This window comes from Pogona vitticeps, chromosome 6 (genome assembly GCF_051106095.1).
Source record: "Pogona vitticeps strain Pit_001003342236 chromosome 6, PviZW2.1, whole genome shotgun sequence".
In the NCBI taxonomy this organism is placed as follows: Eukaryota; Metazoa; Chordata; class Lepidosauria; order Squamata; family Agamidae; genus Pogona; species Pogona vitticeps.
In genome coordinates this window covers 35,659,206-35,731,294 of record NC_135788.1, presented here as the reverse complement: position 1 = coordinate 35,731,294, position 72,089 = coordinate 35,659,206, and the positions used below count along the sequence as shown (strand labels likewise).

The 72,089-nt window shown below is 41.4% G+C and overlaps 1 protein-coding gene and 1 long non-coding RNA gene across 2 annotated transcripts; one reads left to right on the top strand and one right to left on the bottom strand.

Moving 5' to 3' along the window:
• Positions 1 to 19,010: 19,010 nt before the first annotated feature.
• Positions 19,011 to 26,118, bottom strand: LOC144583454 (uncharacterized). The gene is made up of 2 exons (XR_013537217.1): positions 25,892 to 26,118; positions 19,011 to 25,666 (listed from the first exon to the last, which is right to left on the bottom strand). It is a non-coding gene; the product is annotated as an uncharacterized LOC144583454 (long non-coding RNA).
• On the top strand, positions 26,070 to 27,802 carry LOC144583453 (uncharacterized). The gene is made up of 2 exons (XM_078377212.1): positions 26,070 to 26,647; positions 27,469 to 27,802. The coding sequence occupies exons 1-2, from the start codon at positions 26,346 to 26,348 to the stop codon at positions 27,530 to 27,532; spliced, it is 366 nt and encodes a 121-aa protein (XP_078233338.1). The 5' UTR covers positions 26,070 to 26,345; the 3' UTR covers positions 27,533 to 27,802.
• Positions 27,803 to 72,089: the final 44,287 nt, after the last annotated feature.

Genomic DNA, 72,089 nt, shown 5'->3' with positions numbered 1-72,089 from the left:
GGAATACAAATTTCAATATTGCTGCTGTACATTGTAGGAGGTATGCTAGAGCAGAAGTAGAACACATGCTTTGCATTAGGTCGACTTTCCATAGAGCCTGCCTCAATAGTTCTTAACCGTGAGTCACCAGACCTTGTTCGATTCAGCTTGCAGAATCCTCAGCCACCAGGATCTATGGCCAGGGATGCTGGGATTTGCAGTCCAGCAACACTAAGTCGATAAACACTACCCTTTTTGAAGATGTTCTCTATGAGAATGCTATCTAGTTTAAGTCTTGTTTTTTAAAAAAATAACACAGTGCAAGATGTGAGGGTAGGGAGGGTTGCTGAAGTTTGCTGTGAACAATTAGCAACATATTGGAGCAGCAAAAGCAGAAATCCCAGTTATCTCTATCTAGAATGCATCTCCCCCTTCCCTTTTTAATTCATTAATTCATTCATTTGTTCATTCATTCATGACAGTACAAGCACAAATGTCAATCCAGAAAATCCTGGGCCTGCAACAGAGCTCAGGATGTTGCATTCCAGAAACCAGTTCTGTCACTAATTCCTTCTCAGCAGCCAGATTGCTCTTGTTTTTATCATTGTGCCAGACCATGCAAGCCAATCATTGAATTCTGCTTTATTAATGCATGACTGGTGTGGGCAGTAAAATAGAAGGAAACACTCTCTGGTGGCTACTTCAGATAATGCACCTTGGAAAAGCTTACAATAACACAGAAGACGAAAATGGAATTCCTCCATTGCCACTTAGAATTTACAAGAGAATGGCATAAAACTTGAAAGAAGTCCTGTAAAAATACAGCTAAAATGCCTTAAATGGCTTTTAAAAAGCAATATTTGAAACTACAGTGGGGTCTTGACTTGAGAACTTAATCCGTATTGGAAGGCGGTTCTCAAGTCAAAAAGTCTGTAAGTCAAGTCTCCATTGACCTACAGTGCATTGAAAACCGATTAATCCCGTAACAGGCCGTTTTTGTTCCATTTTGGTTTTTTTCTGGTCTGTAAATCAAATCTCAGTCTGCAAGTCAAACCTAAATTTTGCGGCCAGAGAAGTCTGTAACTCAAAAAGTCTGTAAGTCAAGCCGTCTGTAAGTCAAGGGTCCACTGTAACAAGCTGTTACTTTTTATAGCTAATTCACTTAGTTTTTATTCAGTACACCTAAAAAGTGACATTGTTCATTACTCAAGCTGTGGTGTGGGTATGCAGTGTGGTGCCCAACAGCACCCCAACATCTCCCTTGACACTGCATATTTGAGGGGAAATGCAGAGGTCCCAGCCTCTTCATTTTTTTTCTTTTTCTTTGAATTTCTCTGGATTCCAGAAGAAGAAAGTGAGGGTCTGATCACACCAGCCAAATGTACCCCCGTTATACCCCAATTAGGTTGTAGCATAAATTTATGGTCACATGATGCATGGCGATGATTTAATCATTTCCCAGGCCAGCAGTGTATCTGTGGTTTATTTCCCCCTCACCAGGAGGGTTGTGTTATTTTGTTTTGATGACATATCAGATCATTCCTTACCTGCATTGCATGTGTGAATGTCCCTATCAGGTTTTTTTCCCCAATAACAAATCTCTAGGGAAGGCAGTGGCCATTACTGTCACACGACTGCCCTGGAATTAGTTTTTTAAAAAATGTTTTCATAGCCAGTATATTGATATGTAGGTAAATGTATGTCAATGGCTTTACAGCTGGGGCGGTCCCCCAACCCCACCAAGTATGCCAGTATAAATTACCAATATGTCAATATGTTATTATATATATTATATAATTATATTATATATACAAAGTAAGGGGCTTCACTGCCCCAGGAAACAAGAGAGAAAATAAATTAGTTTCATGGTGTAACTGGCCATAATGTTTCAAATAGGAAGAAATGATTCAGTAATGTTAAAACAAATGGGAATGTCCACCCTGGTATATCTACCAGCTGACCACAGTTCACTACAACAGAGATATAAAAAGGATCAATAGGACTGGGGAACATCTGGCGGGTATGATCAGGCCCTTTATGATGGCAAGGCCTCCAGAAACTGGCACTTTTCCTTTCAGCCACCTCTTCAAGCCATCTTGAAGGTGGGGGAAGGAAAGGAATGTAGAACAGGAAGATACCCTTAGCAGCTAATGTCTTGGGCATACAATGTATTTTTATGACGGGGAGCTATATGCCACTCTAGTGCCCGTAGAGCTATGCCTAACCTGCTAATGAGGACAGAAAACAGCAGAATGTGGATTCAATTAAAGAACTCAATTCCTGAAAATTTCTGAAGTAGCCACTACAGTTCTGCAGCAATGGTTTTATAATACTAGGCTGCTTCCAAACAAGACTTCTAAATTGTTCACTCATCCCAACTCAGGCACAGGATGTTATGGGGAAGCAGATGATAATAATCTTTCACAGTTACTCCTCTCATGTTTTTCTGCCACATCTATATGTTTTTAAAGCAAAAAGTAAGAAAAAGACAGAATACAGTGATACCTTGCAAGACGAAAATAATCCATTCCGTGAGTCGTTTCATACTGCAAAAATTTCATCTTGCGAAGCGCGGTTTCCCATAGAAATGCATTGAAATTTAATTTTTTTAAATGCAAAAAATTCATCTTGTGAAGCGCCACCATAGAAAAATTTGTCTTGCGAGTCACCAAAAAATCGCAAAATGCTTTCGTCTTGCAAGTTTTTCATTGCGCGAGGCATTCTTCTTGTGAGGCATCACTGTAACTGCACAACATATTTAGATTGGTACTGCTAGGAAACTGCTGCCTGGAAATAGCATTTCTCTGTCTTCTGGGGAAAAGACAATTTGCTCTTGTTAGAGGGCATATAAAGAGTTTTTGAAAACAAGCCATGGGCCTATAAGTTATGCTTTACACAAATCTATTCTTACAGAAATATGACAACAAAAGGATTTGAATGGTTAACGGAGGGGGCAAAATCTTCACACCTTTTTCATTGTAATTTATGACTGAAATCCTGTAGCAACTCAGGGGTAGAGGAGGCCCATTGAATTAATGGGATTTACATATTGACTCGTCAAATCTACTGATTTAATGGGCTTACTCTGGTTGTGACTTCTTCCTGGATTTCAGCCATTGTTAAAAGAACATTTTATCATAAGAAAAATATTGATCTTGCACTGATGAGAAAGGTCACTGTCAATTTCAGATACATGTCTTGAAAACTGCAGGTTTTCTTTTGGGGAATGCTCTATTTCAGTGGTCCCCAACCTTGGTCCTCCAGATGTTCTTGGACTTCAACTCCCAGAAATCCTGACCAGCAGAGGTGATGGGGAAAGCTTCTGGGAGTTGTAGTCCAAGAACATCTGGAGGACCAAGGTTGGGGACCACTGCTCTATTTCACTCACAAAATCAGTCATTATTTTCTATGCCAGATGTATGTTCGATTCTTTCATTTGGGATGGTTCCCTAGAGTGAACCATAACAATGTCTGGGTGTATTTTGATTGGTAAGTGTGGCAACCCCAGACCTACTGGAGTATCCCACCCTGTAGTTATGCTGCCACCAACCATTCCCTGTAAGGAGTCACACAGACCAGGAATGGATTTTAATAAACAAAGGAACAAGGTTTATTGAAACAACACACAGGGTAAATAAAAGGATCAGGTAAATAGGATACAGGAACGTGGCATAGTCCCAATCACACACATACAACAGCTTGGTTCCCACGGAACACCTTAAGGTAATGCACAGACCCTGAACCTATCAGTTCTGGCTACCTAAATAGAAACCTGAACCTATCAGGTATGTACTAACTGACAAACAGCTGTACCCAGTCTGACACACAGACTCCAACTCCTACTTCTCCACACAAGCTCCAAATATATATACAGTACAGCTCCTCCCCCCTGATGTCCCGCCTTCCACTCCCCATAGGATGGAACTTTCCCTCCAAACCCATGACAGACAGGTACCATCAGTGCTGTATGTGACACCTCCCCTCTTTATAAGTTGTTTTGCGGGGGAAAAGCTAAAGTGCTTTTCTCCAAAAAAACAACCAGGATCAAAACACAAAACAGTTATACAATATCATACACAATCCCATACTTACTCACTCTAGGTCAAACATATCATTTATGCATTTAAACACTAATATTTGCAATACATTAAGTTACCTTTATTAATACAAACCAAGCCTGTTCAATAAACAGGTACATTTAACTTTTGGTCACCAAAATATACATAGTCCATGGTTTCTTCGCCGTCTTCACTCGTCGGGTCTTCTTGACAAGGCGTCAGCAACACAGTTCATTGACCCTCTGACCACCTTCACTTCAAAGTCAAAATCTTGCAGGTTTAAAGCCCACCTCATAAGTTTACTATTATGGGTTTTCATTGTCTTTAACCACTGCAGTGGTGAGTGGTCAGTGCACAGAACAAAATGTCTTCCCCAGATGTAAGGTTTGGCCTTCTGAATTGCGTAGACTATGGCCAGGCACTCCTTTTCCACGGTTGCCAAATGTCTCTCACCTTTCTGGAGTTTCCTACTCAGGTAGGACACTGGATGCTGGTCACCATTTTCATCCTCCTGGCAAAGAACTGCTCCTACCCCGCTGTTAGACGCATCGGTGTAGATGATGAACTCCCGGTCGAAGTCGGGAGCACGCAGCACTGGATAATGGATGAGCGCCCCCTTCAACCTCTGGAACGCCTCCTCACAGTCGCTGGTCCACGGGATGCGGTCATCAGTCTTCTTCCGCGTCAGATCGGTCAGCGGAGTCACCATCTCGCTAAACCTCGGGATGAACTTTCTGTAGTAGCCCACCAACCCAAGAAATGATTTGACTTTTTTCTTGGTGTTAGGTCTGGGCCAATCACGAACGGCTTCTATCTTGGCCTCTAGGGGTTTGATCACTCCTCCCCCTACTATGTGACCCAAGTATTTTATTTCTGGGCTACCCAGCTGCAGTTTGTTCTCTTTGCAGGGCCTAAGCCAAAGCACTTCCTCCCCTGGGTTAAAGTGCCTCTCCCTGGCTTTCTGGTCATACCAGGTTTTCTGTCTGACCTTCTGAGCTTGCAGGTTTTCTGCTGCTAGCTCTAGGTTTCTCTTCAGGTCATTCATTAAAGTGTCTATATACGTCACAACATCTTGTGGGTCATCCTGGGTGATCTGCTCCCAATTTTGTTTGATTAAATCAAGTGGACCTCTTACTTTTCTCCCAAACAAAAGTTCAAACGGACTGAACCCGGTACTGGCTTGTGGCACTGATCGATAAGCAAACAAAAGGGATTGCAGCTTCTGGTCCCAATTGTTTGGATTCTCTGCCAAGTAAGCCCTAATCATGCGCATCAGAGTCCCATTGAACTTCTCCGTTAACCCATTACTTTCGGGGTGATAGGCAGTGGTTTCCTTGTGTTTAATTCCACAGATTTGCCATAACCGTTTCATGAGCTTTGATGTAAACGATGTGCCCAAATCTGTGATTATTTCTGAGGCAAATCCCATCCTGGACATATACCCCACCAAGGCATCTGCCACTGTGTTAGTTTCGATATTAGTCAAGGGTATGGCTTCGGGGTACCTCGTGGCATGGTCCACAATGGTGAGAATGAACCGGTTCCCCCTCTTTGTGGCCTTGGGCAAAGGTCCCACAATATCCACTCCTATACATTTGAACGGGGTGTCAATCACAGGCAAAGGGCACAACTTCGCTTTGGTCCTGTCACGGTTATTCCCCTGCCTCTGACACACATCACATTGTTTACAGAACTCCTTGATCTGCTTCCCTATTTCAGGCCAGTAAAAATTTTGTGTGATTCTCTGTTGTGTTTTGTTCACCCCTAAGTGCGCAGCAAACATGTCAGAGTGCCCCCTTTGTAAGATCATGGGGCGATACTTTTCAGGTACAACTAGCTGACTTCTGATCCCATCTCCCCCTTTTGAGATATTCATCAGGGTCTCTCTATATAAAATTCCCTTTTTCTCACGAAATCTCGCTGGGGTTTCAGGTGTTAACTGGGTGTCTGTCACCTTTTCAAAACACTTTCGGAGAGTGGCGTCTGCCTTTTGCTCTTGGCCAAATTTGCTGTCCGCGGTTAAGGTTTCTGCCACGGCTTCGGGACTAACCTCACCTGCTTTAACCTCGGGCTCTTCAGTACCCCCCTGAACTGTCCCCGTGGTAGCTTGTGAGCGTGTAATCACTAGCACCCGTTTCACATGTTCAGCCAGGTCATTTCCCACGAGCACGGCTGCTGGCAGAGTCGATGAAATCGCTAGCCGCCAAACTCCCCTCCAGCCTTGAAAGCTCACAGGTACCTCAGCTACTGGCAGTGAGATCACCTGCCCCTCAATCCCTGCCACCTTCAGGCTCTCATTTGGGATTATATACTTCCTAGGAATAATGTCTGGATGGCACAGGGTCACCTGGGAACAAGTATCCCTTAGCCCCCTATACTGATGGTCAAGTATTCCTAAGTCCACCCCTGCGGTCTCAAACAATTGCGAATCTGTCCTCACTAGTAAGCAGCGCTTGACCTCCACAAGAGGACCATTTTCCTCAGCCGGATCAGCAGATGTAACTGGTCCAGATTGAGTCGCCATGGTAACAGGCTCACTCAGTGGCAAGGAGCTTTGCTCTGTCTGGACACAGAACACAGCTTTTGGCTTGGTTCCACTCAAATCATGAGGTAAATTTCCCTTTAGCTGCTTTAATTTCTCACACTCTGAGATTAGATGGCCCTTTCCTTGACAGAAATAACATTTTATGCTGTACTTGAAGTCTTTCTCATCTGGTTTTGGTTTTCCCTCCAAAATCTGAGGTCTTGGTGGTTTCATGTCTGAGGGCTTCCCTTCAACCTGGGCCCCTCCCCCTTGCTGGTTTTTCCCTGGTCCCTGAGAGTACCTGCTGTAGGTTTCTTTGGGCTTACCCACAGTTTTCCCCTCAGCACCTAAGGGCTTCCTTATTTGGGAAATAAAATCTGCGATCTCTGCCGCTTCTGCCACCGATTTAGGTTTCCTCTCCCTCACATGGAACTTTAGTTCCCCATGCAGGACTGAATAAAACTGTTCCAGCGCTATCAGGTCTTTGAGCTGCTGGAAGGTCTCTGTCCCCTCCTGAGACAGCCATTTCTCTAGCAACCTCACCAGTTGAGCCCCCACTTGGGTAAAAGTCTGCTCTGGTTTTTTTGTGAGTGACCTGAATCTTTGCCTCAGCTGTTCCGCATTTATCCCATGTCGGGCAAACACCAGTTTTTTAAACTCAGCGAAGTCTTTCAGCAGTTCCACTGGCATCTCTGCATAGACTTCTGCCAGGCTGCCACTGATCAAAGATCGCATAATAGTCATCTTCTCAGTTTCCCTTACTGAGAAGTCCACAAACGCTCTTTCCACAAGGGAAAAGAACACCTCAGGGCAATCTCCCTTGTGGTACACAGGGAATTTCTTCAGGTCAGTTTTAGACAGGCTGCCTTCCCCATTCCCTGGGTTCCCCTCATTATTATTGTTATTCCCATTTCTACTCATTATCTCCAGCTTCTTCAGCTCAAACGCCATTTTTTCTAACTCCAGCTGTCTCTGTTTCTCTTCCCTTTCAAACGCCATTCTTTCTAAGTCCCACTGTCTCTGTTTCTCTTCCCTTTCCATCTCAAATTTTCTCTGTTTCTCTCTTTCCCTTTCCTCCATTTCCCTCACCCTCAGTTCATGCTGTTGGGCTAGGAGCATTCTTCTGAGTTCTGAGGTCAGTTCTCCCGTGCTCTCTTCCTGCACTGAGCCAAATTCCTCCTCAGAACCTTGGTCTCCCTGTGGTTCTCTCACTTCCCCCATTTCTGCCATCTGGCTTCGAGTCAAGGGCATAATCCCCCCAGAACAGGCTGCCTTCAAAAGTCATGCCTCAAAATAAAACGACGACTTTTTTCCTTTTGCCTCAGAAACAGCCTTCTATAGACTGCTGCTGTTCCTTCAGCACCAACTTGCAACTGTTGCCAGGCAGAATCCACCCCCTCTGATAGGCCTCTCAGCAGACAGGCTAGATCACTGTCACTTCACGCAGCTTTGCCTCAGCCCTTTCCCGCCAAAACGGGTTGCCTCAGAGCTCCCTAACCTAGTCCCCCCCAATCTGAGTTTGCACGTTCTTCCACTAGCCTACCTCCCCGTGAGGTAAGCCTAGAAGATTACCTACGCGCCCTCAGATCTTCCCTGACTAGACCCCCCTTGCTCTGGGCACACTTGCCAAGGCTTTGCTGGACCACTGGACAACTGGACCAGTCGTATCCCACACGCTGGACACCAATCAATGTGGCAACCCCAGACCTACTGGAGTATCCCACCCTGTAGTTATGCTGCCACCAACCATTCCCTGTAAGGAGTCACACAGACCAGGAATGGATTTTAATAAACAAAGGAACAAGGTTTATTGAAACAACACACAGGGTAAATAAAAGGATCAGGTAAATAGGATACAGGAACGTGGCATAGTCCCAATCACACACATACAACAGCTTGGTTCCCACGGAACACCTTAAGGTAACGCACAGACCCTGAACCTATCAGTTCTGGCTACCTAAATAGAAACCTGAACCTATCAGGTATGTACTAACTGACAAACAGCTGTACCCAGTCTGACACACAGACTCCAACTCCTACTTCTCCACACAAGCTCCAAATATATATATAGTACAGCTCCTCCCCCCTGATGTCCCGCCTTCCACTCCCCATAGGATGGAACTTTCCCTCCAAACCCATGACAGACAGGTACCATCAGTGCTGTATGTGACAGTAAGAAATCTGCATACATAGCAAAAAATATGTGAAAGCATCATGCAGCCATACACAAAACTTCTCATATGCTTGGACTCTGAAAGCCTTACCATCACCTCTATGCTATAGCAACCTGTTAGAAAAAGCCAGTGGTTGTCAGACTACGTTCTCAGAATTGCTCAATATCAAGACCAATTATTCTTCAACAATGTCCAAATAGTATGGCCGCTTAATGTTTTTCCAGGTATAGAAAATATGCAATTGTTTAAAAGAGAACAAAATGGAACATTGATTTACATAAAGTTTGCATCCTCTGATTTCTACTTTTACAAATCAATTTTTAAATTATTGCTATAATTTAAGCGGAAAGCAGGAAAAACTGTCTCTATGCATTCTTGGCTATTAAGAAATGCTAGCATTGCTCGTATGTGGGAGACCATTTGCAGCAGTAAGCATATGGATTACAAGTACAGTATATGGTTCCAGGTTCATCCTCCAGCTTTTCCCATTAAAAGGGGAACAGTTCCTTCAAGTCCTAAGGAACAGTTTCAGTTCAAGAGCAGATAATACTAGGCTAGATGGACTAATTTCTTTTTTGTCATTATAACACTTTGTACGTTCACAGGGCTGAGTCAAGGTATTCTACTCCTGGATGCTGCTGCTTCTAATTTATTGATTGTGAGCTTTCCAGGATGACAACTGATCCTTATTCATTACTGGGCGAGAAATGAGTTATCTTCTTTTCTGCAACAGAAGACAGCAGCAGAGCTTGGACAACAGCTCCCAGAATCTGCCAGCCTGTTTGGGGACTTTGGGCGTTGTCTGAACAGTAACATTTCCAAGCTCTGAGAAGCAGACTCAGGTATAGGGAGAATGGCAGGCAAGCTGCAAGCCACACACAATGTATTTCCACTTCTGCTCTTCAGGATCTGCCACCCAGTTCTGATGTATCCCACCTGATATTAGGGCTGTGCTTATAATATTCCTTTTCTGCTATCATCTAACCATTCCGATCTAACCATATCTAACCATTTATAAAACCATTTATATTATACTGCAAGAATGACAGCAAAACCTGCACTCTGTTCCTGTGAATCACTCTTTCTACACCATCAGCTGTTACGTAAGCAATTGCTCCATTTTTCATATAAAGCACCTTTTCCTCTTTCGGCTCAGTTTTAAACAATAAGTGGAAATGTTTCTGTTTGAAAGGTCAACTGGATAGGTATCTTAGTCAACCTTTAATTGTGGTCTGACTTAAAAAGAAAAAAGAAATGAGACCAAACCTAAAACGAATCTCCAAACTTGTGAGACAGGATTTAGGAATTATGTGGCAACAACAGGCCTTCAGAGCATATGAACTTCTGTTTATAGCCATTGATTTTTGAATCCATGGAAAAAGAAGTGCTGTTGTGCAGAATAACCAGATTTGTATTCGCGAAGGCTTTCATGGCCGGGATCTAATGGTTGTTGTGTGTTTTTCGGGCTCTTTGGCCGTGTTCTGAAGGTTGTTCTTCCCAGTCCATCCATTCAAAATGTGAAAAGACACATGCAGAACACATGCCTGTGGAAAGTACTGTTCTTCAATGGAGTTCCCATGTATCAAGGAATACACAGTTGCTTGTGATTAATTTAGTATTTACACAAGGGAAGGGGTTTATACATGGATGGCAAGCAGCAACTTCTAAACAAATCTGCTGCTGAAGGAAAAAAATTTCAGGAAGTGCTGAAGCAATGGGATGAGGTGATCTTGATTTGTTTACATCTGTGTACCTGCACATGTGTACACAAAAGTGCTGTACAGAAAATAATCCACAGAAGCTCCAGGATAAAATAATGATTGTCTTTTTACTCTGCTCAGTTAATATTCGGTTGGTGTTCATTCTGTTCATGCTAGTTTTGGACTGATCAGAGAGTAAACCTGTGATTATGTGCATGTGCTATTTTGGCATAAAGTTCTAGGAAGAGAATTTGCATCTAGCAAGCCTATTGATTCTGGCAAACAAATCTATATATTGTTTCCAACATCAATGCAAAACGTTTGGTCCATGTGGGATATTCTGTCTCCAATATCAAAGCAGCTGAGTTGGACAGGGCATCATTCATCTTGACTTGGGAAAGGGCTCTTTCATTTGGTTCTCTGCTTGAGGCAGCAAAATACCTTGGAGTAGGCCTTTAGTTCAAAATATCCTTCATCAGACCCTGGACATCAAATTCAATGTGATGGTATCTCACCACAAAATACTTATAGACATTTCCAAACCTCTAAATGCACATAGAATTGTTTCATTTCAGAGTATAGGTAGTTGTTAACCAATAAATAAAATCAGATATGTTAGACATCTTGCTGTCATTGTTTCCCCATTTTGGCAGCTATTGTAATGCAAGAAGATGCTAGCATCACATTACTTGTTCCACCCAAATATCATTAGTGTGTTTGTGTTGACAATAGGTTTGTAATATGATGGGAAAAGGAAGGAAGAACAAGCTCCTTGGTGCTTCCCTCTCCACTCATAGTTATATTCACAGCAGACAAAGGCCTTCATCACTTCTTCTGTTTCAAGGTCTACTTTCTGTCTCGGGAACATCTCACATATCCATCTTAGGCATCAGCAGTTTCTATGACAACAAAGATTGGCTGGATACTGTGCACATGTGCTCTTTTTCCAAATGGAGTGATCTTTAGGTTTAACTTCATCTAACTGATCACCAAGTGCTTGGATGAGGAGAAATGTGTGCCCAAGGAAAAGTGTAACCAAATGTAACTGGAGGTGGAACATGACATTTATGTAGAATACAGAATTTCAGCATCCTTCCCTGAAATCTTAGCTGTACTTTCTGAGACCATCTTTTATTATTCCACAATGATGATTTAGCAGTTGATCCTCTACTGCACCTGCTGTTTACTTACCTATATTAACAAATGATATAGAAACTCTGACAATCTAAACATATTCTTCTAGTCTATATGTATTATTAATATATACTTTCTTTAATGTACTTTAGTACTGATTTACGTGGATGATATTAACTCTATGACATAAATACTATTATTGTAATAGGACAGGGTAGATTTTCCTGTTGATCAGGAACAAGATTAACTGTGCAAATATCTAACTTTCTGCCAGGCATTGTACTTCTCTTAGCTGTTAGAGGTGTAGCAGCATAATCACCACAATTGATCTACATTCAACACTCAGATCTGCTTAATGGGGTCACTTATTCTAAAGGTTTAGTTATTGGTCTTACCTTACTTGTGTGTGGCAATATTGTATTTTGATATATATGTACAGTGGACCCTTGACTTACAGACGGCTTGACTTACAGACTTTTTGAGTTACAGACTTCTCTGGCCGCAAAATTTAGGTTTGACTTGCAGACTGAGATTTGACTTACAGACCAGAAAAAAACCAAAATGGAACAAAAACGGCCTGTAATGGGATTAATCGGTTTTTAATGCACTGTAGGTCAATGGAGACTTGACTTACAGACTTTTTGACTTGAGAACCGCCTTCCAATACGGATTAAGTTATCAAGTCAAGACCCCACTGTACTATGACACATTATGCATGAATTATGATTTCCTATGATGATACATTTTAATGTTAATCCTGTATCTTTTAAAGCAGTTCATTTCACCAGCCAGAGCTTCAGATCAACTAGGTCTTACAGCTGCAATCTAGACTCATTTCTCCTATGTCCCATTGGTTTCGATCATGTTACAGAGCATGGACAGAGTTCTTACTCCAGTCCTCTGAAGATGCCGGCCACAGAGACTGGCAAAACATCAGGAAGAGACTGTCGCAAAAAGAGAGAAAGAGCAGGTAGGCCAGAAGGGGTTATAGTGATTTTTCCAGGTCCCTCAACATGTTTTAATATTTGCTTTCTTTTTTCCCCCAACCTGTGATAGCGCTAGATCAGTATTACAGATAGAAAAAATATATAAATCATTCAGACTGCAAGATTACCCTGCAGCCCTGAAATCTGTAATCATGGCATCAAATCCAATACTTGACAAACCCCACAGACACAATTTACTCTGACACACAAGAGCACACATGCAAATATGATTCAAAATAAATATTGTTCATAATCAAGTTAAAATAAAGAAGTCCCTAGCAGGTGTTTTTTTAAATTAAAAAAAACCACTCACTTTCAGAACAACAACAACATGCTACTCAACCAAAAAAAAAAAATGCACACAGCTGTATGTTGTATAAACGTATATTTTTAAACTGATGTCAAATGTGCTAAATCTGACACAAACCTAGATGAATTTCGACATGTAACCGCATCCTGAGTTATAGTTGCTCATCAAACTTAGCTCCAGCTGACATCCCCAGGGTTATGCATAAGGCTTCATCCCTCTGGAGATACTGGAAAAGCCAAAGTAACAAGGTGGTCAAGTGGCCCAACCTGTACACTCAGTCCAGTCACATGACAGACATGTCTAAGATAAACCACTGTTAGCTCCTAGAGAAGTACAGAACAGCAGAGCTCATCTTAATCATTCAGATACAGACAATAAAGTCCAATGAGGTACTGATTACTCTGGACCCAGAGACTGGTTGGATACTTCGTTGAGTTAGGTATCTCGCTGCAGACCCAGAAGTTGGGAGTTTGATTCCCCACTGTGCCTCCTGGGAGAACAGCCAACCGGTGTGGCCTTGGGCAAGTTGCACAGTTCTAGGATGCCCCCAGAAGAAGGGAATGGTAAACCACATCTGTGTATTCTCTACCTAGAAAGCCCTGGGTAGTGTTGCCATCATTTGGAATTGACTTCATGGCACACAGTTATTATTATTAGTGCTTATAAAAGTTCTTGCTTTGGACTGCAAATGCTTGGAGAAGTCTCCCATCCTAAATGGCCACTGACTACACTGGCTGGGGGACTGATTTAGTCCAAAATGAAACATTTTTCAGTCCATGTTTGGAATCCACCCAAGCCGAAGCACATTAAATATTTGAATCAGCAATTGTATTTGTTCAGTGAAGATGACAACCAGGATATGGTATAAGTCAATAAAAGTACAAAACAGTACACACGGAAAGAAAAGTTTGTACTTAATAAACAACTTTCACTTTCCACCAGTAACTGGATCAACAGTCTTTTTAACTTGATCTGTTTTACTTGTGTTTCTAACAATCCATTTCAACTAACAGTCTGTCATCCACTTAGATTCCACCTATCATTCTATGATATTTAATGTGCTTCGGCTTGGGTGGATTCCAAACATGGACTGAAAAATGTTTCATTTTGGACTAAATCTTACCTGTGTATGTGAAATTAATTTTAAAAATTGCAGTCAAATGTATTTTCTAATAAAGCACCACTGCAGCAATATTCCAATAATAATATATAATTTAGTTTTAGTTATTTATTTAAATAGTTAGTTATTTATTTAAATAGTTCTATCTCATGCTATATGCAAAGATTTCAGGTGAAGTACAAGCCTGGAAATAACACTATACAAATTATATTAATTACATTTATATCATGGCTTTCTTCATGCGAAGAAATAACCTATATATGAAGAAAGTCATTACGCACTGGAGTAAATTGCAGCAGCCACCAATTAATGAGTTCCCATTTGTAATCCCTTGTCACCCACCAACTCACATGACTGGTACATGACATGTAATACAAATATTGACTATCGGCAATATGCTGCTGCAGTTTACTCCACAGCATCAGCATAACTAATAGCATTCCAGCAGCCATTTAAAATAATAATACTAAAATAACAAATTGCAAGAATAAAAATATTGCAATGAGCAAGGAAAAAAACAGATAAAAATCTGTTTATATCCTGAAAGAAATTAGTGGTAGTAATACCATGTTTCCCTGAAAATAAGACAGGGTCATATTAATTTTTGCTCCAAATAAAGCATTAGGTCTTAATTTCAGGGGATGTTTTAATTTTTTTATGTATAACAATCTACATTTATTCCGATACAGTCATGTCATCTTCTGGTTGCTGCACAAGGGTGGAGGGCGGACTTTCACTTAACTAGGGCTTATTTTGGAGGTAGGGCTTATATTATGAGCATCGTGAAAAATCATACTAGGACTTATTTTCAGGTTAGGTCTTATTTTCAGGGAAACAGGCTAATTGTTGTTGTTGTTTTAGGAACTAGAGAATGAACCCCCCAGTTTCTCAGGACCCCAACCTGAGACCTGTCACCCTAGAAGTGTGTACATATGTCAACAAACAAATGCACTCAGTAAGTCCTATTCTGGTCTCAACATACATCAATTGCTATATGTGTGGCCAGATATCTTAAGTTACATCCAACCATTCTGGAGTAAATTCAGTCTTACATTTTATTCAAAAACGTATGCAGCACCTACAACTATTTCATTGTAGAAGCAGAGAACAGAAGGTTCAAGACAAATTCAGTTAATGGAAAGATAGAACGGTAGGATGAAGTAAAAAAGCAATGTAAATAGCATGGAGTATTCAGTGTGGTGTAGTGGATAGAGATGCAGCCTACGACTCAGGAAACCTAGGTTCGATTCCTCACATGGCCATGGAAATTCAGTGGAGGTGAATGGTGGAACTGGTAAAACCCACTCCTTAATTACCTCACTTACCTTGAAAGTCCTATTAGGGTTGCTGTAATTTCTTCTGACTTAATGGCACATAACAACAAAATAGTACAGCCTCCAAACTACAGTTAGAATGGCCTGTAATTTAAAGCAGTCGTGTTTTTAGATTGCTGTTATCTGTTCACTGTAAGTAAATGAAACCTTTTATTCTTTCAATGTCCCAGAGTGAATTGTTGAGACAGTAAGTGCCAGTTGATGAGAAAAAGGGGTGGACTAATCTGGGGAACTTGAAGCTAATTCTGCCCTGTGAATTCTTGCATTTCTGCTGCATCACAGAAGAATTTAACCAATATTCAAAACTCTGCAACGCTTTATTTCTTGGAAATAAATTTCAGAATGTAATAGTATTACTTCCAGGTAAGTATGGCAGAATTGCAATCTTAATCTGTAATGTAAAGTATAATTCTATGGTTTCATATATATACGCTGCACTGCAAAACTCTCTAGTTAGAACTGCTAGGAGTTAAATTAGTTTAACTTTGCCTGCAAGGCTATACACAGATAACTAGGAGTATGTCTCATTGAATTCAGTGGATTCTATGGAACAGATCTTATGTCTATTTCAATATCCACAAGACTACGCAGTTTGCCTGGATTGCTGGATTCCCTTCTGGTCATAATTTGGAATATCATTGCATAGTTCAGTCATGTCTTTCAGTCTTTAACTGAGCATATAAATCATGGAGGTTAATTAAGCACAGTGAAATTCATTTTTTTAAATCTAGACTATATTGGAAAGAGTATAATATAAGCTGGTCAATGCTTTGAATAAAACTCTAAAGCAGCCTGGTATATTAAATATGCTGGCCCTTACACTAACTCTGAAGTAGACAAAATAAAAAAAACACATTTCCATTTAGTGACTGACCTCAATCTCTGAATGAGGACCCCTGCGTGTTGCATTAGCAGGCCGGGCTCCATTACACCACCACACACTCTGCTCAGTCTACTGAAATATTGATTTTTCGGACTGCGCACACACAGTGTAAAATCAATATCCAGTACACATAGCAGAGTGGTTACAGTATAAAGGCCAACTCACTGGCATTGTATAAGGATCCATGGCCAAATATTGGGGTGGGGAGGGCAGGAGTAGAAAAAAAAAGGAAGGGGGTTAAGAAAAAGCAAACCTTAAATGTAAAAGCATAAAGAAAAAAAAGAAAACAGAAAAGGTGAAAATAATCATATGGATAAAGAAGACCAAACTGAAAGGAGTCTATATGAAGACAAAGGGATGGAAGCAAAGAGGAAGAAAGAGGTGAGAAAATCTTTGTCCAAAAATACTGTTAAATATACATGAAAATGTCAAGATGAGGATACATGAGGAAGACTGTGATTTAGACCTACTGTTAAAAGGCTGGTATGATGTGTGTAGGTGTACAAAGTAGCAATTAGTAGATAATTAAGACATCTATGACACTGAAAGACTTCAGAAAGTCAACTCATGCAGATATCCTCAGAAAGTTAAAAGGTAAGTTTAGTTGAGACAAATATTTCTGCCTATGCTTGTGGTTACATTCATGCATTGACAGCCCTGGATTTGGTGTCAAATGCAAATATTAGAAAAATACTGTCTTGTTTATTATTCATTTACTACTTCTTAATTTGTGTAAAATAGTAAGTTTGGCACTCATACCAACCCCATTGTTTAGTCTGTCCTCATTCATCATGAGTCTTTCAGAGGAAAAAAGAAGAAACATCCAGAGCTTGTTGAGATAATCGTCACTTTATTTCTAGCACACATATTTGTATACCTCTTAAATTTATAGTGTGGTGCAAGGAAAACTTGATTGGCTTGGAGGAAGCATGAGATAAATATTATATAAATAATCTTTAGGTATTGTAACATACAGGATTTGATGTACTGTATAGAGAATGTTCAGCAGTATATAGGAAGACATGGTAATGGCAACCAACCTCATAACCTTTTAAACAAGGAACTGAGCAGAAGATATTGTAAATAACTTGTCATTAGAAGCAGGGAGTCCTCAAGGGCAAATTGTATGTCACAGCAGGAGCTTCTCTTCCTTGCAAAATTTGCAAATTCACTGGCTTTGTTATTGGTCTTCATGATTTAAACATGCTATTCCTTCAAAATCTGATCTCACAAACATGAAAGTCTTCCTGAATTGTGTCTTTCCAGCACTAACACGCTTTTACTTCTGATTATGTGTTATTTATAATATCTACTTCTGATCACAAACCAATCACTCGAGGATGGGTTTGTTAATGCCTGTTACAATAATGTGTTGGCTGGATATCTCAGTGGTTTCGGTATCTGGCTGTGGAGCCAGAGGTTGGGAGACCAATTCCCTACTGCGCCTCCTGTGAGTAGAGCCAGCCTGTGGGGCCTTGGGCAAGCTGTATAGTCCCAGGGTGCCCACAGAAGAAGGAAATGGTAAACAATTTTTAGTATTCTCTACCTGAAAAACTCTGAAAATTCTAAACATAATTTAGAATTGACTCAACAACACATGATTATTACAATAGATTTTTGAAAAGAAAAATGAGCAAAACTTCACATACAAAGTTTTGAACAATATTACAGTGGTGCCTCGCATAGCAACAATAATCGGTGCAGCAAAAATCGCTGCAAAGCGATTTCATCGCTATGCGATATTAAAAAGCCCATAGGAATGCATTGAAACCCGTTCAATGCATTCCTATGGGCTTCAGACTCACCTTTAAATGAAAATCTTCCATAGGGCGGCCATTTTCGCTGCCCAGTAAGCGAGGAATCCGTCCCAGAAAACAGCAGGCGGCCATTTTTTTTACCCAGTGGCCATTTTGGAACCGCCGATCAGCTGTTAAAAAATCATTGCTTTGCGATGATCGGTAAGCAAAACAGGGTACCAATCATCGCAAAGCGACTTTTCCCTATTTAAAACATCTCAATGCGATCGCTTTTGCGATCGCAAAATCTTCATCGCTATGCTATTTCTTCGTTAAACGGGGCGCCTGTTAAGCGAGGCACAACTGTATTATTATTGTTTTCTGTTTTATTAAATTGCCTTTGTGCTATTTTTTATTGTTAGCTGCCCAGAGTAGACTTGAGTCTAAATGGGCGGGGTATGTATAAATAAATAAATAAATAAATAAATAAATAAATAAATAAATAAATAAATAAATAAAGGAATAAATAAATAAATAAATAAATAAATAAATAAATAAATAAATAAATAAATAAATAAATAAATAAAGGCAATGCACTAGTGATCAACATCTAAAGCTGGAGAGCATACAGTACGACAAGCGTCCTAGCCATATGTATTTTGTTGTCCGTTGCTGGAATACTAGATCAGCTGCAACACTAATACTCTTAGCTTATTTTAGATGGTTTTTATGGTTCCCCCTTAAGGAAACGGTCACTGCTTACCAGCACAGTAATGTAGGATCAACACTGTGCAAGGAATGTCATTGCACATTACCACCCTGGTGGGACTTCCTGCTCAGACTAAGTTCACCAGGATATAGGCCACATCATTTACTTCGGAATGTGATGAACCAGCCCTGCTCATTCTGCTCATTCTTCTGAATGGGGTTTGTGACTTCTGCATCAGCATCATGCTCCAATGGTATGGAATGACAATCACTACATAGCAGTCAGACCATCATATCCAGAACTGTAGCACCTACTTACCTTGAACACCATGAAGATCTGCAATTTCCTCTGGGCAGGAAACTCCCTCCACAGATGCAGATCACAATTATTCTACTCCTTTCTTGTGTCTATAATTGTTATGGTGAATTTGACACCCAATGCTGAAGCATTTGATGACAACCCTCACTCTACTTGGCCCAGCCCTTTTGCTTTTGCTCATGCTTGTGGAGCTGTAATGCATCCTGCAATTGCTATCCGCATTAGTCAAGATCAAGCAGTATATTTTCTTATACGGGATGCATATGTGAGTGAATGCTCAGTTTTCCATCCTACTAAAATATTGGAAGGTTTCATTCCATTCTGAAAAAGAAAATTCTCTTTGCTTTAACATCAGATGAGAAGTTTTAAAATTTCTGTATCAGATCAGCCTAAACAAATTTGCCTTGGAAGATAGATTTTTAAAATCTCTATTTGGACTACAATCCAGTATTTGAAAAGGGCAAACATTGGATTCAAATAACAGAATTTAGAAGTAACTAGTTAAAAATACTGTAACTAGTTGCTTAGTTAATTCTTTTTGTAGTAACTAAGGCATTACTAACTTACTTGATTGTAAATTAGTAATGGATTATGCATTGTGGCATACCTGTAACATCGTTACTTTTATAGTTGTAGTCTCTCTAATGCTGGAGGGATATCCCATGAGTGAAGTGCTGGCCTGTGCTATGACCATGTTCTGTCATGGCCCAGTAATTAAACTGCAGTACTGCAATCAAGACTCTGCTCATCATCTGTGTCTGATCCCAGCAGATTCAGGTAGCAAATTCAAGGTTCACTCAGCCTTCCATCCTTTCAAGGTCAATCAACTGGGGGGGGGGCAATGTGTAGCCTGCATAATAGTGCCTTAAACTCTATAGGGCAGTACATAAGCAACACACTTTGTTTTTTGCTTTATTTTATGTGTGTTTAAACAACAACAAAGGGGACAAGAGGAGAGCTTGTTTTGTACCACAGGCTTGTATCATCCAGATTTTTTAAAGTATCTGAAGCTATTGAGAGGAAAGTGAAGGCTTACTTTTTAACATCAGTAGCAAAAAAGAAAAAAACTAGAACCACGATGCTGGATTAGAATAAGACTATCTGGCTCATAATTCTGTTTACACAGGACCGGATCAGAACTATACACAGTAAACCAGGTGATTCTGCACTATGGATACTCTACAAACAGTACAATATCAACTTTTTAATTGTTAATTACATCCAACACAGCATATACTCTTTTTTGCCACTCCTACATAGTAATTTAGCATTTTCACTGAGCAATATAGCACAATATCACAATCCCTTCTTGACTAGCCACTGCCAGTTCAGGTCTGATCCATGTATATATGAAGAGATTTTATTATTATTATTATTATTTTTTGCCCAGCATGAATCACTCTATACATGCTTACACTGAATCTCATTTACTGCCCATTCACCTGGCTTGGAAAGATCCTTCTGGAACGCTTCACAATCAGCTTTTATTCTATCACCGTACATCTTTTAGTGTCATCAACTAAATAATTTAGTTAGACTACTCACCCATAACTCTTAATTCATAAACAAGTTAAAAAGCACCTGTCCCAGTACAGCTCCACAAGGAACCCACTTTCTGCATCCTATTCCTTAGCTAGCATTTCAATCCATAAAAGGACTTATTTTCTTTTTCTGTGATGAGTCTGTATTAAAATCATTATGGAAGTCAGAGTAAACAGGTCACTCTGTCCACATTCATTGACATTTTGAAAGAACTCTAAGATGTTAAGACAGGACTTAATCCTTGCAGAAGCCATTTTACTTTCTTTTTCAGCATGACACCTCTATATGCTTGTCCATTTTATCCTTCATAACACTTTCCACCAATTTTGCCAGACTGGACGTGAACGTAATTAATTTGTACTTTCTTGGATTCTCCTTGAAACCTTCTAAACAATTGGGTCTTACATTGGCTATCCTACAGAATTCTGGTATATAAGCTAATCTTGAGGGCAAGTTACATATTTTAGTTAGAAGGCATTCTATTTATAAGTAGTGTGTTTTTGGAGTACCTTGAAACTATAACTAATCACTTTTTAAAATTACTTCTAATCTGATTATTTCCTAAAAGTAGAACAATACAAATCTATAGGTTTCCGATCATTTCATTGCCACCCCTGTAATTTTATTATCATTGTACCTAGGAATGAAAGAGTGATTGGAAGTGTAAGAAATAGCTGAATAGCTAAAACATTGTTTTGACTAATAAACTATTCACTGATAAACTGTTAACTATGGTTAGGTGCCCTGGCAATCTTGGCTATAGGAATACTGTTAGCTGCCATCTGTATTTTATGAATTTCATGCATGCTAGTCTCTTCCAGAGCAAAAGTAAGCCCAAATGCAATCCCTCAGCACTCCTTCACATCTTTTTTTTTTATAAAATAACATTTTAAAATAACGTTCTTTTAAATAAGAAAAGTGGTCTTTTCGGTGTGTGTGGTCCTGATCTTTCTGGGGATGGATGAAAGAGTAGCATGATAAATACAGTAGGAGACCACTGTTGACAACCCATGACAATGGGTGAAGAAAGACTGAAGAGGTGGGATTTTCACTCACCCACCCCTCCTTTGTCCATCTAACAAGCCCATTTAGTTTAAGGGGAAGTGAAACCAACCTGGAGGATATATTAGGGGTCTCCTACCAACTCTCCTCAGACCAAATAAGCTACCTGGATGAGTAGTGAAATAGTCCAGTTGCCATGATTTATCTTCCAGGTAACCTCACCTGGATGACTGAGAAACTTAATGATGTGCATGTACAGCTCCCAGATGTCTGAAGGTTGCTCATTTTCTTCTAGAACCATACAGCATGATTCTCTTTTCACAGTACTTTTTATACGCCTTTAATTGGGAAGGGTCTGACTATTTTTTCCTTTATGCTGGTGGCTGTGCCTTCATTGGAGCTATTTGAAAGGAAAAGGCTCAGGTATGCCGATGAGATAGAAGTAGTCACGCATACCAAAAGAAACCAAAGAAGTAAGAAGGTAGAGCTGTGACAACTCTAAGCCCAATTTTGTATTCGCATGCCAGCTCTTAAGCCGGTTCGAAAGTGAATGCGCGGACCGGCAACTTCTGTGGTCCCAAATCAACCAACTTTTATTGCTTTATTAAGGGCCTTTGCTGAAGTGAGGGAGCAATGCATATTTATGAGCCAAACAATCTTAGATAACTTTTGTGAAAAAAATTCCTGACTGGCTACTAGAATCCTTAACCATGACAAGCTCTTTGACAACAGTAGAGGCTCGTGACGCAGTGGTTAAACCGCTGTACTGCAGCCAAAACTGTGCTCACAACCTGGGGTTCAATCCCAGGTAGCTGGCTCAAGGTTGACTCAGTCTTCTATCCTTCCGAGGTTGGTAAAATGAGTACCCAGCTCGCTGGGGGGGCAATGTGTAGCCTGCATAACTAACTTGTAAACCGCCCTGAGAGTGCTTGAAGCACTATGGGGCAGTATATAAGCAGCACACTTTGTTTTGCATGTCTCAGAAGCTGGCAGAAGTATGTGTGATCATGCAAGTCAACTTAGACCCTGCCAACTGTTAATATATCTTACCTTGTATTCATTGTTTTGTTACTGGTATGTGCACTAGTCAGCACAAGAACTGGGTGTAGGCCTACATTTATCAAGGTTCCTCTTGTGTGGAATGCCATCTCCTAGCTATTTTAGGTTTCCAGGAATTGCTACACTCTTAAAAGCACATACTTGTGCTTCCTTTTTCTCAACAATAATTTGTAATGCAAAATGTAGTATAGCACACCCCCATCTTCATTTTGTGCCTACACATTATACGATCAACAGACTAATGGGCTGTGGCAATTAGTTTGATAAAAATCAGATTTAGGCCACTCATATCTTGCTTTCAGCATTGTTTTCTGTATATCTACATAATTTCTTAAAGGATGATAGATTATCTAATCTTGCAACTATTTAGGCCAGGGAAAGATAACTGCAGCCTCCAGATGTTGGAGTGTATGTCCCATTAGCTCTAGCTAGCCAAAGCTGAGGTATGATGGTGTTTTTAATCCAACTGGAGGGCCATGGTTACCTACCATGGATTATTTAAATGAACTAAAGTATTTAGAATTCAGTGAAGTTACTTGCATTAACTTGTTTTTTTAATCCTATACGTGAATAACACCAGCTGACAGTTCTAAATTTTGTTGAAATTTCTGCTATGGTGATGGAACTTGGGATATGCCACCAGCATGACATATACACTGGTGATGCACTGTACCAGTGAAGATACATAACCAGAAGGGCCAGAACTGGGTAGAGTTTTATTTGAGATGTGGGCAGAGCAAGGAAAGGTTTGCAAGCTGTTATCTTCCAGATCTTCACCAATGATGCATTGTTTCTCATCACTATGAGGAGGATTTCTATATTTTTCCCCTGCAACCTATGTTTGAGTTTATGGGGGGTGTTGAACATGTTTATGAGCAATATGGTGATAAAAGCCAGATTACTTATAAACATGTTTGAACCTGCTTATCGGTTTGAATGTAAATTGCAAAAAAATGTGAATGTCATAGAAACCCTCCTACTACTCATCACCAAAATTCCTTCTGACCCTGGTAAAAGGTATTTCCCATATATTAATGTCAAAGAGAGAAGAGGGGATTAAAAGGCAGAAAAAACACAGGATGTAATCCACATTTATAATGTAACTCCACACACCAGCAGCAGATAAATCCCACAAAAGAAAGTCATACATCAGATTAATGGGCAAGTGGTTGTATTTCTCTGATGTGCACAGTTGAGTTTGGAAGAATTTTAGTACTGAGTAGGGCAATTTCTATGACACTTCACATTTCGTCTGCAACCTACATTTGAACCCATAAACAAATTCAAACATGTTTATGAGTAACCTGGCCTTTCTCACCAGATTACTCATAAACATTTTCAATCCCACCTGTAAACTCAAACATAGGTTTCAGAAAAAAAAAATACCATACAAACCCTCCCCCTAGTGATGAGAAACAATAACACTTTGCCTGAATGCCAATGGCTCTCTTCCTAGCACCCAAACAGGCATGCCACCTTGAAAATTCAGGCACAAATACCCCAAAGTTAAATGTAGACTTTATCTAGAGGGGCGGCGTATAAGACTAAATAAAGTAAAGTAAAATGTATTCTTGAAGGCTTTCACGGCTGGGATCTGATGGTTGTTGTGGGTTTTTCGGGTTCTTTGGCCATGTTCTGAAGGTTGTTCTTCCTGATGTTTCACCAGTCTCTGTGGCCGGCATCTTCAGAGGACTAGAGTAGGAACTATTGCTGTTTGTTGGATAGTTGAGTATTTATAGCTGTGGGAACAGCTTTTGTCTTTTTTCAGGAGAGAGGGTGATCAGTGTGTTTTTTGTTGTGATAAGAGGGGAGAGATTATCCCTTACAGTGGACCCTCTACTTAAGGAATTAATCCATATTGGAACGGTGGCTGCAAGTCGAAAAGTCTGTAGGTCAAATCTCCATTGACCTACAATGCATTGAAAATCGATTAATCCCATAACTGGCAGTTTTTATTCTATTTTTGTTCCATTTTGGTTTTTTTCTGGTCTGTAGGTCGATTCTCCGGCTGCAAGTCGAATCTAAATTTTGTGGCCCGAGAAGTCTGTAACTCGAAAAGTCTGTAAGTCGAGGGTCCACTGTACTGTGATTGATGGGTGTTAGCTGGCTTTTTTGTGCAATGATCCCTGGTCCTTGTGGCTGGGTAGAGTTCATTGACCTTTTTTACACACTGTATTTTTCAATATTGGAAGCCAGGCTGTGTTTAGCTTTAGGCCTTCTTCCTTTTTGTTGAAATTCTGTTCATGTTTATGGATTTCAATGGCTTCCCTGTGCAGTCTGACATAATGATAGCTGGTGTTGTCCAGTACTACAGTATTTTGAAATACAGTATTTTGAAACGTCAGGAAGAACAACTTTCAGAACACGGCCAAAGAATCCAAAAAACCCACAACCCGCCCCCCCAAAGTTAACTTGCTCCAACGACTTGGGGTGTCAGGGCAGGGCACTTCATACAACCAAGGAAACACATGCTGAATACTCTCAGCAGAAATTGTGTGTTGTCAGTGTTATGTTGTGTGGGCTCTTTCCTTCCCTTTGTATGTTGTACTACAATGTCCTTTTCATGTTGCGTGTACCAAGTCGTGTCCTGGGGCTGTTCTCAGAAATATGTGTTCTTCAGTTCCTTTTGAGGAAAGGTCGCCTGTGTGAAGTGCCACCAGCACCATCCCTAATTGCTTTGATTGAATTTCTGCGGACACCAACAGACACCTGCCATTTTTACTTATTAACTGGCTACATTTTCCTGGAGTGCAGGTTCTCTACACATGCTCAGATGCACTCCTTTTTTAAATAAGAACTTCACGTAGTCCAAGAGAGAACACAAGGCAACCCCAAATAAAGGACACTGAAATGGCGCCTCGGCATAATCCCACGAGAATACCCCAACTCCGTTCTTTGGGGCTTTAGGAAAGATCTGCCTCCCACGGCTGCTCATAAATGTCTTTGGAATAGATCACGCCGCCCAAATGGTGTCCGAGGGCAGCAGTTCTTCCATCGCCTCCTCAGCTCTGCCCCACCTGCTCCAACTCGCCGCCGCCGCTGCTGCTGCTTCTGGTCTTCCTCTGCGTTATGTGCGTGCGTCACTCGCCTCAGCCGCCCTATGTGTTTTAATACACCACACCGCCCCACCCCATCTTTGATTGGGATCTTCTGCTTACCTTTGGGTCACGCACCCCTTCTCTCTCCCCCCCCCAACCACCTTCCCTTCGACCCTTCGTGCTCTGCCTGCCCCGCCGACCCCTCCTCCCTTGGCGAGGCGAGGCAAAAAAAAATGGGCGCGGGGCAGGCGCCGCAGCTCCTCCACGGAACCCATCTCCACCCACCTCGCCCGTTTCCTCCAAGGTGTTCCCTCTACACCTCCACCTTTTCCTTCCTTGGCCCAGGGTGGGCGTGGCCCTGCCTCCTTGCTACGGCCGCCTTCCCACCTCCCTTCGTCCCTCCTTCTCCACCCCCACCCCACCCCCGCGCTTTCTCCTTTCGCCGCTCCCTGGGTGAGAGCGAGTGAAGGCGCGGAGGGGGGGAAGCGTGTGGACACACACAGAGAAAGAGAGAGAGAGAGAGAGAGACTCCTTGGCGCGGACTAGCGACAGCAGCCGTGACCTCCGACCCCGCCCTCCGCCAGCCAATAAGAGCGCAGCTCGTCTCCGAACCCAAAATTTCCACGTCGGCAAAAGTCAAGATGGAGCGGGGCTCGCGGGAGCCGGCGGCGCGCGCGAGAGAGAGGGCAGAGCAACGGAGAGCCGAGCGAACCCAGTCCAATCCAACCCAGCCTGGCTGATGCGGGTGAGGGTGGCGGCGGCGGCGGATCCGGCTGCTGACGCTGACGCCCAAGCAGCGGCAAGACTGGAAATAGTGGTCGGCGTTGCAGCAGCTGTGGAGTGGGAAGAGGAGGAGGAGGAGGCGGCAGCAGCAGCAGCCACGGGAGCCGCCGCCGCCGCCAGGAGCTCCAGCTGCACTGCCGCGGGGCGGTGCACCAGCCCCTTCCAGCTCTCCGGCTGCTGCGGAGACGCCCGGCCCTTCCGTTCCTTGTCTCCCTCCGCTGCAGCTGAAGGAGGAACCTGTTGCGTTGGGAGTTCCAGGTGGGAAGGGAGTGAGGTGTGTGTATGTATGCATGGGGGGGGGGGCCGCGGCGAGACTGCTTTTCTTTTTCGCCTCTTCCTCCGGTGCATGACAGGGCTCGTCCCTCTCTTGCATGAGCAGGGTTCGGCATGCAGCCCTCCTGCCGCCGCCCTCCCCCGTGTATACTTGCGAGATGGGGGGGGGGAGGTTGTATTAGGTAGGCTCCTGCATGCACGAGGGATCGGGTCCTGTCATGCACGCGGGGCTCGGTGTGTGGAAAGAGGCGGGTGGGCTTGCGTTCCGTGACAAAGCTGCAAATCTGACATGCGGCAGTTTGTTGCCAGACCTGGTGGGGAGGAGAGAGCGAGCTTTTGTTCCTATATGTACCAATAGTGAATGTAGTTTCTTTGCATGGTGTGTAGACGTGGCCTTTTGTGATCTCCCATAGTAATGTTGTTACATCCTTGAATCAAAGCTTGTACATGGGGGATAGGACTTGCCTTGTCACCTTTTTGAACTGCTGAGTTGTGGGGTGGGGGAGGTGGAAAACAAGCTGTCAGCAAGGATTGAGATTTTAGAAATAACCTACACCTCCTTTCATCCCTTGTGGCAGTAAAGTGCAAAGAACCTGAGGATAGGCCGGTGTGGTAAAGAAAGGTTTCATTCCCTAGTGTGAAGGCCAGCTGTTTGGCATTCAGACGTGCTGTGAAGAACATGCCTGAGAGCAAGGGCCTTGTTAAACTTTGTGCCCTCGCCGAAGTTATCCAACTGCATAAATGGTTTTCTTGTTGTCTTAACAGCATTTCTTCTTTTTTAATTTTTTGCTTTGTTTTGGTCTTAGTGGGCAAGAAAAAGATGGCACACCGTTGGTGAAGTTCCTTTTAGTGGCGGAAATGAAGATTTAGTTTCTGGAAGCAAAGTTCTGTGACACTTGGACTCTGATTATGATAGAAGTCAGTGCACTACAGAACTTTGTCTCCAGGGGCTGCAGCAGCCAAGGAGTTAATATAGCACTCCTGAAACTCAGGTGGACACGTCACTGCAGTTGCTTCCAACAGGGTAAGATGGGAGGGTTCAAAGCAGAGGGGATGGAAGAGGTGGCACAACTCCAGTGGTTATGCAAAAAGCACCTAACTGTATGCCTGTGTTTAAATAAAGCCTTTGATCTCTAGAAACTTGTGGCCTCCTAGTTTCTGATAGGAAACATCTGAGCATGATTTCACTGTGCTGTTTTGCTGAAAGCTTGCATGAGGAAAATAGATGCAATACTGAAAATGACTCTGGCTGTTAGTAGTTGTCACACCACATATTGTGGCGGTCTGTAAAATGTTCCACTTCAGCCAGACATCAAATGGCTGGTTAAATATACACACAGTATTTGAACTGTTGTGTTCATGAGCAAAGTAGTGTGAAACTGTTTCGTGGAGTTCTGCAGTCTCACTAAGTCTACCCATTTACTTGGAAAGGAATCCCGTTGAACTTGATGGACAGCCTTAAGTAGAAGGGTGTACGATCATACCCCAAGCTCTGTATGTTTGCTGTTTCTCTTGATTTCTTAACTAGTAACAGGTAATTGCTGCTTCAAACTGAACTGCTCCTTTTTAACCCCCCCAATAAAAGATTTACTTGAATTCATATTTAATAACACATGGATACAATGTTCAATATCTGAACATTAAAGTAAATAATTGTCTTAGCTGAGTTGGGGAAAGAGAAGCAGTGTTAACTGTGTTAGAAAATGTTACTGGCCCTTCCACACTTGTGGGGATTGCTGCAATAACCCACATACCAGCTTTGATGTCTGTTGAATAATACTACTGTATATTGACACCTCACTTACTAGAATAGATCTTGTTGGCTGTGAAAGCAAAAGGAGTTTTCAAAGTTGACCAGTGTCTGTATCAGGCTAACATAATCTTTATAATCTAGAGATATAGTTCATCAATTGTTGATTTTCAAGGATAGGTTACCTTCCATTTTATTAAGAACATAGCTGATGCGTTTGGAGTGCATCCGCATTTTTGCAGATAAACATAAATGTGATAGTACATTTGACTCCTTGGCAGAAAGGTCTTTTATAACTTCAGTGTAACAGTAAAACCTAGGATTGTAATTTTGAGAGGAATCCTTAATATCACTTTCCCCATATATACACCACCACACCAAATATAAATGTACAGTGGACCCTCTACTTACGGAATTAATCCGTATTGGAACGGTGGCTGCAGGTCGAGTCTCCATTGACCTACAATGCATTGAAAACTGATTAATCCATAACTGGACGTTTTTGTTCCGTTTTTGTTCCATTTTGCCTTTTTTTCTGGTCTGTAAGTCGATTCTCCGGCTGCAAGTCGAATCTAAATTTTGGGGCCAGAGAAGTCTGTAACTCGAAAAGTCTGTAAGTTGAGCCGTCTGTAAGTCGAGGGTCCACTGTATTAAGATCTTTCAGTATCTGAACATTAAAGTAGTCATATTAGCTGAACTGGGGGAAGAAAAACAGTGTTAGATATGTTAGAAAAATGTTACTGGCCCTTCCACGTTTGTGGGGCACTGCTGCACTAAACTGCATGCCAACTTTGGTGGAAGGGAATATTATACAGCATAATTGCTGCTGAATATATCCAAGACCTCTTCTAATGTTCATGATTTTTTAAAAAATAACAATATGGCTTAAATCTATTTTTGTGTATTTTGAAAGATGGGCCACGAGTAAACACTAATTATGATTAAGATCAGACTTCTTTTTGTCTAACATCTGTTTCAAGCTCTTTGGAGTCTTAGATCTGGACCCATTTTAATTCCTGCAGAAATAGTCTTGGCAGTAGTAAGTATGAATATTTACATTTGACACAAGAATTCGGTGCGGTTAAACCCTATTTTGGTGCATTTTTAATACCACATAAACATAAAATTTACTTTTGAGAATTACATTGTGTGAGCAAAATTGAAATTAAGGCATGAATCTTCTGTATTAAAAATGATTTGTGTTATAGAAAAGTTCTTCCAGTTTCACTACATTTGTTGAATATTTAAGGGCATGTTTTACATATTCTAACCTGCATCTTTACAAAACGTTCTTCACTGAAATCTACTGAACTTGTACTCTGACAGAAGAGGATTGAGGAGTGCAGTTTATATCAGCCGAGCAAAACATTTTCCAGACACTGATCAACTATGCAAACATAGTTTGGCCTTGTTCTAGTGCAGCAGTTGGTAGAATACATGTAATTCATCTGCTGCTTTCCCACAGTGTGTTTACCTTAGCAGGTCATGTGGTACATATGCCTGATTTAGAAATCTACTTAAAAGAGCATTTTGATTAAAATGTTAATGGCAGGAAACTGATCTGGAGGCAAACCCTGTAATCTTAAAATTTAATTTGAAATTTGGTTAGATAGCTTAAGGAATAATGCCTGTTATGAAGAACTTGATTAACTTGTCAATTTGGTCTTCATTATCAATCAAACATAATTGTTTTGGAAAATCATAAGCTGAACATTGTTTTAAATAGCAAAATCTGAACTTAATATGTATTTAGAAAGTAAAGTGTTTCCTGTGCCTATTATTTTTAATCAACACCTGTTGCTCAGTTCTAGGTCATTTAGCTAACTTCACTTTATCCCCCCCCCCTTGTTTAGATAGTTAAGTTTGTTATATGGTGTCAGTTTGACTTATAGTGACCCTAAGAGGGCTTTCAAGGTAAGAGATATTTAAGGAGTGGTTTCACCAGTTCCATTCCCCCAGTGAGTTTCCATGGCCAAGTGAGGTTTTGAACCTTTGGCTCCAGAGTCATAGTCCCTCACTATCCACTACACAACTATGGGTACTCTAGTTAATTCATGTCATTACTACTATTTTACTCTTCAGCTTTCCATGAACTTTAAAACAATTTAGATCCAACATTTCAGTAGGACTTAATTCATGCAGATAGACAAGTGTGGCAGCCATTACCAAGAGTGAACCCAATAAAATGCAATAATGGTGTTCTCAGATATTGAAAGTATCTGGCATTCCTCCTGTCACCTTTACAATTACAGTGGGATCTCTAGTTAAGAACGTCCCTACTTAAGAACAATCCAACTTAAGAACAGCTCCATTTGCTAAATTTTGCTTCTACTTGAGAACAGAAATCCAAGATAAGAACAGAAAAAAAAACCTTTCCTGCTCTTTTTTTAACCTTAGGTCATCTTAGGTTAAAAAAAAAATTCTCCCCCTAGTGGTAGAGTACGTATTAACCAGCTTTGCATTAGTTCCTATGGGAACTAATGCTTCAATGTACGAACGCACCTCTACATAACAAAAAAACAGCCAGAACGGATTAATTGGTTTTCAGTCCATTCCTATGGGAAACTTTGCTTCAACTTAAGAACGTTTCAACTTAAGAACACCATTCCAAAACGGATTAAGTTCTTAAGTAGAGGTTCCACTGTAGTTTCTATGGACGGAAAAGAGCAGATACGGATTAAATGGTTTTCAGTGCATTCCTATGGGAAATGCAGATTCAACATAAGAACTTTTCAACTTGAGAACCACCTTCCAATACGGATTAAGTTCTTAAGTAGAGACCCCACTTCTAATAATTGTATCTTGTCATGTTGATTCTAACTTATGGTGACCTTCTCCAGGATTTTCCATGTAGTGGTTTACTGTTCCCATCTGGGGTTATCCTGGGACTGCAGCATGCCCATGCCTTCATAGGCCGGCTCTTCTCCCAGGAGACACAGTGGGGAATCAAACTCCCGACCTCTGGCTCTATAGCCATATGTCTGGACCACTGGGCTATCCAGCCAGCTCTGTTGCCTTTTATAGTAACTCTGTAGGTTTACATTGTTCTCATATTGGAGATGTGAAAGTGAAACGCTTGCCCATAGCTACTGGTAAGTGCTTGGTACCAATACATATAATCAGAGGCAATACTTGTATCTCTGCTCTTTCCCCCTACAAACATAAATACTTAATTTTCTGTGGGAAAATGAGGGGAAAGCAAAAAAATTATTTTTATGCAAAAGGATATATGAACTTGAGTTTTATATTGATGCTGCTCCAAATTTTAGAGTTAAAGTTATACTAAATGGTAACTCACTTTTATTATTTCTCAGCCTACCTATTGTGCATCTGGCTCTGGTTTGTAGATCTTTGGGTTCTCATAAAAGAATAAATGAGATCTCAGAATTCTACTGTCTGCTTCACCTCTTGTGTAAAACACCTAGTAATATTTGGGGCTATTACTACCTGCAAGAAAGCATTGCCAATAAAAAAAAGCAAACTTCTTGGAGAGCCACAAACATATAGTGTGAGTTAATTTACTTGGATAGGTGAAGTGGCTTACTTGTTATACTTAGATTTATGAGTCTGATATTGTATGGAATGATTGGCTTGATTTTTTTTAAAAAAAAATCTTTGATAATATATTGCATTTAATGTGCAGCTTGAATATTTCCCCCCCAGTAATATTACATTACAGACTTCAGGGAAGTGAGCCCAGTTAATCAAGAATGATACAGTACCCATTTGAATCCAAAAGCTTAAAATTAAGAGGTCTAGAAAAGAACCTTTTACATTTTAAGATTTAGGAGGGAGTGCTGGTGATCAAGAGCAAAGCTTTAATCAGTTCTCGGTGTCCCATGATTTCAGTTTCTTATACCTGACACAATGTCACTTCTGCCATACCATCATGCACATCATGTGATTTTGGAACTTAAGCCCAGTGGGGCTCAGCTCATACTTGGATGAGAGCTGTCCTTGATCTCCAGGTAAGGCTAGTAAGGAGTCCAGCTTGAAATCCTGGAATCTGCCAGTCTGGGCTAGATATAGTTATATGATGTTTCCCGTCTCCCTCATTGGTGAGATTTCCTTGAAAGGAGATGTAATATGTTTGACAGTTGATTGCCCATATACAGTGAGCACAGGCCCTGCTGGGCTAATTTCAGAATGCATAATATTAGCTTTGCAGATATTTGAACATGGTGTCAAAGTGATCTGAGCTATGATTGTGCACACACATGGCTGCATAGGCACACAAACGGGAGGGGGGAGCTGTGGGGAGATAAATTAATGAGCTCAGGATCCAAAGCACATTGGTGAGCCGGAGAGCAGAATAATACGGAGTTAAGATTCGAAAGGCCATAGTTATTTTTTTGGAGGTACAGCTGCCCTAATAGCTACTGACCACTGGAAGGTGTAGTTGAAAAAATAACTTTCCAAACTAATCAAGGGAAAGGCCAGAAACTGTTTTGCCAGATGTGGTGTTGCATATAAGGAGCTACAATGGCTGCATGTGTCTAGCTAGCTGGAGACGGAGAGTTAAGCTGCCACGTTTCAGGTAGCTGTCTCCTAAGCCATTTCTACAAGAAATAGCAAGATCAAGTAGAGCAAGCTTTCCCACCTGCCTCTGAGACACTATATTGGAATGTTTATGGAGCCTAGTACAGAAAGTACCCATAATCTTCAGGCAGCTCACCTGCACAGAGCTGTGTTTTTAATGTTATCTGTAGAACAAGTTGACCCTGTTTACTTCCATAGATACAAGCTGGGAGAGTTGGATCTGGATCCAAAATGTCAAAGATTTATATCAGTATGCTGAAAAATTTCTAACTGGCTAACACAGGGTTAAACAACAGGTTTGTAATCTTCCCTGATTTTGTAAGCCTAAAACTGCAACAACAACAACAAAAAAATCTCTTAAGGTTCCCTATATCTGACTAATTCATCAGTCCAAAAGCTTTTCTGGACTGCACTCCATAGAATGTATCACATCTATGAAAGTTTTTTGCTTAATCAACTTTTAAAATGTTCATGAAACAAGAGCACTGTGACAGGTTTCAGACCAGTAGATGTACTAGTCTCACTGCAAAAGAGAGAGTCCATAGAACCTTAGAGAATATATATTTTAACGGCGTAAGTTTTCCTATCAAAGAGTCCAATTTCAGGTGCATGAAACATTCAGAAATTTAGCATATGCAATCTACGTTATGTGGATATTGACACTGGCAACAAAAAAGGGCAGTTAAATGCAAAAAGTGCCGATAGTACAAGTACATTTTTAATTGTGGCTGTTCAGAAAACTATTAGCCAGTATCCTGTTGCATAGCTTCACTGGTACAACAGGAGCGATGTCACTCATCAGCAGCCAAATGCTGCTCTCTAAGGACTTCCTGCTTCAATTTATGGTGTGTGTGACTTGTGTGCAATGAGACAAAGTCACATGGAACCCGAAATCAAAAGGAGTTCTTTAATCAGCAGCAATCTGCTGCTGCTGAAGATGCCACTCCTGCTGCTCCAGCAGAGCTAAGCAACAGAATCTTGGCCAATGTGACTGAGAACACAAACTGCACTAATCAAAGAAACTTGTGGCATCTGAAATATGAACATGGTACATAATTCCAGAAAAGGTTGTAAGTATAATTTTAAATACAGGTGCGCTTACAAGTGAGCTTAGGTTTATCAGGTAAGAGCCTGTCCTTTAAGTTTTCACCTATCATGCTTTCTACATATTTGGTGATTTTTTTAAAAAACAAATACTTTTATCCCTGTTGAATATGGAATTGACTGATTGTGTTATCTTTAATATTTACCACCTGTTCTTTTAACCCCCTTTGCGTTCTTAGAGCAGAGCTTACAAATTTTTAACAAAACCATAAAACTACAAAACTTGATGGCAAATCTAATAAAAGCACCAGAGTACCATAAATTAAAATGAAATTAAACAAGGATTTTAAATTGTAAAATGCAAAGAGCAACAACAATAAAAGTTTTCAAAAAAAATGAAACATAGTATTGAGTAAACTTTATTGTGGAAGGCACTCATCTATAGATGAGTGACTGCTGACGGTGATGCTACCCCTCCTCTCCCCGTGATGGTGTGGAACTAGAGAAATCAAAGCTAGAGGTACCCACTTTGCAATTCATTTTAAGTTTTACAAGTTGGAATCTTAAATATGGCTCTCATGGATCTGGAGTCAGTGCAGTTATATAAAGATGTTCAAGCGTCCAATTTATATCTCTATAATAGCGTTACAAGAGAGGCTATTATTCCCTTCACTTGAATATGAAGGGGAGTGCAGGTTTGAAGGGGATGGAATGATGACTTGAGGAAACCAACCAATGAATGGAGGGAATTGAGATTTTGTTGAAGCTTCCTAACTGTGATGTATAAAGCAAAGTCTTATGCTGATACTTATTGCAGATTTGAAAGGGTAAGTTTAACTTCTGAACATACTGCCTGATGGAGAAAAATAGCAAGGATATGAGGTACCATGCGCAAGTGATTGCAGCTGTAAAAGCAAAACAGAGTAGTCAGCTAAATCCATGTATGTGCTCTTACTCTGTAGACATTAAGATCCTATAGATATGTCTCTTCCAGGGCTGTTCTTCAAAGGATGTCAGTACTGGGCGTCAAATAAAGCCTAGAATGGTAAATTATGGCTCCAAATCTCTTCCTTTTCTTTGCATAGAAGTGCAGGTGTTGACTTAATGAAGCATTCCATAGTCTTGATCCAGTGCAGATTTTAGTGCAGAATTTAAGGTTCTGAAATAAATTTAGCTAAGGAAACCACTATATAGGAACATGAGAAACTATGGATTGCTCTAAAAGAAATGGGTGCACCAGCACTTTATTCTCCCCATGTGTAATTTATATTGTGGATAAGAAGCTACTATTAGGACTGACTATGGAGAAACAGTGGTTTCCCATAAGTGAAGGTATCGGGCAATGCTCCCTATGTGTTCAGTCTGTATGCAGAGCATATCCAGAGAGTTGGACTAGATTCAAATGAAGGAGTGAAAAATGGTGGAAGAAACATCAATAAGCTGAGATATACATACGGTACCATGTTACTAGCAGAAAGCAGCAATGACTTGAAACATTTCCTGAAGAAGGTGAAAGAAGAAAGTGCAAAAGCAGGACAGTAGTTGAACATTAAAAAGACAAAAATCAGGATTACATAAAAACTACATCACTTTAATGTTGACAATGAAGAAACTGAAATGGCCAAAGATTTTGTATATATTGGTTTGATCAGCAATTCAAATGGCAAATGCAACCAGGAAATCAGAAGTCTTCTGAGATGTGCAGCTGTGAAAGAACTAGAAGAGATTCTTGAGTGTAATGATGTAGACCAAGGCCAAGATAATTTATACAGTTACATTCTTAGTTGCTATGTATGTGTGTGAGAGGTGAACAGTGAAGAAAGACAACTTTTTTATTAATGATTTGAAATATGATGCTGGAGGAGAGCTTTGACAGTACCTTGGACCACTAGAAAGACAAAACAAGTAGCTCCTAGTTCAAATCAAACTTGAACTCTCTGTTGAAGCAAAAATTATGAAACAGAAGCTGTTTTGGTTTAGGTACAGTGGGGTCTCTACTTAAGAACGTCCCTACTTAAGAACAATCCAACATAAGAACAGCTCCATTTGCTAAATTTTGCTTCTACTTGAGAACAGAAATCCAAGATAAGAACAGGAAAAAAAAAACCTTTCCTGCTCTTTTTTTAACCTTAGGTCATCTTAGGTTAAAAAAAAATCTCCCCCTAGTGGTAGAGTACGTATTAACCAGCTTTGCATTAGTTCCTATGGGAACTAATGCTTCAATGTACGAACGCACCTCTACATAACAAAAAAACAGCCAGAACGGATTAATTGGTTTTCAGTCCATTCCTATGGGAAATTTTGCTTCAACTTAAGAACGTTTCAACTTAAGAACACCATTCCAAAACGGATTATGTTCTTAAGTAGAGGTTCCACTGTACATCATAAGAAGAGAATACATCCTGGAAAAGACAATGTTGCTGGGAAAAGTTGAAGGCAGGAAGAAAAGAGGAAGACCAAATACTGTACATAATGGATTGATTTGATTAAGGAAGTCACAGCCTTGAGTCTACAAGAGCTGAGAAGGCTGTTAATAATGGAACATTTTGTAGGTCGCTCATTCATACAGCCCCCATAAGTTGAAACAACTTGATGATATGTCATAATAACATGCGAAACTGCCTTGTACTGAGCCAGGCCACTGGCCCTTAGAATTCAGTATTATCATTTTTGATAATTAGTGGCTCTTTAGGATTACAAGTGAGATTCTTTCTTAGCCTGACCTGCATATCCACAAAATTCCCTTTTGGTTTTCCAACCAAGCACTAAGCGGGCCTGACTCTGCTTAGCTTCTCAAATTATTATTATTATTATTATTATTATTATTATTATTATTATTATTATTATTATTATTATTATTATTATTATTATTATTATTATTATTATTATTATTATTATTATTGTTCCAAATTTCTTCCAGCAAGGGACACAAAGTGGCTCACAACATTAACATTCACACAATTTAAAAACACAATGAGTTAAATATTAAAAGATAAATTACGGTAAACAATATATGATTTAAAATGCAATTAAAAGATTAAAACATGAAAACAAAAAAGATTAAAATTTCTGCTGATCAGGGTTTCAGTTATAATTGTTAAAAGCCTGTCTGAAGTGATGGGTCTTTAGCTGTTTTCGGAAGGATAACAGGGAAGGGGCCACCCTGATCTCCTGAAGGAGAGCGTTCCATAGCCTGGGAGCTGCCATCGAGAAGGCCCTCTCCTGTGTCCCCATCAGCTGTGCTTCTGCTGCCAATAGGGCTCAGAGGAGGGCCTCCTCTGTTGATCTTAATTGCCGAGAAGGCACATATAGGGAGATATGGTCCTTCAGGTAGCCTGGACCCAAGCTATATAGGGTTTAAAGGTAATGACCAGTACTTTGAATTGGGCCTGGAAACATGCAGTGCAGTTCTTGTAACAGGTGCACTATATGCTCCCTGTTGCTAGCCCCAGTCAGTAGTCTGGCTGCAGAGTTTGCACCAGCTGAAGTTTCCGAACGGTCTTCAAAGGCAGCCCCACATACAGAGTGTTACAGTAATTCAATTGGGATGTAACTTAGGAATGGCCAACGCCGAGACCTGGGCATCCAAGCTTTGGGATGAATTCAGGAGTACACTAAAGATGTGGACCTGACTTTTCAAGGCGAGTGTAACCCCACCATGCACAGGAAGTACCCTATTCCCTCATCTGCCTTCCAACTGACCAGGAGCACCTCTGTCTTGTCTGGATTAAGTTTCAGTTTGTTTGCCCTCATCCAACCCATTACTGATGCCAAGCACTGGTTTAGTCAAGACAGCTTCCCTGGAATTAGGTGTCTTCCGTATACTGATGACACCAAACCCCAAACCTCTGGACAGCCTCTCCAAGTGGTTTCATGTAGATGTTAAAAAGCATGGATGACAAAGCAGAACCCTGAGGAACGCCACAGGCCAATGGCCAGGGCGTTGAGCAGGAGTCACCCAGCACCACCTTCTGAGTTCTCCCCTCCAGGAAGGACTGGAGCCACTGTAAAACAGTCTCTCCGAGTCCCACCCCAGAGAGACAGCCCAGAAGGATACCATGGTTGATGGTATCAAAAGCCCCTGAGAGATCCAGCAGAACCAACAGGGACACACACCTCCTGTCCAGTTCCCAGCGTAGGTCATCCACCAAGGCAACTAAAGCTGTCTCTGTCCCATAGCCAGGACTGAAACCAGATAGAAATGGGTCTAGATAATCTGCTGCCTCCAGGAATCCCTGGAGCTGAAACACCACCACACGCTCCAGTAGCTTGACCAGGAATGGGGTATTTGAGACTGGCTGGTAGTTATCCAGTACATTGGGATCCAGGGAGGGCTTTTTCAATAGCGGTCTTATTACTGCCTCCTCTAAGCAAGCAGGGATCCTAGCCTGCTGCAAGGAGGCATTTACCACTCACCGTACCCAATTGGCCATTCCTCCTCTGGCTGCTTTTATGAGCCAGGAAGGGCAAGGATCCGGCACACATATGGTGCCATTCAACTCTTCAAGAGCCCTGTCCATGTCATCAGGCTGCACCAACTGAAAAGTGTCCATTAAAACAGGACAAGCCGGGGCCAAAGTTACATCCACTGGGTCTGTATCAATTACAGCATCCAAGTCAGAGTGGATCCAAGCAACTTTATCTGCAAAGTATCATGCAAATTCCTCACAGCAGGTTGTGGAGTGGTCAATATTTTATTTGTTTGGTGGTGCATGTTCTAAGCCCCTAACCACTCAAAACAACTCAGCTGGATGACTTTGTGCAGATGTAATGGCAGCAGAAAAGAACCTTTCCTTTGCTGGAGCCACTGTCACGGAATAGGCCTTCGAATGGGCTCTAGCCCGTGTTTGGTTGGATTCACTCTGAGTTTTCCATCATTGTTGCTCTAGTCTCTGTCCCACTCGTTTCATCACTGCCAGCTCCCTGGTGAAAAAAGGGGCTTGCTAGCTCTACTTCATGGGAGAGGACGTTTAGGAACTATTGTGTCCACTGTCCTGGCCATTTCCCCATTCCAGAGATCAGCCAGAGCTTCAACAGATTCACCTGCCAAGTGGTCAGGGGCTTAGTGCATGCCCAAGGAAACTCCCCAAGAGGTGTCAGAAAACCACTTGGATCCATCAGTCTCCTAGGGCGGACCATCCAAATAGGTCCTCCGCCCCTGCAGAGATTAAGAGTTCCAGTAGGTCTAAACCTCACCAGGTAGTGATCTTAACACAAGATTGATGTGTTTAAGGTGGTATTCACTGGATCTATGCTCACATAAAGCAAGAATTCTGAATCTGGTAGCCTGTATGACGTTGTGAACATGCTAGGAAGGGGAAGAGATAAAGGCAAAAATGCTATATGTGCAATCCATACAAGCCAGAGGTAAAAACGAGCTTACAAATCCCATAGAAGCTTTGAGAGAGAGTAAAACATTATAGAAGCTGATATAATTGCAACTGCCTTGGTGATTTCAAAGACATTTTGCAGCTGATCAGGGTTGTTCTTCTTGATTATGTTTCAGAAGGAATTTTAAAAGTACAGGTTCCATCAGGGGAGTTCTAACCAAACTAAACAATCTGCAACATTCTCAAAGAAGGGGAAAAATTCAATTCAAGTGATAAAATATACACGAGTGTCTTTTAAACAGTTGCATTTCTTATGGTAGGAGTTGTTTCTTGAGAGATCGTATCTAGTTGACAACCATAGATGCAAATTAGCAAGAAATTTCCTGCATGTCTGAGGAGCTTGGTTCAAAGTTTAATATGTGAACTGTTTTATGTAGTCACTGATAAACTATGTATGTTGAAAGGAAGATGGAACACGAACCATTAGATGGGTTTAAACTGGCTTTTAGGGTTTCTCTCTCTCTTGCTTGAACCCACAAGGTATACCAACTTGGCTAAAGTGAAAAATAATGTTTTGGGGTCTAGACATAAAACTAGAATACCTTGTTTCTGGCTGAATTCTGAAACTCATTTTAATGCTAGAACTGAACTTGCAATTTTTTCACCCATAAACTCATTCCTAGTTCTTCTCCTGCAACAAAGTCTTCATTTTGGCACCCTAATCAGAGGTAAAGAGAAAGGGGAGTGGTGCCAGATATTGGCAGGCCCCCAAGCATAGCATAACTGACACCCCACTTCAATTCTATTATTCCACCAAATTTCTGCCCTGTCCCTCACCCCCAGACTTTTTTATTTATTGCTGTTTGTTAAAACAATTGGGAAACATAAACCCTTGGTGATCTGCTTCAAATCACCCAGATGTGTACTGGTCGATTGTGCTCTCACATCTGCTTGTCTCTAGATGGGAACAAAAAAGATCTGCAGTTATTCCAATTCTGCCGTGCCTAGAGATTTTTGGTCTGAATTATGTATTTATAGAGATAATGATTCTTTTGAATATACTGTATTACTTTAGATAGAAACACATATACTATTTAATTTCCTCACAAATATATGCAGTAGATCAAGAGGTGGTATCCTACAGATACTGTAGGACCCTCCTCCCCCAATATCTGCGGGCGATTGGTTCCAAGCCCTCCCCCTGCAGATGCTGAAAACCCTATATGTACATATCATGGCTTCTATCTCATTCTAGTGGCCATTTCTGGTAATTACATCATGGAAATACAGTATGCATTTCCGTTTTTTTTCTCCTTTTAACATTTTTAGACTGTGAATAAGTAAAACCATGGTTACTGATCTGGTGGGTACATGGGTCTTGCTGTAATATCTCAAAAACCAAAATCACATGAGTGTTTTAAATACATAGTTCCAGCAAACCACTTTGTCTGAGCAATCCAATTTGCAAAGTAAATAAAATAAAATAAAAAAATATAAAAGGCTGGCCAATTTGCAAACTATGAAAGGTGTGGAAAAACTGACGCTGTGACAATCAGCTTTCAGCACTTATGGAATTCCTTTTTCTAATGCATTCATGCTCTCATGCAACATGAATCTACTTAGGGAGCTAGTATAGGGTATGCTGAGTGGCAGAAGAGAAGACATGCGGTTTCAGGAAGAGTAATAAATCGGATTTGGGTATGTTTAGTGCAAGAAACATGCATTTTCAGATATATTTTTTCCATTTGTATACTTCAAGAAAACCAACTGTAGGAATTCAGTGGAACAAATATGAATATTTGACAACATTCTGAGTGAATGGCCTCTGGTTTATCTTCCCTCCGTAAGTAGTTAATGGAAGAAGCTGAAAATGGCAAGTCGGTTATTATACCTGTACAGTATTTGTTTTACCTACTCCCCACTACATTATTCTGAGTTCTTGCAGAAATCTTCAAAGTTCCGTTTATATATAATCCAAATACTATTAATTTGTCCAAAAAAAACAAGCCTCATTTTTTCCTCTTTCTCTCTGGAATCAAAATGACAAGAGCACAACTTGGGGTTAGGGGAGGAACAGATGCAAACAACTTTGCTGTGATATAGCAGGTTCATTGATACTGGACTTTCTCTCCCCTGCCCTGTCTTATGCATACTTGAGCACATACGGCTGTCTGGTAGCATTCAGTAGTTCCAAGGTGCTGCTTAAATATGCTTGATCAGAGCCTGGGAGCCCAAAGAAGCACAAGGCCTAACAGAGGCTAATTTATCTAATCCTCATCTATGTTGCAAGACTTACTGAGTTTGTGCAAGATGGTGATTAATTGAGTTAGATGACATGGTCATTTTATACTAGGAGAAGTAGTGTTCATCATTGTCTTGACTAACTATAATATAATCCCCTTATGTTTAATCATGCTGAGCACAATTTGTCTTGATGAGGCTGTTAGGCTGTGCTCAGCATTGTTTCCCCATTACAATCAGGGTGTGATTATTGTTACAATTTTTGGTACATTGGATCTATCCTAAGTTACATCTGCCAAATTTCAAACATCTTGGGGGGCCTCCTGTACCTTAAGAAAGTAAAAAATAATTGTATGGGCAGAACAGAACCAATATATCTCACTTGATAATACACATTATTTTGCAAATTTTGTAGAACTTTTAAAATAAGGCCAAGATAGCATTCTTTCGGGGACAAGTAATCCTTGTAGAATGAGATGGGGTGAGAGGGTGCCAACTTTGGAACACTCTTGGAGTGAGTAGTGGGCGGGCTCAATGTATGGAGTAAAACCAAAATGAAGTGTTATTGGTGTTAACAAAAACAAAAAACAAGTCTGATCCATCTTCCATGACAGCCCTTCAGATGTTTGAAGATCACTATCATATTATCTGACAGGAGGGCCTGGCGAGCTCTGGTCCATGGGGTCACAAAGAGTCGGACATGATTTTAAGGACTAAACAACAACAACAACAATCATATTATCTCTCATGCCTCTCTTCTCTGGGCTAAACCAGCTCCCTCAACCATTTCTCATGAGGCTTGGTTCCAGACCTTTTACCATCCTGGTTGTCTTCCTCTAGACATGTTCCAGCTTGTCGATATCCTTCTAAAACCATAGTGCGTAAAACAGGTTGTGTGTTATTTCAGATGAGGTTTCACGAAAGCAGTATAGAATGGTACTATTACCACCACCCCTTGACCTGGACTCAGTACATTCCCCGATGCAACCTAGTATTGCATTTGACTTTTTCTGTCACCACATTGCACTTTTGACTCATGCTTAGCTTGCGGTTTGGTAACACCGACCTTTTTTCACAGACACCACAATCAGGCCAGCAGTTATCCATTCTATAATCTGTGCATCTTATTTAGCCTGCCTAAATGTAGAACATCACATTTTTCTTTGTCAAAACTCATTTTGTTTGGCTCATTTCTCCAAACTATTAAAAGTCATCTTCAATCCTTATTCTGATGTTCCTTCCAGCTCTACAACTGGAGATGAGTCAACTGTTTTTGTCTGTGCATCATCAGGATATCTGTTCCTCCTTTAAAGCAAGCATAGGCGACCTGTTTTTTTTTTTTTTTTGGAGTATTATAGTTCCTCAGCATTCTGGCTAAGGAGAGACTTGTAGGCCAAAAAGAAATGCCTGGAGGGCTATAGTTCATAATTGAAAGAAGTACCTGCTTCGTGGTGGCGCTGTGGGCTAAACCGCAGAAGCCTTTGTGTGCTGCAGGGTCAGAAGACCAGCAGTCGTAAGATCGAATCCACGCGACGGAATGAGCTCCCATCGCTTTGTCCTAGCTCCTCGCCAACCTAGCAGTTCGAAAGCATGTAAATGCGAGTAGATAAATAGGTGCCACCTTGGTGGGAAGGTAAACAGTGTTCCGTGTATAGCCGCGCTGGTCACGTGACAACGGAAACTGTCTTTGGACAAACGCTGGCTCTGCGGCTTGGAAACAGGGATGAGCACCGCCCCCTAGAGTCGAACTCGACTGACTAAAATGTCAAGGGGAACCTTTACCTTTTTTTTTAACCTGCTCTTTTGCTGTATAGGTGCTTCCAGATATCTTGCAGTCACTCTGCCTCATTCATGGAATTTTCCACAAAAAACTCCAAAGAAAGTAGTGTGGTCCTTACACAATACAAAGGCAAGGACAGCTGATACCTTAATTGGCCCACTAAAAGAAATCAAACGAACAGCTAGCTTTTGACTTAAACCAATCTTCCTCAGGCTTTGCACCAATATTTTGTGGATAATGCTGAAAGAAAATATAAATGAGAGTCCCCGAAATTATTGGCAGTTGACTGTGCCTAGTCTGCTTCTTAAATATGAGTTCAAAAATGCAGGCTGCAAATGCCACTGTGGGTGTGATTTCAAACTCCACCTGAGGCAGCCGTGGGCTGGATTTCCCCTCCCAACTCCTTAACCAAAGGACAGCAAAATAATCTGCATTTCTTTTCTTTTTTCATTGTCTTCTTTTAAATCTCCAAGTGGGAATACATTTTAAACTACCCACTAGGTGAAGCCAACTGAAGGCAAAGTAAAGCCAAGTTAATGGTATTACCTAATGGTTGGAAACAGATGTTGTCTTTGCAGTCCTGCACGGTTGCAGTCCTGCACGGTTGATGTTAAGAGACGATTGTTGTCTTCTCAGTGATCCTCTGGCCAGCGTTTCACCTCTTTAGGTAGAAAGCCAGCTGTTGTCTATTTTCATTGTTTTTACCTTTGGGATACTTGCAGTTTGGCTTTTCTTCAGGAAGAATAAGATCGGACTTCAGTTTCCTGGTATTCTGTTTTTGTTTATCTTATACTTAAGTCCCATTTGCAATTTTCTTATGCATGGGAACGATGGTCATTATCCCAGAGTTTTGCATAAATGGGTGAGGGATAATGAAGAAAGCTGTGTTTGAGGTGGATGCCTCAGGCTCACCTTGTCTCCAGATGTGTTGCAATACAAATGCCATTGTCGCGATTGCCTTTGAAGTCCCTATTTCCCTGGTCTTCACAAGGGTCTCGCCCTTCCTCCCTCTTTGCTGCCATCGGATATTAATGTTTTACTATCATGTCAAAGCCAGGACACGTGTGATGCCAAAACATAAACCATTTATTTAACAGGGAAGATGATAATCAGTGAGGACATGTAGAATCAATTACAGTATGCAAATCACTTATATTGAATCTATTAGAATACTTTTTCTTAACTCTTTCCCACTTTGTTTCAGTCTACACGCTTACAGTTCTCTAACTCACACTTCACTTCTTTCAACCCACACACAGTCTCTCTAGACTCTCTCTACTGGTCTTTTTATCTTTTTCCCCTCCCCTGGCTCCGCCTTCTGTTCTCTCATTGGCTCCTGTGTCAATGTTCCGCAGTGACGGGCAGGTGAGGTCAGGGCTGTTCGCTACAGCCATTATCCCCAGTTAGCATGTGTTGCAGTACAAATCCCGTCATTCTCAGCATATCTATAAGAGACTAGGTTAAGGAAGCTGGTATATACAACAATTTACAGTGGTGCCTCGCATAGCGATCGCTCCATTGATCAACGAAATCACTTAGTGATGGAGTTTTTGCGATCGCAAAAGCGATCGCTTTGCGATGGTCCCTATGGGGTTTTTTTCGCTTTGCGATGATCGCGGGGAAGCGATCATGGCAAAGCGACCCTTTTTTAACAGCTGATCGGCGGTTTCAAAATGGCTGCCGGGAAAACAAAATGGCCACCTGCTGTTTTTCCTCGCTTAAGAGGCAGCAAAAATGGCAGCGCTATGGAGGATTTTCGCTTAAAGGTGAGGTTTTAAGGCCATAGGAACGCATTAATCGTGTTTGAATGCGTTTCTATGGGCTTTTAAATTTCGCTTAGCGATGTTTTCGCTTAGCAACGTTTTTTCCGGAACAGATTAGTGTCGCTAAGTGAGGCACCACTGTATATCTTAAATGAAACGTTACTTCAGTCATAGTACTACCAAACCATCACTGATTCCTCTGTGTCCCTTGAGGGCCAAACTATATGTAACAGATAGCCCATCTTTAGAAATTAAAATTGGTTAGTGTTCCAGAGATCTGATTCAAGTACATGTTTGTGAATGAACAGTCCCACTTGGAAACCAAGCCTTTGCTTATCTCCACATGGCCAATCACAAAAAAATGTGCAAAAAGTTCCTGCTATGACAATCAGGCTTGCTAGGACTTAAGGAATTCTCCCTTTCTATGATGTGTGGTTTGTATCATGTACAGTGGGGTCTTGACTTAAGAACGGCTTGAGTTAAGAACATTTTGACTTAAGAACCGCTCTCATAGGAAAATATTGACTTGACTTACATACTTAGATTTGAGTTAAGAACTAAAAAAAACCACGTGGGAGGCAGGGAAAGTGCAAAATTTGAACTTTCAGTTAACTGTTGGCCAGTGAAAAGGGTGCCTGTCTGCTTCCTCACTCCTCCCAGCGTTTAGAGAGTGGATTGGGAGACAGTCTTCAGGCTGCCTGATACTGTACTGCCTGGACTGTATTTTCCCTGCCTTCCCTGAACCTTTCTTGATCTAAGAAAAAAAGAAACAAACTATCCCCCTCTAGTGGTCGAAGGTGGAATAGCAGCTTCCCATTAGTTTCTATGGACGGAAAAGAGCAGATACGGATCAAATGGTTTTCAATGCATTCCTATGGGAAATGCAGATTTGACTTGAGAACTTTTTGACTTGAGAACCGCCTTCCAATACGGATTAAGTTCTCAAGTCAAGACCCCACTGTAGTTTCACCCTGGAACTGTTGCTTGATCTGAGATGGTAACAGAAGCAGAGTCACCACCAGGAAACAATGAATGTTTGAACAGTGACATTTCAATAGGAGCTTTAACAGTACTGTAATTATGGCAGTCCTTTTAAAGTAATTTTTATAACTTCCAAGGCTGTTGAGTGCCCCTGATATTTCTCACATGAGAAATTGAGAAATTAAGCACAGAGTCTGGGTATGATCCAGCTCACAATCCCTTGAAATTGCTCCCCTGATGGCCTCTTCCCAATAATTTTTTAAAAATCAATCTGTATTGTAAATTTAAAATCCCTGACATCACTGAACAAAACTTTCAGTAAAATGATACTGCATTTGGAGGACTTAAATATTTTGTGAGTTTAATTGGACACAGAGGTGGGTTTTTTTTCTGTGACAAGGCAAATCTGATCAATATCTCGAATACTCCAAAAAAAAAATGTTGGCTTCCAGGGCATCCTTATCTGTCATCCATGACATATTGGGACTGTCATGGGAAAATAATGCACCCAATGTGATTGTTTAATTTCCTCCAATGATGTCAGATAGAGGCAGCCAATCTTGCCTAATGGGTATGACTTGCGATTTCATCAAAACAGAATTACTTAAAAATGGAAAGCTGAAAACTTAAAAGCTTGGCTCCAGTGGGCATTCTACAATGGAATAGGGATAGAATGAATGTATGATGATGGCAACTGTTTCTCAACCTTTTTCTAAAACAAAGTAAGCTGTGGCCACTGACATTAGTTTCACTATAACACATATCCTTCTCCAATGGAAGCAGCAGAATATCAACATTCTGCATTATTTTGCAGATTTATTGCAAAAATGCCCCTATGCAAAGATGCAGGACCTTTGATTTTGGGAGTAGTATGGGCTACAGATCCCAGAATCCCTTATCACTGACCCTGCTGGGTAGGGTACCAGGGAACTGGAAGTAACAAAAACATGCTAAAGCAAGAGTGGCCAGGCTAACTAGGTGATTGTGGGAGCTGCGGCCTAAAATATAATTTTCCAACTCCTTGCCCAAAGGATTCAGATCCCTGCTTTAATGAAAGTGGCAACTAGTTAAATTCCTATTGTGAATCCCAATTCTACATTTATTTAAGCATGTCCCATTATATCCAGTGGCGCTTATTCCAAAGCACAGAGCTATAGCACAAAAAACCTCTAAGCCTGCTTTTATCCAAGGTTTGGTTGCTAATCTATTTAGCTCAGTATTATCTACAAAGATGAGCAAAAGCTTTCAACTGTTTCAGGCAGGGGTCTTTTCCAGCCCAGTCTGGAGATGCCTGCAATTGAACCTATTACTGTACTTTTTAGCATTTAGATATAGTAGTATGTGCTCAACCACTGAGTTTGCCCACTGGGATTAGTATGGTACACTGGCCAGTGGAAAATGAAGGTCAAGTCAGTGGTAGAGGTGGAACCTAATTCTGTTTTTATTCTGTTCTCCTTTGCAATGACACTGCAGTACATCTCCTTAACATCTAATGCAGTGGTTCCCAACCCTGGGTCCAAAAATCTTGGCCAGGACAGCTACTGGTGAAGGGTTCTGGGTGTTTTAGTCCAAGAACATCTGGGGACCCAAGGCTGGGAACTAATGGAACTGCAGAACATTTCCTTATGTTTCCTTATGTTGATTCAGTAGGATTCCTTATGATCAAACCTGATATTCTCTATAAGGACAAAAGTGTGTAATCCTGTGGATTGTCTTGCCTTTCTATTATTAGTGTGTCAAAAATATCAGGCTGGACTAAGAAATGGTATCCTACCTCTGCTGCACCTCTCACATGAGTAAAGTCCTCGTTCTTGTTCAGTGGTTTGCACAAGCTCAATTGAGTCATGTAATTAATACTAGAGCATGGTGGAGGGAATCTATACTGCAAGTAATGATGTTGCCTGGAATGTAGTCCATTAGGCAAGATGGGCATTACAATGGGATTTCTGTATAGTAATGTAACAGTTGATTATCTCATTACTTTGTCTAGTATGATGCAGTTGAATCCAATGACCACAATGTTGTGAACTGGCACAGAGCAGTTAATGGACTCTGTTTTCAGTCTGAGTGGTACCAGCTCCACATGATGGGGGGGGACCCTTGGCTAATAGGAGCTAGAAACCACCCCAGCAGCTACTGCTCTTCTGCTTCCTCTGTCTCTCTTATCCACTCTTCACCATTACCCACTGGTAACGGGGTAGGCAAACAAGTCTGACTCCTGTCTCTCTTTTGGACTCCCCTAGGTCTGTTCAGACACTTCTTTGCAGGGAGTCAGCTGGGTCATGTAACTCCTGCCTGAACCTTACCTGCAGGATGAAATTTCCTGTTCATTATCTCTGAACATTGCTTTTTCAAAAAGGTTTGTTTTGGTGCAAGATGTTTACTCAATTTTGTATTGCTGCAACTTAAAAAATAATAATTGAAAAGCTATGCCTTGCCTGCAAAATAACAATTGATACTAATGCTCAAGTATTATAATTTTATAAAAAACCACAATGAATGCCAATGCGTTACTTGCTTTTAAAAATATCTTTCCAACCTCTGGCACAAAGATACAGATGGACGTGTTTGCTCAGGGCTTCTGTTTGAACTAGCAGCTTAGTAAAGAGACTTAAAATGAAATCACAGGATGAGTTATATAAGGATTTTAGTCAGGAGAAAGTTTGTTAACAGTGGTTTCCCTCCAGGCAAACAAGCCAACCGTTTCCAGGATCCTCCCTCAGCCCAACCTTAGGCAGAGGTAGTAGTGGTACCAGCGACTTACTGGTAAGTCAGAAAAGTATGTTGCAGCCTTGTCTGTGTTGCACAACAGACGAGGTGGTTTTGTTTTTTAGAAGATAAGGTGGTTGGAAGATGCTATTCCATGTGTTTGCTTCTTTTGTGATTTAGTTGCTTGAAGAAAGAGGGGATGCTGCAGGCCCAGGACTTCCCACAGATGGGCAGTAGGCCTTCTGCCTTCAAGTAGGCCTGAGCGGTTGCCTAGTGATACCCTTACGTTGGCTCTGCCCTCAAGGCTTACTATTCTGCTTCACATGCAACTACAGTAGACACCGGACATACAGTACAATGGTTTATTTTATCACCTCCTGCTTTTCCTCCCACTCCAGTGTTACCCAATGCCCTCTGCATTCAGAACCCAGTTTGGCAGTGTCTAAACCTCTTCGTTTATGGAGCTCTTTATTAGCATCCAAAACTTAGTTTCACAAGCTCCCAACCTCTCAGGAGATGGAGCAGGAAAGGCAATGTTGAGTGTCCTCTGTGCTAACAGTGGAAGGAATCAAAACTTTTGTGGCAAACCCAGCAGAATGCCATGACCTGCCTCCACTGGAAAGAGATGGATGGGAAGAGAGCAGAGAGGGTTACATGCAGGGTAGAACTGAGGCTTGAGAATGATCCAGGAAATCAAGCCCCTGTTCTGATATTGGCCTCAGTGGTAAATTTGGGTTCAACTTACAATGCTATTTATGGCTATGAGAGCGTGAGCATGAGTTTCTGCCACGAGAATATTACCATTGGGTTAATGCTAAATTCTAGCTCAGAATCTGTTTTCATCACAGATATTTCTTGATATTTGTCTTATCTCAGAATCGGAGCTTACAATGCTATTTTTAGCCATTCTAGCCATTATTTTTAGAAATTTGCTCAGTGCCCTTAGTTGTTTCTCAGTTTTTAAAACTACTATTGTTAATGCGGCATAGCTAGCAGGTTACTCTTCAACCACCCCTTAAATTATTCTTTAAAATGCATTTTAAAATACAAAATGCCCCCCAGTCAACCATCTCAAAAGAACACATTAGGAATTGTACTAAATAAAAGAAACAGTACCAGTTGTATTACTTTTGAAAAGATAACATACTGTCATGACTTGTAATGGATTACAGTGGTGCCTCGCAAGACGATTGCTTCGCATAACAACGAATTCACTTTACAATGAGGTTTTCGGAGCAATCTTGCGCTTCGTTTAATGATGTTTCCTATGGGTGATTTTCGCTTTACGATGTTAGGGACTTTACCTCGCAAGACGGTTAAATTTTAGGTCCCTGTTTTTTGCTTTACGATGTTTTTGACAGCTTGGTCTTGCTTTGCTATACGAGTCTTTTAATGGTCTCTGTTTCGTTAGATGGCTGTCTTCGCTTGGGAACCACGTTTCGCTTAATGATGTTTCCTATGGCAATTTTTGCTTTACAATGACAATCCATTCCCATTGGAACGGATTATCAGGTTTTCAATGCATTTCAATGGGAAAACGTGTTTCGCAAGACGATGTTTTTGCTTAACAGCTATTTTTGCAGAACAAATTAACATTGTCTTGCGAGGCACCACAGTATTTCCGGTTTCTGCTTAGAATAAGCCCCAGGTTTATGCTTTAGTTACCCTTGTGGTTCTGTATTGGTTGTCTGGAATTCTTTGTTATTTTTCACATGTGATATGAATTGTCTAATGGATCCTTTTGAAATCTGAATAAATCAAAATTTCAGTCACTGTTAACTAGAGTTGGAAAGCCTTGGCTTGATAAGAAGAACTAGTTCCAAAGGTTTGTGTGTTAAGTGCTCTGATTGGCCATTGCATGGGCATCTCCCCCACAAAATCTAGCAAGTAAGCAATTCTTAATAGTAGCTTTTATGCAGGGACACAAGAATCTTGCAGTTTTTAAAATTTCTATTCATTGGATGTACTTCCAACTCTTTTTAAAAAATAGTACGAAAGACAAAGTAGGTACGTAATGAATAAGTCAGCAATCTTACACATTGACTGGAGAAGTCACTGGGACTTTCTTTACAGTCCCCATGGTTAGACCCACAAATACAGCATGTGTTTACTGCATTTTGAGGTCTGTGCAATAATAGAAATCTTCCAATAACTGTCTGGAGCAGCTGTGAAAAAAACAGTATTTCCTCATTATTTGTCAAAGAGAAGTCAGTCAAGTGGTTTGTACCTCTGTTCCTGTTGCAATCTGTGTCCCTCTCTGCCATCCTGTTCTTTTCTAACATTGACTCATCTTAGTACATACACACATGGAGCCTACATAACAGGGCATCGTTTATTGCTGTACCACACAAACCAGCTGTCAGGTCCTAGGCACCATTATCCAGCAGGTAAAGGCAAATAGTGACCCAGAAGCTGAATCCCTACATTCTCTTTTGAGGCACACCCAGGTATAACCTGGAAGAGGACCCTCAATTCCTGACCTTAAACTGAAGGGAAGCTATGGAATCCTCTTATATCTCCCAATTCGCAGGTGCACACAAGGAACACAATTATACTGGAAGACTATTTTATGTCCCCCCCTTTTTGGAATGAATAATTTAACCAAAACAAATATACAGTATATTTAAATACAAAAATTGGATTCTCAGTGTGGTGTAGTGGATATTGTGATGGACTAGTAGTCTGGAGAACAAGTTTTGAGTCCCCACTCAGTCATGGAAACTCACTGGGGGATTGGAACTGGTAAAACTCACTTACCTTGAAACCCTACTAGGGTTGATATAAGCAGTTCTGACTTGACAGTACATTGCAGATACACACATAAAAGCCTAAGTCAAACTAGGCAATACAGTTAACACATTACCAGAAGGAGACCTCTCTTCAGAGGTATGACACCTGTTCATCTTAGAAGGAACTTCCTTCACTTCAGCAGCTTGGACACACACACACACACACACACACACACACACACACACACACAGACACAGACACAGACACACACACACACACACACACACACACACACACACACACACACACACACCCCTCCTCTTTGAAGGCTTCCTGTACTATAGTGAGACAACAGCCTTGGGTGAGCATGGGACCTAGACAATGTGTTGTGCATGCCATGGGGGCCTGTCCTGCAGTCTCTGTGCGAACCTGAAGCCCATCGGTGCAGTGGAGGATATTAACCCCATTGCCACAGTTGAATGAGAATTCAGTTGTCACTCTGGTGACCTTGTCCAAGAGGAAGACAGGACAATTATGCCATTCTTCTGCAGCAACCAGTCATCTTTCCAGAGAGCAGGACACACAATAATAGGCTTCAGTTACAGGAAGCCAGATTTTGGTTGAATAGCAGGAAAAACTTCCTAACTGTTAGAGCAGTACAACAATGGAACCAATTACTTCAGAAAGTGATGAGTACTCCAAAGCTGGGGGCATTCAAGAGAAAGTTAACCATCTGTCGGATATGCTTCGGCTTGGATTCCTGCATTGAGCAGGGGACTTGAAGGCCTTATAGGCCCCTTATAACTCCATCATTCTCTATTTCTATGATCTTTGGCCAAGCCAGCTTTCCCCATCTCTAGCATCTTTGCAATTGCTTGGTGTGAGGCTGGATTGTGATATAACTCTCAAAATTGATTTACCTTGACAGACAGATATATAAATCTAATTGGTTGCAAATGTCCCTTGAAAAATCAGAGTAGAGTATTGATTTGACACACAGTTGGGAGTAGAAACACGTAGCTCTCCTTGATGTCTGCAGAATGCCCCATGCTGTCATTACAATAATTGCTGCTTATCCTGTTACTTTCTCTTTTTCTTTTAGGGACAAAATATATCTTCCAGACAGCCCATAATTAGAAGCTGAATGCCATTAGTGTTCCAGAGACATGATTTAGGCAGACCTTTATGATTGCAAACAGAGACTGGCCTTACCTTCTGATGGCTGCTCACAAAACAAAGCCAGCTAATTAGCAAACTACTGGAAGTGAGAAAAGATTCGGCCTTGACAGTCAAATATTTTAGGAATTCCCTCTTCTAATGAATGGGTATCTCTAGCCTATAGTTTGGCCTTAGGAATCCCATAATTCTTCAGTCTGGGAGTTAGACCTGACATGGACACCTGATTGTGGGAGAAAAGCCTGAATTGGAAGGCTTATCTCGGCCTTGCTCTGCCCAAGCTTCTGATTCAGAAAAGATGTTCCCAGATTCTACTTGGGCAGCTTCCCCTACTGGACAGGAAACGTGAACAGATCTATGCCTAGCTAGGCCACAAAGCCTTCCAGCTTAGGCCTTTCTTGCAAGTGAGCCAGCCACATGCAGATGTCTGTCTCAAAATGGAGAATAGTTCCGTGTGGTACATTTCTGGTTTGGTCCTTACTCTGTTATTCTACTCCTCCAGTTCTTCTACCTCTGGCAATATGATGATAACTCCTTTGGCATCATCAAGCAAAGTGCCCCTTACAGCTGCAAGCATTTGGGAAAGACAGATGCAAAGGATAATTTCTTGTTTCCTTTGGATGCAGCAGAAGACAGTTTCCCAACAGATAGGGCTAAATCATTGGTTCTGAAATGTAGACCAAGAACACCACAAAAGAAAGAGGGAAAGGATGACAACTATCTTTGTGAAGAGGAGCCCATGAGAAGGGCTAAGCCTAGCAGCGAGCTGTCCCCACACGTGTCTAGAGCTAGGGGATTCAGCCCCGTCTTGACAACCTTGCTGTCAATGGTTTAAAACCTGTCCGTAGGTGAAGGTGGGAAGTCCGTGAGAGAGGATGGTGTGATCACTGTGATGGGAAAGGAACCACCAATAGCAGAGAGTTTCCTGATGACAGGGAAGGGGAGAGATCGAGAAGGAGAAGAGTGGGGGAGTCCTGAGGTAAAAGGGAGGGAGGGAGGAGAACTGATGCTGAGAGGGGCAGAAGGACCATACATGTTCACGTTTCCCCAAAAGAGGGAAACAAAAGAAGAAACAGGGAAATGGTCCCAAAAGAATTGGAAAAGTGCAGGTATTGAAGTACAAGTATAGCTAGATGAATCAGAGTCAGTGGAATGGACCATTTATGTATATCCACGAGGGAAAGGTCCTTGGAAGGTGATGCGCCCGGATCTGGTTATCATGGGCTTGACACCACTCAAGAGTGATTGGGCTCGACACCCGTGCTGTGGGACTACCTGTGCTGTGAGGAGTCAGCCCCTCCGGAATCCTATAGATCGAGATAAGTTTGGCATGCCCCATGTTAAACTAAGATCATGGTCACTGGTCCCATCACCTCCTGGCAAATAGAAGGGGAAGATATGGAGACAGTGACAGATTTTACTTTCTTATGTTCCATTATCACTGCAGATGGTGACAGCAGCCATGAAATTAAAAGACACCTGATTCTTGGGAGGAAAGTGATGACAAACCTAGACAACATCTTAAAAAGCAGAGACATCACCTTGCCGACAAAGGTCCGCATAGTCAAAGCTATGATTTTTCCAGTAGCGATGTATGGAAGTGAGAGCTGGACCATAAAGAAGGCTGACCGCCGAAGAATTGATGCTTTTGAATTGTGGTGTTGGATGAGACTCTTGAGAGTCCCCTGGACTGCAAAAGAAAACAAACCTATCCATTTTGAAGGAAATCAACCCTGAGTGCTGACTGGAAGGACAGATCCTGAAGCTGAGGCTCCAGTACTTTGGCCATCTCATGAGAAGAGTAGACTCCCTGGAAAAGACCCTGATGTTCGGAAAGTGTGTAAGGCAAGAGGAGAAGGATGAGATGGTTGGACAGTGTCATCGAAGCTACCAAGATGGATTTGACCCAACTCCGGGAGGCAGTGGAAGACAGGAGGGCCTGGCGTGCTCTGGTCCATGGGGTCATGAAGAGTCGGACACGACTTAACAACTAAACAACAACGCTAAAGGACTCTTTAGTTATGCCGGGCTTGACTGAAAGATGGCCTGAGGTGTCAGTGGTTGCTGGTTTCACTGGACTTTCAAAAGTTATTTATTCTGAACCATTAAAGGATAATAAAGAATTGTTTGATGTTAACCCATCTCCTGTGATAACTTATGATAAGGCTGAGGAATTGCCAAGTTGAAATCAAGAACTCTGTCACAGTCTTGCACAAGGAAAAGCAAAATTTCCAAATAAACATGCATACCAGTTTGAGTCTTAGAAAGGAGTAACAACATCAACATATGGGTAATTCAGAACTCTAAAAGTCTCTATGCCATATGATGTAAAAAAAATCCTTTCTGTTTTAAAAAGAACCATCAAAATGTGCCTACATTTGGATTTGTGCTTTGACTATCGAAAAATGAATGCCATCCTTTTAAAAGAGGTAAATCTTATTTTTCCTTCTACTTATACCCTGATACAAAAGGAGTGGGGGTGGGGAAAGCAACTAGCAAAAATGTGAGATATATGGTGCCATGCTGCCCTCTGGTGTCCCTTTAAAGGCATAGCACGTTTGCAGAATCTCAAGTCTGGAAACTAAATGAATGAATAGCAAGTTAATTCCACAATTTTGAAATGCAGTGAGGCTTCATTACATTTGCCAGTAAGCCAGTGCTTTGGAACATATCCTGTTCTGTGCTATTAGCCTCAAATCATCATTCAGAAAAAGGGAAGGAAACTGAAAGATCATAATGTCACATATCTGCTTCTTCAGGATGCATTCTCTCTTAAGATTCTGCCAGTGAAAAATCTTCTTAGCTTCCTGTCTAGTCAAGGGTGCCCACATGTCCACATATAATGCTTAGAATTTGAGTCTTTCCCCACTCAAATTCCAAGCATTGTAACAGTTTGGAATTTAAAAAATCATTTCTAATTTGCATCTCCACATATACATGTTGGCATATACATTTTTTTTTCCAAATCATTGTCTGTCTTTTTGCTGATTTGTGACGTTCTTTTTTGGTGATGTCTAAGTGACCACCTTACTCTGGTCTTTCTGCATTTCCATGATAGGTACTGAGATAAACATGGTCCATCAGCTATTGTGAGGGGCCCTTATTAGAGAGAGAACAATCCCAGTTTTGTACAACTAAGAACAATAAACCTGACAGGAGTGTACTTGGGTATTGGGAGATAATGTGCTTTGTTCCTGTTACTTATGCAGGTCCTACCTCAGGGGGGCCATCAAAAAAAGAAATAATAATAAAAAGATTTCCTTAAAATAGGCCCCTGTTGTTTTACAGTATTTTTATGGAAGAAACTTAAGACATTATTACAATTTTTAAAATCAAGATTGGGCAGCTTTTTAAATATTGAAGGCCGCGTCCCCAGAAGGGGTAATTTATCAGGGGGGCATGTGGATGCTGTCACTGAAACCAGGAGCGGAGAGGGCCAGAGAGAGGCCACGCTTCTTCTTTCTCCTGCTCCCAACCTTTCCCTCCACCTAGTGGACAGCTGGGGAAGGAGCAGCTTCCACCAATGAAGGCCTGACCTGATCACTGGCAGAGGGCTTTCAAAGTTACATTTTGGACCAAATGAGTTCCCTTGCAGACTTGGCCTCCCTTGCTTGAAACAATAATGCGAGGTGTCTCTCCAAAGTGGGGTGAGACATTTAGCAGCCAGGTGGTCTTTCTCCCAGATTTTGGGAAATTGCTGTCTTTGGACTATAATTGCCAGAAGCCTACGGGCAGCACGACTGGTGGCTTGCTTATTCCTTTCAAAAATGCAGGATAAAAGGTAAAAGGCATGCTCCCGGCACTCTTTCACATACAGTGGTACCTCGCTAGACGATTACCTCGCAAAGCAGTTAATTTGCAAGACGATGGGTTTTTGCAATCGCTATAGCGCTTCGCAAAAAGGTTTTCCCTATGGGCGATTTTCGCTAGATGATGTTTTGGTCCGTGCTTCGCAAGATGGGTGTTTTTTTGGGGGATGGTTTTTTACAAGACGACAATTTTGACAGCTGAGTCTGCGCTTCGCAAAATGTTTTTTTAAGGGACAGTTTTTCGCAAGACAGTTTTACTAAAAAAAGAAAACAGAATTTTATATATGCAAAGTTTAGGGAGAAAGAAAACCGAGGACTTGAAGTTTATGGTGAAGTACAGTATTGCTGTTTAAGGAGAGGGAAGGGTCTGGGAGTGAAATAAGGGCTTAGAACAGTGGTCGGGGAACAGGGTGATTTTTTTTCCTGACGATGCAGAGAGAGAGAGAGAGAGGCGTGTATTCACAACCCTCCCTGTGCTGGGATGCTGGCCGCTGTGGTCCGAAAAAGTTACTTTCCCACATCTGTGGGCTGAAAAAAGGAGAGTTTCTCTCTCTGGCAGCTTTGCCTGCCTTTCCCCGCCTCCTCCTCTTCCTCTGCCCCGTCCTCCTTTTATTCAAATAAGCGCCTGGTCCAATCGGAAGCCACGCCTGGCCCTTGAAGGACACACGCCCACACCCTCCCCGCTGCTCAGGATGTGTGTAGGTCACGCACACCTACACATTTTTGGCTTGAAAAGCTACGATCCTCCCTCCCCTCCTCCAGCTCATTTCTCCCTACCAGGGTCTTCTCAAGCATTGCCTCCTTCCCCCCCCCCCCCACTTGGGCAGGAGATCCATTGAACGGTAAGACGTAAATCAGATTTAAAAACAACCAGAGAGCGAGTGAATCCACCCTCCCTCCCATTTTGAAGATATTAAACCAGTCTCTGTCCATCAAAGAGCAGATTGGAACACATCCCTGTTCTCGGAAGGCTGGGCTCTTCCCCCCCCTTTTTTTAAACAGGGGTCAGTATCTTTATTTTGATTTCTAAAAAATTAATTGCCATTTCCCACTTTTTCTTTATACTGGAGGTCAGAATAACCACTTTAACCACTTTAAAATTCCCAGTAATTCAGTGGGCCTGTTCTAGTACGATTTTCTGCACTAAACAACAGGATTTCAGGCAGGACTTAGAACAGGGTACAGTACTTAGTCATGAATCCTTCCCAAGTATCTTTTGTTTTGCTTGGCCAACCTAGCTCCTTCCTCTCCTAGTCATCCTCCCCACCCTACTTTCTTTCCCTCTTTCTGCTCTGGTGGCCTTGCCTCAAACCCGACACCGCACTACCATAGCCCCCCCCCCCCGCTTGGGAACAACAAGAATTAAAGTTACCTGTTTAATAAAGTGTGGCCCTAATTAATCCAACACCTGTGTCTTGCCTCTTTATTCCGGGGTGGGGGCGACACAAAGGGCACAATACAATACATGTAATGTGCTTGATTCATAGCTATCCCCCAACAACCTGCTGCATAACAAGTACCCCCACGCACGGATGCCCCCCCACGCCCCCCATTCATGGATGGCGGCGGTGGCAGCCCCCCCCCACTGGTCCTTGGAAGAATGGTCTTCAACAAAACCGGTCCCTGGCATTAAAAACGTTGGGGACCACTGTTTTAGGGATTCAATCCATCTGTTATTTGACCTTCCTTTTCTCCTGCTGCCTTCAACCAATCTCAGCATTATGGTCTTTTCCAGAGAATCCTGCTTTCTCTGGGCACCTGAGCCATACCTCAATATTATGAGGGGACAAACACCGGGTTGTCAATAACACATCCTTATAATTTATCCCTTTTAAAGTTAAGGAGAATATAATTTGCTATAATAAAAATGCAGATTGAGATTTGCCGATTAGCCTTTCTGTTTTGTTTACTGTTTAAATATGAGTGAAGTGGAGCCTGTTCCTTATGGTCTTAAAGTGTAATCAATTTATTATGACATAAGCTATTGTGGACAAGAGGTTACTTCATAAATGTCACTGCGTCAAGTCAAGTGTTATCATTGGTTGGCAGAAACTCTGTATATATGCATTGGCCAACTGAGAATAATACTTTATGCTTCTGGTGATGTGTATTCTCGTCCATGGAAGAAGTATGCCACAATAAATCTATTAGAAGAATTCAAGATGCCGTAAGACTCCGGATGTGTTTGTTCCAATAGAACAGCACTGCTGCCCTATTTGTTTATTACTTTGGCTTTGATCCATGTTTGTGAAATGTTGTAAGGAGCTTTCAGAATGGCGAGTTTTACTGCTACCCATGCATGGTTCTTCTGAGGAACTGCAGTTGAAAGATCAAATCTCAAGGGAGTAAAAATCAGAATTTACAATGTTATTTATAAATAGTCCTTAGCTACTATGACTGTAACAATTAAAAAACTTCATACTTTCTTCTTTCCCAAAAAAACTAAAATATAGTGGTGCCTCGCTTAACGATTGCCTCGCTTGATGAGGAAATCGCTTGATGATTAGGTTTTTGTGATTGCAAAAGCAATTGTAAAACGATGGTTTAAATGGGAAAAATCCGCATCACAATGATCGTTCCCTGCCTCAGGAACCGATTTTCTCATTACGACGATCTAAAACAGCTGACCGTCGGGTTTCAAAATGGCCACCGGGTGTAAAAAATGCCCCCCCACTCTTTTCTAGGACAGATTCCTTGCTTTGCAGGCAGCAAAAATGGCCACCCCTATGGAGGATCTTCGCTGGACTGTGAGTTTTCAGCCCATTGGAACGCATTGAAGGGTTTTCAATGTGTTTCAATGGGCTTTTTTATTTCGCTTAACGAGGATTTCGTTCTACATCGATTTCGCTGGAACGGATTATCCTCATTAAGCAAGGTACCACTGTATCTATTTTGGATTACTTTAATGTTTAAACACTGTAAGCTACTGGCATGTGATATGAAACACACTGTTCTCCTGTCCACTTCATTGGTTCAACAGCAGAGCTCAAGACACAGCACAAGCCAGCACTTGAACCTTGTGATATTCCTCCTCCATAATTTACTTACGCTGTACTCCATAGCTATAAAAGTAGACTTGGCAAATGGAGGCTTATATGTACCAGGGAGACTTTTTTGGGTTTTGAGACATTTTTCTGTTTAACTAGAAATTCATAGGTATATTTGTGTCTATTTTTAATGTATGCATTCATATCATTTTTCTAATATACATATTTTTGTCCAGCTGACCAAAGTGTATTTGTGTGCATTTCTCAAATATGTTATTTTTAATTATGACTGCAAAATGCATCACGAATCTTGTCAATGTGCAAAATTATTATTTTTGTAAGGAAATGTGAACACAATAGATTTCTATCACAAGGTGGAAACTATGCATCCCTCAGTGGACAGCTAAATATAAAAGAAAATGACAGGTTATCTCACTTCCTATAATTCTGAGAGAGAAAGAGAGTGGGATGAGTGAGGATAGTTGTCCTAGTGTTCTCCAGTCATGTAGGTGCTGTCATTTTACAGTTAAGACTGGAAAGAAATAGAATGATGGTTAAATCTAGACAATTGAACACCTGGACATTCAGCACTGTTCATTACCTCTAGCAAAAGGCGTCAAAGGAAAGTCCTTTGTCCGCAGTGGTGCGAATGTAGCACCTTTGGGTGATCTGGAACAGGATACTAGCCAGTTCTTCTTCATTACTCTGAGAAGATGTACCAAACAGTCCATACAAAAATGAATAAAATGTCATAAAGCCTATGAGTTCCTTTGTCACCACTTCCATGGCATGTGTATGAGGAAAGTGGCCCACTTTCCTGTTCCTTCCCGAAGTAATAACTGTCATTGTAATCTTTGGCATGTGGGTAATAATAGTATTAGGTCTAGTGAGGGACACAGGTACATTTAAAGGAATCAATATAGTTACTTTCTATCAGGGTCTACTTTCACTGATAAGTTGCCATGGCAACTGTGCCCAAATGGGCAAACTGGACCACTGGATTGCTGCTCCCATGAGCCTAGCTAATGGTGAGGGACTGTGGGAGCTTCTCACCCCTCAAAATTTGAGAGCCTACACTTTGCCCCCCACTCCAGTTAGGCAGAGTGAGGAGAACAGAGCTCGGTCTAAAATGCAACATAGTTGGTTCCATCAGAGTCGGCATCGTTCCTCAGGTTCAGAGCAGCAAAAAATGGAGAAAAAAAGGGTGGGCCCCTCTGATGTCACAGAGGCAGGATAGACAAAGGAGGGACAAGATGTGGGAGTGCTTCTGGGCCATCCAATTATGGAAATAGCCCCAAAGTGAATCAGAGTAAAACCTAAAAGAGAGCAACGGGGGGAATTTACAACGGTGAGGCAGGCATCTAGCTAGCCAACATGTGCCCAGTAGCTGCATCAGGTGACCATACTTACAGCATATATGTATGTGTGTGTGGAGGGGGGGTTCCTTCCTGCTGGGACCTGTGAAAGGCTCCCTACCAGCCCATAAAGATTTCTTACCCCAGGGCACATGTGACAAGAAGGCCTGTGAGTTGCGATCCTGGTGCACCACTCCCTGCCATGCCCCAAATGGCACAATACGCTCTCTCACCAGTCCTCTCTCCTTTTACTTGCATTTTTAAAAGCACAATTACAAACATCATTGCCTGGAGCCAGTGAGACCTAGTGCCAGCTGGAAAGGGGTTGTAGTGGGTATCCAGGATTCAATGCCACAACTAATACACACATTTCACGTTTTATCTGGCACTGCCTACCCTGAAATTTGTCTCCCTCCATGAAGAACCAAGGAAGCACAGCAATCCCTTGAGTCTTCAGCCAGTGACCTGAGAGCAGCCAACCCCAATTCCCACACTGAAACAAGCTTACTGTCATCAGGTGCTGTGGTGGAGTTAGTGGCTAATCTGGACAAGGGGATCTGGGCCTTTGAATCAGGATATCTTAGGTTGCCCATTGTCACCCTCATTTACTCTTGTTGGGGATACACTTGAGAACAGATGAGGGTCGGAACTTTCATCCTATTAATGGCTCTTGAGCCACAACAAAGTGCGGCTCAGGTGGATGTGGGGTATGTGTGCAGAATCAGCCAAAAGCAAATGCATGCTTCAAGATTGCACAGTTCTTTCTCTATGCCATGTCCCATTCTTTGTTTACCTCTCACACATATGCAAATCAGACAGAAGCAAGTCCCAGATAGATGGTGAGGGTAGGGAGAATAGACTAGACAGTGCTGAGTTAAGCTAAAGGCTCTATTTATTTATTTATTTATTTATTTATTTATTTATTTATTTATTTATTTATTTATTTATTTATTTATTTATTTATTTATTTATTTATTTATTTATTTATTTATTTATTTATTTACTTACTTACTTATTTATTTATTGGACTTATATACCGCCCCATAGCGCTACAAGCACTCTCCGGGCGGTTTACAATTTTTAATTATACAGGCTACACATTGCCCCCCCAGCAAGCTGGGTACTCATTTTACCGACCTCAGAAGGATGGAAGGCTGAGTCAATCTTGAGCCGGCTACCTGGGATTTGAATTATTCTTTATTCTTTACATGCAAAGGAGTTCTGCCTGAAAATATCACGACAAAAGGTGGAACCTCAAGCAAACAAAAACCTCAAACCACTAATAAGCTCTCATTTTTAAGTTGGTAGCCCATTACTACAATGTCATGCATAATTAACAGGGAATAAGCTTTCCTGATCTTAGCGGTACTCATTTCTAATTGCATCCAACTCTACATGTAAAGCACATCACTCTTTAACAAGCAACCTTTGGTCAGCTGGAATGCAACCTTTAGGTTTTAGTTAAAAAGGTAAAACACTCTTGCAAAAGGAGTGTTAACATTTAAACTGCTGAAATGAAGTATTATCCCCACTAAAGAAATTATCCAGCCTCTCCATTATTCCTTCCCTTGTCTTCTGATTTCCTCTGTGATAAACTGTCACAACTAGTAGCAAAACCTTGAAAGCCTCAGGGCATAAGTAGACATTATAGACAGCCCATAATTAGAACTGAAAGCACACAAGTGTTGGAGAGATTTCAGTAAGGGTGTCTTGGGTATTTGAGAAACTGGACTTCAAAGGAATCCTGGGCTTAGGTCTTGAAGACTAGTCACAAAACAAAGCAAGTCAATGGGCAAACTCCAAGAGGTGACAGCAGCTTCTCCAGTGACATAAGCACCCCTTAAGAATTTTCCTCTTCTACTCAGTCTGTTTTTTTCCATCACTCTCACCTCATTTACCTGCCAGAGGAAGGAAGTTCTGTCACGTACACAGCACATTAAGTGATGACATCACTATTCCTGCTCTGTGAAAGTCCTAGAGCTATGTTTCCCGTTTGATGTAACCTTGAGTGAAACAGGCTCCCAGTTGCCAAAACTATAACCAATGTAGGCAGGTAGAGCTAGGTTATACCAATTCTGAAGGAACTGTGCAGCTGCCTATTTGCTTCCAAAAGTAAGCATTGGGGTTTAAGGCACCAGCGCTTACTTTTGAAACTCTGTGTTGCTGGAGATGCAAATAGCTCAAGAAAGCCTTTTGATCAGCCTGTCCAGGCTTTGTGGATTTTCTTCAAGTATCCGTGTTAAGGAAAACATATTGGCCAAAATCCTGTTGCTTAGCATAGTAAGTTGTGGTTAGAGTAGCCCCATTTGAATCAATGAAAATTATGGAGGTGTTCACTCACTAAATCCCCATTGAATTAATGGGCTGCTCTATTGTGATTTACTACAACAGTATTTTACTACAACAAGGTTTTGACCAGAATGGGACAATGAGAGGGAGAGTTTTCTTTTTGATGGCATCTAAGTTATAGGAAGGGATGCAGGTGGCATTGCAGGTTAAACTGCTGAGCCATTGGGCTTGCTGATCAGAAGGCTGGTAGTTTGAATCTACATGATGCGGTGAGTTCCTGTTGCTTGTCCCAGCTCCTGCCAACCTAGCAGTTCGAAAGCATGCAAATGCAAGTAGATGAATAGATACCACCTCGGTGGGAAGGTAACTGCATTCAATGTCTTGTCATGTTGGCCATGTGACCATGGAAAGTATCTGTGGACAAATGCCAGCTCTTTGGCTTACAAATGGGGTTGAGTACCAGCTGCTAGAGTCAGACATGACTGCACTTAATTGTCAAGGAGATCTTTTAGCTTTACCTTTAAGTTATAGGATGCTCTCCCTACAGAGATATACCTTGGCAGTTTTTCTGGTTTGCCAGAAAGAAATGTAAATGAATAATAATAAAATCCAGGCGTTGTAAATCAGGCTGCTTTTGGCCAGACTGTTCTATTGATTTAGATGCTTGCCAATTCTTCTATAATGAGAATTTTGTTTTATTTTATATTTACTTGTGTGTGCTTTGTTTTGATCATTCTCCTTATACACACTCCAGTAACCCGCAAGTTACAGGACAATTCTAGAATATCTGATGAACAAAGAAGTTATTTTGATCACAATTTTAGACACTCCACTCCTTTCCCCCCTTCCCAACAGTCAGTAAACAGTCTACGTTCACTGAACAATATCATTTTCAGTACTTTATTTATGTATTGCTTAATACCCACAAATTTCCTACAAATTATCTTGAAGCTCTCCTCTTCCTTCCTAGCTTATTTTCACAACCACCGAGTGTGATAGGTGAGCCTGAGAAACACTGACTAGTCTAGGGACATCTAGTGATATTCATGATTTAGTGTAGCAAACCTAGATCTCCCAAGTTAATCTGTCTGCTGTACAGTAATTTATTGGTTGTCATTGAGTAGGGATGGGAGGGCAGAGGCCTTGAGTTATTTTTTCTTAAGGTTTTGTTTTTATTTTGGCATTTGAATTTCTTCAGGCCTTGGAATTTTTCTAACCTGATCCATCTCTCTGTAGATGCTGCTGGTTTGGCATCTTCAGTTTCATCGTGAAGCGCATTTTTCCTATTAGAACATTGTTTTGCGATCACAAAAAACTCACCGTCAAGCAGTTTCGTTGTTTAACGAGGTAATTGTTAAGCGAGGCACCACTGTACTCCATTGCTGTTGAATGTGAAGTGGCATAGCTTGCCAATACCTCATACTGTAAAATAAATAAATGCTAAAGTTCAGAATCTGTAATGAAGCTTCAACTACCTAATCACATTGAAAGCATAGCGTGATCATCAAGACTGAGCTTGGCACTGAGTGTCCAAAATGGTTTCCCAGGATATGCCCACCTGCCTGATCAAACATGACATGATCTTGCCTTAGATAATAGCGAAGGAAGCCTCCTGGTTCCAAGCAAAGGGCCACTGTGATAAGAAATCTAATTCTAAGTAGAAATCCTTCTACTTGGTTACCACCCAATTTAATCCTGACAGTGCACTGGCCTTGAAAAATGATACACCGCCTCTTAAAGATTGAAGGGTGGCAGGAACAGCAGCAATTTTCTGCTTTAGTCTGAAGCAATTATGAGCTCTTCACAAACTCTAAGGCCAAAATTGATTTTCTTTTCTAGATTATCAAGATGTGGGAGCAAAGAGGTCAAGAAACCCGACCCCATCTTGACCTAGCAGATTGGATTGTTCTCAGACTTATTCAATATTGAAAGGAACTATTTGTGGGTGATCTTGTTCATTCAGTGCTCTCAAAATCTAAAATATGTTTCTTTCTTTCTAAACTTATAGAAGTTTTAAAAGTTATAATTCTTTATTTGCTATGATACAGGCAAGTATTGGGAGATGATTCTCTGAAATAAAAGAGAAATGGCTATGATTGGTTAGCCTTACAGAAAGGTGGCTGGAAGTTTTGGTAACAGAATATTGACTTCAGTGCCACTACTACTGTTCAACTTCCATTCATTTCAATGGAACGTCCTGTACAAATGTTGTCTAGAAAAAAAATGGAAGCTACACAATAGTGGTTTGTACTGGATTGTTTCCAAGACCCATGTTTTACCATGAGGCAGGTTCTCTAGAAATTCCACCTTAATGAACCAGCCATTGAGATATGCTAGTAAAAAAAGTATAATGCAATATTGTATAATGTAATATTGCACAATCATAAGTGATTTCTCATTAGCGCTAAACTTTCCATTACTGCAGAAAAAAACACCAAACAAACAAAAACCAATTGGATATACATTTTATCATTCATAGCAACAGGATCTAATGAGAATTTGAATATTATTATTTGAACCCTGAAGTTTGCCATTCTCAGAATGAGGTCTGAAGTAACTCATTACAAATAGGTTACTTGTAATTCATTCCTTTCCTGCATAACTAGAACATATGTAAGGTACACCACGGCTAGTTACTTGTATACTTACAGGCTTTGTGTGTGACCTCAATACTTAGAATGTTTCGTAACATTCCCAAAAAAGGTAACTGCAAACTAACTATTTCTCTTATTTATGACCAAGAAAATGTTACTTTTTAAAAAAAATGTAACTATACATTGACTGCTTTTATTTAGGGGCCTTAGAACTGAAACTGAAACTAGTTGCTTTTGAAAAATAACTTTTGCAAGATATTTTATATTAAATAATTTTAATGGATCAGTCCCAAAAACAGGCAAGATTTCTGTTGGTATAACTGGATTCTTCTGGCTTCTGTAGTTACTCTGGATGGTTGAGAGATCATCTGGAAAAGCACATGATGGGACACCAAGGGTTGCAACAGGATGAAGAAGTCATCCTGTTTATTTTTGTGTTAACAGGTTTTGTGAAGCTTGAACAACAGGACAGATGGGGAACAGGCCACCTTGCATAATAAGATTTTCTGAGCAAATAACATTGGGAATATTTTCAAGTAGCAGGTTGGATCCAGCCCTTTGGATCCAGCCCAGTTTTTAAAACTTGGTTTCAGACTGGAAAAGTGATACAGATAATTCCTTTTAGAGAAATTGTATCAAAACAACATATCTTACACAATGAAAAAAGTTTTAAGCCACTGTACATGCCATTCCTTCATCCCCAGGAATTCTGGGATTTACAGTTTGGTAAAGCGCTTAGACGTCTCCGTCAGAGAACCCTAGTGCTATAGTTTGGGGAAGTGCACTAGAGCATATTAACATCCATAGGACAGAGACAGGACAGTTGAAGTGGTATCAATGCTATAACTAGACCGTGTAGATATATGTCAGGAGCACACCATACTGCAACATTTTGTTGTAGTTCTCATTTATGGCTTCTTAAAATCAAAAGGCGCTGTCTTGCTCTTCAGTTTTTCATTAGCTGTTTGCCTAATACTACCACCCCACACAACTAGTGGTGATGGCTGACTGTCAAATGTCAGCCGACCACCCTTTTAACTGTATTTGTGTCCACCTGTGGAAATCAGGTATCTGTCAGGTATCTGTCACAGAGAGTATTGTATTGAAGTTTCCAGAAAGTTCTCTTGGAGTCTTTTGTGCTACTGTACTGTTTTTCAGTCACACCCTTCATCATCATAGGCATCCTTCAGTCTCGAGAGACTATGGTAACATGCTCTGTATGGAGGACTTGGAACAGCATCTAGTGTTTTGATGCTGTACAAGAAGCTGGAGTGTCCTCTCCAGGGCACGAAGTCTGGGTAAAATAATATGGAGGATAGGCTGTTACCCAAGCAGCAAATCCCCCCTCTCCATGTCACTGAAATAGTCCAATGGAAAGGCAAGAGCCAATACAATTGGTTTCAGTGACGTTGCAGGAGTTGACAGAATTACATGAACTGCCTCTGGGACTCTGGCTCCGGATTTTGCCTCGAGGTTAACTCCTGAAGCCTTTTCCATCAGTGGATATAGCCACAAGGCAGCGGAGCTTTGAAGTCAGAGATGATGATGATGATGATGATGATGATGATGATGATGATGATGATGATGATGATGATGATGATGATGATGATGATGATGATGATGATGATGATTGGTAAGTGTTTGCAGTTTCATCTCACCTCCATTTTTATTCTTTGTGTGGACATGAAAAACAAACCAGACCAGTACTGCATTAAGGTATATTGTTCAAGGGCCAGCATTGTACAACTGTACTTATCGCACCCTTGTTGTAGAGGAACATCCCCTCATGTTTTTCCCCAGTGCCAACAATATTGCGGGGCTTCCCAGAGTTCTACCCTACTTTCTGTTCAAGAAAGAAAGTTATCTTTCTCTACAAGTGGGCAGCCTGTCTTTGGGGAAGTGTGGTGAAAGACACTTGAGCATTAAGAACAAGAACAAGAGTGGTCCGGTGGTCCAGATAGGCGGGGTATAAATCAAATAAATAAATCAAATAAATAAATAAAGAACCACATTCTGAGTGCTGTGGTGAGCAGGGCAGAAGCGTATGCCTCCCTCCTTTTCTCTTCCCATCACCTTCTCTTCCTTATCATGCCCTCTTCTGCCAAGGAGCTAAAGCAGCTGTAGCCCTCCAGAGGTTTTTCACAGACAATGCCCATCATGTCCAATCTGGAAGGACAATAGTAAGGGATTATGAGAGTTGCAGTTCAAAAACATCTGGAGAGATTGTGAAGCAAATGGTTAAAAAAAACACTAAGGAACATAATCCTGAGAAACACAGTCCAGTATGTTTACTTCTCTGCAAATATTTTTCCTTGAAGTTACCACAAGTATTTTGGTGGGCAGAAACCACAAAAGAAGCACTGAGACGTACTCTTAGCCCAATGCTATGCTCCAGTCTGTGCCATGTTAACCACTCAGCATAGGCATTGCTAACACACCAGGTGTCTACAAAACTGGCCTGCTATTGAGGCCAAAAATAGCCTCCGGGACTCCTCCGGGACCCCGGCTCTGGATTTTGCCTTGATGTTAACTCCTGATGCCTTTTCCATAAGTGGATATAGCCACAAGGCAGTGGAGGTTTGAAATCGGAGTTTTCCTTCTCCTAGATGGGCTGCCTTCCAGGCTTTGGAACCAATAGTCCAAAGAATTTTAAAAATGATGGTTCCAAAGCAAAGACGAGTGCTTTCTGTATACAGTGGTGCCTCGCACAGCGAGGTTAATCCATTCCAGATTAACCCTCGCTGTGTGAGACATTGCTGTACGGAAAGAAAAAAGCCATTGGAATGCATTAAACTTAGTTTAATGTGTTCCAATCGGCTGATTTACTCACTGTACAGCGATGTTCCTCTATGGCCGGCAGCCATTTTCGCGCCCTCCCCTCGCTTAACGAGGGCGCGAAAACACTGCGCGCGGCCATTTTGGGGCTTCCGGCGGCCATTTTGAAGCCGCGGAACAGCTGATCGGTGGGTCGCAAAGCGAAGGTCGGTAAGCGAACCGCTTACTGACCTTCGCTCTGCGATTTTCGCCCATTGGGGCCGTCGCTCTGCGATCGCATTAGCGATCGAAAAAACGTCCCCGTAGAGCGAATTCATAGCTCTACAGGGTGCTTGTTGTGTGAGGCACCACTGTACTTGTGTCCTTGTTTCCAATTTGCTACCAGTAAGGAAAACAAGGCAGGCCTCCCATGTTTGGCCTGCCGGGTAATAACACCTTGACCAAACTTTGTCATCCCACTTTGTGATGCAGTTCATCACCTTTATAAATATCTGGTCCAGCAGAGACTTTTTGCCCCTCTCTGAGGTAGAGCCATGTTGTCCTCCAGAGACAAGAATGTGGAGAGCAGCAGAGGCTCACTGTCAGCATAACCAAAAAAGAGAGAGGAAAAGACCCCAGAAGACGTTTCCTTGAGCAAGAGATCCAGGGTGGGGAAGTTCATTCTAACTTGCTGTTTATGTTGCATTTGTGTCTCTCCACCGAAATCACCAGCAGGGCTGGCAACTGATGACAACTCTAAAGAGGGAAAAGAATCAGAGGCATAACACCATTACCAGGTAAAGTTTTCTAACAGTTTGGGCACTGAAATAGGTGGCAGGGAGTCCTCTGGAGGTGGAGGCGGCTTTCTGGGTGGGGGTTAGACTGGGCCTACCAGAGAAGACCCAAGACCTTTCATCGGATAAAACAACTGGGGTCAGGAAATCAAGGGTTTTATACTTCATCTGTTGCAGCTGCGTTTATACCCCGCTAAGGGAATCACCAGGAAACAAGAACAATGGTGAACGATCTGGAGCCACCTTGCCTCTCCTTCCTCCTCCTGCGCTGCAGGAGTAAAGAAGTTCCCTGACTGCCCACAATATTTTTCTCTGGGCTTGAAGTAGGGGTGCGATTCCCAGAGTCCTTTGAGGCAGCTCAAATGATAACAACATCAGGTAAAGTATTCTAACAGTTTGGAGACAGAAATAAGTGGCAGGGAAGGCCAGGGGCCTACCAAAGACGACCCAGGACCTTTCGTCAGATAAAACACCAAGGGTGCTTCTAATCCTTTGTAAAGTGGTTATTATGCAAACACCAAAGCTTGGGAAAGTTACTTTTTGGTCTACAGCTACCAGAATCCCCAGCCACTATAACCTGCAACCATTAATGCTTGACTGGGGGATTTGGGGAGTTGTGGTGCAAATATGTTTCTTATTTGGACTGCAGCTTATAGTCCAAAAAGGGACAGTCCCCCATCTCACTTCGCAAAATGTGCTACAAAGTACATGACCATTATGGAACTATTTTTGAAATAGTCATGTTGGCATAACATGAAATGTACTACAGAATACTGTATAAACAAAATACTTAAATTCACACAGTATATGAACGGTAAATGGTATTCTGGGTACTGTACTGGAAATGGCAGGATTCTGGATAAACACCTATTTTGAAATCCTCAGAAAAGCAGCTTCTTAAAGATTCTGTAGGTGGAAAAACACAGCCTGTTAAGAGCTTGCAATATACAAATATACAGTAAACCTTGCAATAAATGTACTCCTCGTGCATTATGTGTCATTACGTTGGAACCAACTTATAGTGACCCTAATAGGACTCTCAAGGTAAGGACTTAAGGATTCCACCCCACCCCCTAATGAGCTCCTATGGCCAAATGGGGATTCAAACCCAGATCTCCTGAATATATTTGTTTCTGTGCTTTGTAGCACTTTTCATGAAATTTAAATGGTGGTGTTTTCCATTTGTAACTCTTCTTTTTTTCTGCTGCTTTTCCCTTGCCATAAAAAAAATCCATTAAGCAGGGAATGATGGAAGAACAATCTACTATATGATTGACATAATTAAGAAGCCAGCACCCCCACCCCTGCCCCAAGAGGGGTGGATTAAAGCTACAGTATTCAACACATTTCCTGCTAAATTAAGTCCAGCTAAATAAATGGGCATATTCTGGAGCAAGTAAATTCCAGCCCCTCAAATGACAGATATTCTATTCAATGCTAAAAAAGTTACATCTCTGAGTGATGATTGTCCTTGTCTAAACAAATTACCTACAACTACATTATGTAACCGATTGATTGGTTTGAACAACATATATCTGCACAAAATATTCTGGAGCTTAAGCTCACTTTATTACATATTTTCATTACTATATTTCCAAAATAACTATCGGTGGGTTGGTTTTGTGCTGTGAATCCCACTCTCCCTCTTCTTTATGAGGCAAAAAACGGGTCACAGACATGAGCGTTTCTTCTTTCTAGAGAAATCCCGAGAGCTCTATTTTCAAACAATGCTGTAATTAATTAATGATTTGACAGCTGCCTGTCCTAATTTGATTGTATCAATATGGGCAGATCATTTGTGTTACATTAAATTCCGCTTTGTGCTGGCCTTAATTCAGATCATTTTAAACAGGAAACATTGTTCAATTTATTGCACAGGGAATTCATTTTCAAGTAAAGTCACATTAGCCTTCTCATAGTATCTGGTGGTTAAATAACATTAACAGAAAACCAGGTTTCTTTCTGTTCTCACTCATAGAATTAGACAGGATCTTCTTGCTCTTCTAGTTAGAGCCTCTCAGAGGTTGAGAGATGCCTGGGCATTTCCATTTTTTCAGGCTCCTCGTATATTAAAAAAATTAAAACATGCCAAAATAAGGGGTCATAATCATTGAGGTTTATTTTAAATTTGAAGCCATCTGTAAATGCAGAACCAGGCCAAATTACCATCCTTCCACCTTATGATAGGACTTGCATTATTGCATTGATAGTTCCCAACCTTTGGTCCCCAGATGTTCTTGGAAATCCTGACCAGCACAGTTAGTGGTGAAGGCTTCTGGGAGTTTTAATCCAAGAACACCTGGGGACTCAATGTTGGGAACCATCACTGTACCCTCTAGCTTCTCAGTCTACGATTTTATAGCATTCCATTTGTTCAATCTGCCTTCAGTGAATCCCACCATCTCTTGAGGTGGTCTATTCCACTCCCAAATGACTTCTACAATAAAGACACTTAAGGTAAAGGTAAAGGTTCCCCTTGACAATTTTTTGTCCAGTCGTGTCCGACTCTAGGGGGCGGCGCTCATCCCGCTCTTCAAGCCATAGAGCCAGCGTTTGTCCGAAGACAATCTTTCCGTGGTCACATGGCCAGTGTGATTTAGGCACGGAACGCTGTTTACCTTATCACCGAGATGGTACCTATTTATCTACTCGCATTTGCATGCTTTCGAACCGCTAGGTTGGCGGGAGCTGGGACAAGCAACAGGCACTCACTCCGTCGTGTGGATTCGATCTTACGACTGCTTGGTCTTCTGACCCTGCAGCACAGGCTTCTGCGGTTTAGCCCACAGCGCCACCACGTCC

What these genes read in the sequence shown, in the direction of transcription:
- LOC144583453 (XM_078377212.1), top strand. Translation starts at nt 26,346, where the DNA reads ATGCGGGTGAGGGTGGCGGCGGCGGCGGATCCGGCTGCTGACGCTGAC. An exon ending in TGTTGCGTTGGGAGTTCCAG is followed by an intron (nt 26,648 to 27,468) that starts GTGGGAAGGGAG and finishes TTTTGGTCTTAG; the next exon opens with TGGGCAAGAAAAAGATGGCA.